This window comes from Populus euphratica, unplaced genomic scaffold (assembly GCF_000495115.2).
Source record: "Populus euphratica unplaced genomic scaffold, PopEup_1.0 scaffold91.1, whole genome shotgun sequence".
NCBI lineage: Eukaryota > Viridiplantae > Streptophyta > Magnoliopsida > Malpighiales > Salicaceae > Populus > Populus euphratica.
In genome coordinates this window covers 160,510-231,906 of record NW_011499917.1, presented here as the reverse complement: position 1 = coordinate 231,906, position 71,397 = coordinate 160,510, and the positions used below count along the sequence as shown (strand labels likewise).

At 32.5% G+C, this 71,397-nt stretch overlaps 6 protein-coding genes, 1 long non-coding RNA gene and 1 pseudogene across 14 annotated transcripts; 3 read left to right on the top strand and 5 right to left on the bottom strand.

Annotated features, from left to right (window-relative positions):
* Positions 1-1,858, top strand: part of LOC105134696 (laccase-11-like) — a 9,294-nt pseudogene extending 7,436 nt beyond the window's left edge.
* A 14,147-nt stretch (positions 1,859-16,005) lies between these two features.
* Positions 16,006-18,673, bottom strand: LOC105134697 (aureusidin synthase-like). 2 transcript variants are annotated; one of them, XM_011039207.1, is made up of 4 exons: positions 18,567-18,673; positions 18,124-18,271; positions 16,275-17,960; positions 16,006-16,228 (listed from the first exon to the last, which is right to left on the bottom strand). In XM_011039207.1, exons 2-3 carry the CDS (start codon positions 18,231-18,233, stop codon positions 16,307-16,309), a joined length of 1,764 nt encoding a protein of 587 aa, XP_011037509.1. In that variant the 5' UTR covers positions 18,234-18,271; positions 18,567-18,673; the 3' UTR covers positions 16,006-16,228; positions 16,275-16,306. The 2 variants fall into 2 exon arrangements, with proteins under 2 accessions (XP_011037509.1, XP_011037508.1); XM_011039206.1 differs by lacking the exon at positions 18,567-18,673 and having other exon boundaries at positions 18,124-18,403.
* Positions 18,674-24,926: 6,253 nt separating this feature from the next.
* Positions 24,927-27,250, top strand: LOC105134695 (isoflavone reductase homolog). Its single transcript, XM_011039205.1, is given in 6 exon segments — positions 24,927-25,255; positions 25,633-25,767; positions 25,911-25,989; positions 25,992-26,141; positions 26,398-26,601; positions 26,898-27,250. Coding segments are annotated over 6 exon segments (918 nt in total). The 5' UTR covers positions 24,927-25,072; the 3' UTR covers positions 27,065-27,250.
* A 4,567-nt stretch (positions 27,251-31,817) lies between these two features.
* LOC105134694 (uncharacterized) lies at positions 31,818-32,528 on the bottom strand. Its single transcript, XR_844040.1, has 3 exons — positions 32,479-32,528; positions 32,333-32,394; positions 31,818-31,896 (listed from the first exon to the last, which is right to left on the bottom strand). It is a non-coding gene; the product is annotated as an uncharacterized LOC105134694 (long non-coding RNA).
* A 3,861-nt stretch (positions 32,529-36,389) lies between these two features.
* On the bottom strand, positions 36,390-39,082 carry LOC105134691 (protein RER1A-like). 2 transcript variants are annotated; one of them, XM_011039200.1, is made up of 4 exons: positions 38,069-39,082; positions 37,165-37,532; positions 36,577-36,757; positions 36,390-36,481 (listed from the first exon to the last, which is right to left on the bottom strand). In XM_011039200.1, exons 2-4 carry the CDS (start codon positions 37,512-37,514, stop codon positions 36,428-36,430), a joined length of 585 nt encoding a protein of 194 aa, XP_011037502.1. In that variant the 5' UTR covers positions 37,515-37,532; positions 38,069-39,082; the 3' UTR covers positions 36,390-36,427. The 2 variants fall into 2 exon arrangements, with proteins under 2 accessions (XP_011037502.1, XP_011037503.1); XM_011039201.1 differs by having other exon boundaries at positions 38,072-39,082.
* Positions 39,083-39,191: 109 nt separating this feature from the next.
* On the bottom strand, positions 39,192-41,810 carry LOC105134693 (protein RER1A-like). Of its 2 annotated transcripts, none has more exons than XM_011039203.1 (4): positions 41,573-41,810; positions 40,383-40,755; positions 39,819-39,999; positions 39,192-39,667 (listed from the first exon to the last, which is right to left on the bottom strand). In XM_011039203.1, exons 2-4 carry the CDS (start codon positions 40,730-40,732, stop codon positions 39,614-39,616), a joined length of 585 nt encoding a protein of 194 aa, XP_011037505.1. In that variant the 5' UTR covers positions 40,733-40,755; positions 41,573-41,810; the 3' UTR covers positions 39,192-39,613. The 2 variants fall into 2 exon arrangements, with proteins under 2 accessions (XP_011037505.1, XP_011037504.1); XM_011039202.1 differs by having other exon boundaries at positions 40,383-40,752.
* A 12,019-nt stretch (positions 41,811-53,829) lies between these two features.
* Positions 53,830-58,025, top strand: LOC105134689 (uncharacterized). Of its 4 annotated transcripts, XM_011039199.1 has the most exons (5): positions 53,830-54,097; positions 54,482-56,066; positions 56,265-56,290; positions 56,701-57,043; positions 57,131-58,025. In XM_011039199.1, the coding sequence occupies exons 2-5, from the start codon at positions 54,647-54,649 to the stop codon at positions 57,433-57,435; spliced, it is 2,094 nt and encodes a 697-aa protein (XP_011037501.1). In that variant the 5' UTR covers positions 53,830-54,097; positions 54,482-54,646; the 3' UTR covers positions 57,436-58,025. The 4 variants fall into 4 exon arrangements, with proteins under 4 accessions (XP_011037501.1, XP_011037500.1, XP_011037498.1 ...); XM_011039198.1 differs by having other exon boundaries at positions 54,486-56,066; positions 56,701-58,025; XM_011039196.1 differs by having other exon boundaries at positions 56,701-58,025.
* Positions 58,026-64,795: 6,770 nt separating this feature from the next.
* LOC105134688 (glucose-1-phosphate adenylyltransferase large subunit 1-like) lies at positions 64,796-69,818 on the bottom strand. 2 transcript variants are annotated; one of them, XM_011039195.1, is made up of 15 exons: positions 69,661-69,818; positions 69,029-69,373; positions 68,710-68,832; positions 68,452-68,622; positions 67,877-67,969; positions 67,676-67,759; positions 67,532-67,587; positions 67,338-67,431; positions 66,852-67,037; positions 66,504-66,584; positions 66,014-66,100; positions 65,830-65,934; positions 65,629-65,735; positions 65,413-65,473; positions 64,796-65,308 (listed from the first exon to the last, which is right to left on the bottom strand). In XM_011039195.1, exons 2-15 carry the CDS (start codon positions 69,260-69,262, stop codon positions 65,207-65,209), a joined length of 1,584 nt encoding a protein of 527 aa, XP_011037497.1. In that variant the 5' UTR covers positions 69,263-69,373; positions 69,661-69,818; the 3' UTR covers positions 64,796-65,206. The 2 variants fall into 2 exon arrangements, with proteins under 2 accessions (XP_011037497.1, XP_011037496.1); XM_011039194.1 differs by lacking the exon at positions 69,661-69,818 and having other exon boundaries at positions 69,029-69,595.
* Positions 69,819-71,397: the final 1,579 nt, after the last annotated feature.

The window sequence follows — 71,397 nt, the reverse complement described above, 5'->3', positions numbered from 1 at the left end:
GCTACTGTCTATGGTGCCATTGTTATCATGCCTAAACCAGGAACCCCATTTCCTTTCCCTCAGCCTCATAGGGAAGAAACCATAGTTTTAGGTGGGACAGAAATGAACAACTTGATTAATGAACTCCTATTGTCTAAGATGTTTACATTTTTAATACAATTGATTTTTGTACAATTTGAAAATGTGTAGGCGAATGGTGGAACAATGATGTTGAAGAGACTGAAAAACAAGGGAGGAAGCTGGGATTGCCACCAAATGCATCTGACGCGCATACCATTAATGGGAAGCCAGGGCCGCTCTTCCCATGCTCTGAGAAACGTAAGCAAATATTTTGATCGTGGTCCTGTGTTAAGCATCCATGGATTTTCCAAAATCTTCTAAGGCTTTTTCACAAATATGGAGTACACACCAAGACATTTTACAAGAAACCAGTGTATCATCAAATTCTTAGAAGAGAACAATTTTCTAGAATGTTGTATATTAAGACCACCTCTTTGTTATCATGCACTATTTTTTTTTTGGCAGATACATTTGCCATGGAGGTTGAACAGGGAAAGACATACCTCTTGAGAATCATCAATGCTGCACTCAACGATGAGCTTTTCTTCGCAATCGCTGGTCACAACATGACTGTGGTAGAAGTTGATGCAGTTTACACCAAACATTTTACCACTCAAGCAGTACTGATTGCACCAGGACAGACCACAAATGTTCTTGTTCAAGCAACGCAATCACCAAACAGATTTTTCATGGCTGCTAGGCCTTTCATGGACGCTCCACTTACTGTAGACAACAAAACTGCCACTGCTATACTGCAGTATAAGGGCATCCCAAACACTGTAATCCCTATCCTTCCCAAGCTACCGGCACCAAATGACACTGCTTTCGCACTAAGCTACAATGCCAAGCTTAGAAGCCTAAACTCTCCACAATTCCCAGCAAATGTGCCTCTTAAAGTTGACAGGCATCTTTTTTACGCAATTGGTTTAGGAATAAATCCATGTCCATCCTGCTTAAATGGAACACGGCTCACTGCTTCCTTAAACAACATCACATTTGTAATGCCCCAAATTGGCCTCCTTCAAGCTCACTACTTTAACACCAAGGGAGTATTTAGGTTAGATTTCCCAGATAACCCTCCATCACCATTCAATTACACTGGTGTACCACTCACTGCAAACCTCGGGACTACACTAGGCACAAGGCTTAGTAAAGTTGTATATAATTCAACTGTGCAATTGGTACTACAAGACACCCATCTTCTCACTGTCGAATCACACCCTTTCCACCTTCATGGCTACAACTTCTTCGTTGTTGGAACTGGAATTGGAAACTTTGACCATTAAAAGGACCCAGCAAAATTTAACTTGGTTGATCCTCCCGAGAGAAACACAGTTGGGGTACCTACTGGTGGATGGACTGCTATAAGGTTCAAGGCAGATAATCCAGGTAAATATAGTAGTGCATAACCATACGGACTTCAACATGGTTTTTCTTGTTCTTTAGTCATCCAAAGTGTTTTATTACTTTTCAGGAGTATGGTTCATGCACTGTCATTTGGAGCTACACACAGGCTGGGGAATGAAAACAGCATTTGTCGTCGAGAATGGAGTAGGTCCAGATCAGTCAATCATGCCTCCACCCAAGGATCTTCCTCCTTGCTAGCATTCAGAACCAAACATCTCAATTTAAAATGTTTGAAAAGGATGGCTAACACCCTTTTTTAATTTACAATCTCCATTTGACAATTTCTCGATAGCTGAAAGAGCCGCCAAGTGTAAATGGGAGAACTGAATTAAGCTATTGTTTCGGATTCTATGTAATTGAAACCAGTTATTGTTGAATAAATTTCCTTTTCGTTAAGCCTAGCAGATAAGCACCGCTTGATTTTGGTTTCTTTTAGGTCATGACCAGATAATTAATATGGTCGAATCAGTTGTGTGTGTGTGTGTGTGTTTTTTTTCCTTAAATGTAAATCAAAATGTTTTCTCATTGTTAATGTTTTTTTCTAGCAAAAAAAACCTAATTAATGTCAAGATTAACTTAATATAACTCAATTTATTTAACAGGTTCAAAAATAATCTGAACAACTGATAAAAGTGTAGTTTAACTCAAAAGAATTTCAAGAATATATATTTTTAAAAAAAATATTAAGATAATAATATATTGGACTGACTTGTATTCACTAAGGTTAATATATCAAATTTATAACCTGAGTTATAAGATTATAATAACTTTATATAAAAAAAATTTAAAAATAAAAAAATAAAATCACAAAGCTCAATTCCTAGTCAACTCAAGTTGAATAATAAAATTAAAAATAAATAGATAAATAAAGGATCTAAAAAAGACTCATGTTAACATGATAAACTCACAATTCGAATTATAAGACCGAGAAACCTCCTTAAAAATTAAATCAAAATAAATTACGAAGTTCAATTATTAATCAGTTCAATGTTGAAGGATTGAGATTAAGGAAAAAAATCAGTAAAAAACAATAAAAAATACATGAGTTAATTTGCGCAAACATATGACCCGAGTTATGAGACCGAGATAATTTTATAGAAAGAAAATAAAAAAAAAATCCAATTTAACCTGAATTAACCTGCCAAACTTGCAACCCTAGTCAAGAGATTGAGTTAACCGTATATAAATAAAATTAAAACAAATTATAAAACTCAATTCATAATCAATGTAATGTTGAATGATAATTTTTTTTAAAAAAATAATTTAATTAAAAACGACACATGTTGAATGATAATTTTTTTTTAAAAAATAATTTAATTAAAAACGACAATAAATCAACTTGAATCAACCTGAGTTAGTCTGCTAGACACTATTCCCAAGTTATGAGGTTGGGATAACATAATAAAAAACAAAACAAAACAAATCATGGAGCTTAAATCATAATCTACTCAATATTAAATAATGAAATTAGGGGAATCAATTAAGGAAAAAAAATTAAATCAATTGAGTTAATTCGTTAAATTTGCAACTCGAGTCACAAGACTGGGACAATCTAGTAAACAAAAAATCTAATATTGAAGGACTCGTAACTCAGGTCATGAGACCAAGATAACTTTATAAAAAGAAAATAAAAAATGACTGAATTTAACCTAAATTAATCTGTTAAACCCGCGATCCTAGTCATGAGACTGAGATAACTTCATATAAATAAAATAAAATAAAATTATGAATCTCAATTATTAACCGATTCAACATTGAATGATAAAATTTAAAAATAAAATAAATTAAAAAAACATAAAAACAACCCGAGTAACTAAGATTAACCTATTAAGCATTATCCTCGAGTCATAAAATTAGGATAACCAAATAAAAAGTAAACCAAAACAAATTATAAAACTTTATTCTTCAAAAATTTAATATTAAATAATAAAAATTTAATAAATAATATTTTATGAGAAAATGTACAATAAAATCTCCTTTAATTTTTTGGTAATCATTTCAAGAACTAACAAACAATTTGCGAGCAAACTTGATTAGTCAACTGCATTAACAATTAATAAAAGAATCTAAACAATGTAGCAAAGTTATTGTAGGAAATGTATGATTCATTGTAAATTAAAATAGTAAAATTATATATTTTTTCTTTTAAAAAATTATATAATTGGTCTTAGGGGGTAAAATAATTTTTTCACAAGGTCCATTTATCATTCTAGAATTATTAAAGGGCACCTTGTTTTTTTTCATGATTTTTAATAAAATTACTTGAAAAACCTTTTTTTAGAAAAACTTAACTATAGTTTGGGGACATTTTTTTTTTTAGAAAAACTTAACTATAGTTTGGGTACATTTTTAGTTTTTAAGTTTTTAAAGAACAAGATAATGACCAAGTTGCCCATGGAAACAAAATTACTAGGGCATGGCTCTAGTGGCTTTTTATATATATAATTTCATAAATATTTTTTAATAATATTTATTTGCTCCTAGGAGCTTTACAATAATTCGATAAATATAAAAAACAAAAAAGTTACTAACAAGTGTATTGCACGCATTAGCCTCTCCTTTGCCTTTGAACAACATGCGTGAATGACTTCAATGATTGCAACCTTTGTTCTGTCATGTTACTCAATGCGTCATGGCCTCTTCCTCCTTTGGTGATGCGCATCGTGATTTAGTATAATTTGCCCCTATTTGGTGTTCCTTTTTACCTTTGATTACTCTCTCTTCCACCTTAATTTGCGTATATCTCTCAAAAAATTAACAGCATGCTTTCTTTTCTTTTCTTTTTTCCTTTTAGATTTATTCTCTCTCTTTTAACATTAATTTTTTTATTTGAAAAAATTATTTTAAATTAAAAATTATTTTTAATTTCATCTTTTAATTTTTTTCATCTCTTAAATTTGATCCCCGTGTTTTTAATTTTTTAATTTGAAATAATTTATAAATTTAATTTTTTTATTTCATCCTCATTTATTTTTTATTTTATCAAATTTGATCTTTATTTTTTATATTTTTTCTATTTTAACAAGTTTTTTAGATTGTTTTTTTAATTTTATCCTTTAACATTAAATTAATTAACAATTAAATTTTTTGATTGAGTTTAGAACTGATATTTATTGGTTATGATTTTGAAATATTAACCTAGTTGCAGGGCATGATCAAGATTTACTTGGTTTTTAATGTTATTAAATTAGATTTGTTTTTTTTATGTTATTAAATTAACTGAATTTATTAAACTTAATCGACTCAATGACCCAAATCTCAAATTTATTCTTTTTCTTTAGAAATTCCAGCATCGCCTTAACTTTTTTTTTTTTTACATTAAAAAAAATTAGGTTTAGCCTATACCAATGTGTGGACCATCAATATAAGTTATTTGGGTCGCTTTTTTTTTAATCTATTTTTATTTCTTTCAGCTTTTAACATTTGGTTTATTATAATTAAGTTTTAAAATTGTTTTAATATAGATTCCATAGTTTTATCATGATCCCGCATCTTATATCACAAGTCTCACTTATTAAATATTATTAGTCTGGATCAATTCATTATACGGTTATTTTAATATTATATTTTTATAAAAAGATTTAATGCAATATTATTAAACTTTAGAATTAACTTATAAAATTATATAATTTTACAAATCAATTTATCTATAAATCAATTTATCTATAACATGTAGAACCAGATTAAAAACTCCAAAATGAGCAAACCTGGTCAAAATTCAGTTAAACTCGGTTACCTCAATGAATTCGGAGCGAGTTTAAAAATTTAACAAAATTTACAATTTACAAAATGTACTGACTACACTGTACTCTCCCTGATTCCCTCCTGAGTCCCTACTCCCCTTTCTCCTTTCTCTTTTGCCGTAGCAACACCACAATTTCCAGTCTTCCACACTCTGTTAATCTCTCTCTCAAGAGCAACACCCAAATTTAGGTGGTTTTTCAAAGCTTGGTTTTGCTAGGCTGGCTTTCCCCGCTGTACCATTCACCTTCTCTGAAGAGCCAGTTTTTATTATTTGGATTCCAAATGAGAGAGAGAGAGAGAGAGAGAAGGGGGGGCTAGAGAAAGGAAATGAAAAGGAGGATATTTTGGTAAGAAAAAGGCTGAAAACAGTGAGGCCTTACGTTTTTGCTTTCCTTTTATAGCAAGGCCGCCTATAATTTGTATAGTTTTATTTAAAAAAAAAAACATCATTATTAGTTATGATGATTTAATTTAATTTTTAAAATGTCATTTCAACATTCGGTGTCCTAAATTTTTTTCATTTTGGCTAATATATAATTAAATCCCACGTTAATATAAGACTTAATATATTATGATATGAATAAATAAATTATTAGTTTAATGGATGAAATCAAGTTAAATTTAAATATAAATATATATTCTATAGAAAATAAAGAAGAGATGGATCATCAGTTTTCTATATTAATAATAGCATTGATGTTCACAATATCAATATTGATATTAATAATAGTAATAATAATTTTTTAAATGAAAATAATTTTAATGAATATTTTAGAAATAATAAGAAAAATAAAGACAATGAGACTATATTTAGTCATATGACATATCAACAAATTGTTTGTTTTAAGTTTATTAATTTTTAGTTAATGAAACTCTATGGATATAATTGTATTATATTGTATTGTTAAGTTATTTAAACCATATATGAATTTTTATTTGAATAATGTATTTTAAGATATTTGTATTGTTTATTTCACTTTTATTTTAATTGTGTTATATTCTACTTGATTGGAATTGTAAATATATAATTAGTTAAAATATTTTACTTATGATTTTATAATTTTACGATTCGAGTTTACAATCTGAGTTTAGATTATATATTTTGTGTCATGTCAAAAAAAAATATTTTTGACAACCGTGATTATATGGTTTTATCATGACCAGACATTTCATATCGCAAGTCTCACTTATTAACCATTATCATCCTGCATCGATTCATTATTTTGTTATTTTGATATTTTTTTTTTATAAAAATATATCATCTATATGTCGATATTTAATTATTTAGTATTTTGGCCATTATAGAATTTTTAACTTCCTAACATCCTTACATTAGTATTTTAGATTGGAAAAAAAAACCTGCCCAAGACAGGTAAAAAAACTAGTAATATTCTAAAGGCATGCATGTGTGTTAATAGCATATTTCCAACCAAATTCCTAATCTAGTTGAATCCAATATATGGCTTCAAGACATGACCTTCCAAGTAAATCCGAGGCCCAAACGATACATCTGAAAGAACTACAATAATGTATGTAACTGCAGTAGTAGTTCTCAATCCCTGGTAAGTGGCGAGAAACACAGGTATGTAAGGGATGGGGCGGTTCTTTTTATCACTTTCTGGTTTGTTCTTGCTTTATGTTCTTTTCCGTTGGAATTAACAGAAACAAATGGAGGTAAGGTTAATGATATCAAGAAGACATTTTGGGTGTCTATCGAAATGAGGGTCTCTCATAAAATGAGGCTTATCATCGAGTCAGGAAAGGAAGCTCAATTTACTGTCTAATGCAATCTGTGATTATACTTATGGAGGAGGTCCTTCGAGACTGTCCCAAAAAGTCGAAGAAATGCCTTTGCTCCTCCCCTCTCTGCCTCTCCCGACACGCACACGAATGACGCGACCAAAATAGATTCACCAGATGGATGAACACAGGGGGGCTGAGGATTTTGGTCTCTAAGAATTGGCTAGGGAAGTCCCAAGGTGCTTCAAAAAAATTATTGGAATGAAAATTGCCGATGAAAGGAAAGCTTAATGCCACATAATTCAAAGTTTCAAACAGAAAAATACCACAAGAATCTGAGTTTCTCACCGGGCAAAGAAAAACAATATCATGCTCATCAGTGGCATCGAATCATTACAGAAGATCAAATGTTGCACCTCACCTCTGTTAGGATGCTGGCATGCAAACCCGACAAGATAAAAGATAAGAGACCGGATAAAATGAGAAATGGAACACACAAGAATTTACGTGGTTCACCCAATTGGGCTACGTCCACAGACAAGTATAGAAGGATTTTACTAAGTAATATGGGAATTACAACCTCTCTCGAATAATAGGAGAACAACTAAGAATCTCTCTATTATTAGGAGAAAACACCTCACTTACTCTATCACAAATACCTCACAATTTTGTGGGATTACTCTCTCTTCACTCTCTTCTTCTTCTCTCTATTTTGGTGTGCATATAGGCTTGAATGCATTGCCTATTTATAGGCAAGAGTGAAGGTATAATGGTCATAAATTTAGGAGGAATATATGCCTAACAACTCATCCTCCACTCATACTCCACCAATTACAACTTATCTCCCACTCAAATCCCATCAATTATGCCACCTAATTAAATGGCTTTACAACCTCACATGGCACTTGTGACATCACAGTTCAAAGCTAAAAATCAATCAAAAGGTGAGCAACATTGCCAGTAAAAAGGTAAAACTAAGCTCTCTTTTTCCTAACCAATGCTGGTATATATCCTGCCATGTCTAGGTCTCTTGGAAGATTTTGGAATCAGCCCACGCAAACTGCATAGCACACCAAGACCCAAAAAGGAAAATTACGTCATCAATAAAATATCAGATGCCTTGCCAGATCCCGACAGCTCTGCTAATATAGCAGCCTGTCAATTTACACAACAAAAGATTAAGATTAAAGAAAAGAAAATCAGTAATCAAATCAACAATATCATTTTGTGAGTTTGTTTACCATGGAGGTGAGAAGGGAGGCGCCGCAGGTGAAGCCAAGTGGTGTTAAACCAAGATTTGGAAGCAAAACGAGCATACAAATTGAGGAGAGCAAGAGGCCATTGAAAGAGAAGCTCTAACCAGACAATGCCAACGAAATTATTGGTTAAACCTAGTAAATCTGTATCATTTGACACTGGTTGTTGTTTTTAGCCAGTAATTATTCCAATATTCTAAATTGCTAATGACCTAAGAACATGTAGATTACAACGTATTTACCATATATATATAATAAACACATTTCTGCTTAAATTCGAAGTTCGGCTTTAACTACATGGCCTTCAAAGAGAACCCCCGACATGCGTTGCCCATTTTCCAATTTTTCATCACCTTGACCAATCCAATTAATTTGGCAGAGAGCACCATCTCCAAAGTCGTATATCGATGCTATGTATAGAAGCAATAATTCTCTATTTTTACAAAAATGGCAGACATGATGCAAATCATGCACCTCCAACACTGGAATGGAAAACATTTTACTCAAACCACTTCAGTCACTTGCAATTTAGCCTTTGAAGAATTCAAAAGGAGTTTAGAAAGCTGCATTAGTACTCAACTTTTATCCTGTCAAACGGGTTAGATTCTAGTCTTCTTGGACTAGTCTTTTTAATTCTAGTTATCGTATGATGATGATACCATATCAAATGGGAACCTGTCAGTAGGTTATACACCATTTTGAATAGTAAATATACTCTATTTAGGTTATTGTTGATAATATTTTTATATTATTATATTTATCTCGTGGAGATCTTCTAATAATACCAATAATATTATAATAAAAATTTATATGTATCTTCGAGATTTTTTTTTTCTCTTCTCTTTTCTATTCATATAATTTATTTTTTAAAATTATTTATATAATTTATTTTTTAAGATATTATTTTAAATAGTGATAAGTTATAAAAATTTTATTTTTTAATTTTAATATGTTTAAATTATTTTATTTCATTATTTTTAAAAAATATGTTATTTCGTCGTATTTTTGAAGAATATATTAAAAACCAAAAATAGGCAATATGATGAGAGGGTGCATCCCACGGCTGAGTCCAGATTTTAATACTTACATTACAAATTAACCCACTTCTAGCGTTCGCTACATTATGGTAATTGATTTGAAGTATTTCAATAATTAAAAGTTATATATTGAGATGCAATTATTATGATTAGAATTTTGGTATCATCATTATATTATAATCATACCATAAAACATAAGTAAAAGTTTGTAATGATAACTTTTAAAAATGATATATTTCCACCACTTCACGAACAAAGTGATACTGAACATCGATGTGTTTTGTTCTTGAATGAAACGCTGGATTCCTTGCAATATGCAAGGCACTTTGACTATCACAATACAAAAGAATATTCTCTTGTTTGTGCCCGAGCTCCTTCATAAGTTTCTTCATCCATATTGCTTCTTTAGAAGCTTGTGTAGCTGCCATGTACTCAGCTTTTGTTGTGGATAACACTACAACAGTCTGTAGTTTAGAGACCCAGCTCACAGCTCCTCCTGCAATTATGAACACATAACCTGTAGTGGACTTTCTTTTCTCAAGGTCACCAGCAAAATCTGAATCAACATAACCTCTGATAGTAAATTCTAATCCTCCATAACATAATGCAGCATCTGAGGTACCCTTGATATATCTCAAGATCCTCTTAATAGTATTCCAATGCTCTCTACCAGGATTTGCCATGTATCGACTAACTGCTCCCACTGCTTGTGCAATGTCTGGTCTTGTACATATCATGGCAAACATTAAACTTCCCACTGCTGATGCATACGGTACTCGAGACATCTCCATCCTCTCTGCTTCATTGCTAGGAGACATACTTGAGGATAATTTGAAGTTAATAGGAAGTGGGGTGGAAATTGGCTTACAATCTTGCATGTTGAAGCGTCGCAAGATCTTCTTTAAATAATTCTTCTAAGAAAGCCAAATCTTCCTCTTACTTCTGTCTCGGTAAATTTGCATCCCTAGAATCTTGTTTGCTGGTCCCAGGTCCTTCATATCAAACTCCCTAGCCAACTGTGCCTTCAATTCTTGGACTCGATCTTTGTTGGGGCCTATCACCAACATGTCATCCACGTACAACAACAAAATGATGAAATCTTCTTCAAACCTCTTGTAATACGTACAATGGTCTGAACTGAGTCTGTTGTACCCAAGGCTAATTATGAAGGAATCAAATCTCTTATACCAATACCTCGGCGCCTGTTTGAGACCGTATAGAGATTTGTTCAACCTGCAAACCAAGTTCTCCTTGCCTGTTTCAGCAAAACCCTCTGGTTGGAGCATATAAATTTCTTCTTCAAGTTCTCCATGAAGAAATGCAGTTTTCACGTCTAACTGCTCCAAGTGAAGATCAAATATAGCACACATTGCCGAGACTACTCTGATTGTCGTAAGTCGTACCACCGGAGAAAATATCTCATTGAAGTCTATTCCTTCTTTCTGAGCATATCCTTTCACCACCAATCTCGCATGATACCGCTCCACTTGATCATTGCCATCACGTTTTATCTTGTAAATCCATTTGTTGCCAGTGGCCTTTCTTCCTTGTGGTAGCGGAACAAGATCCCAAGTATTATTCTTGTGCAGAGCTTCAATCTCCTCTTGCATTGCTGTCATCCACATAGATACATCTGTGCTTTTGATAGCCTCATGGAAAGTTGATGGCTCTCCATCCTCTATTAGAAGACAGTATGCAATGTTACTTTCAGTAACATATTCTGAGTGCCAAGCCGGTGGTCTTCTTTCACGAGTTGACCGCCGAACTTCAGGAGTTTCAGACTCTATTTGTTCTTGCTCTTCATGCTCTAGTACAGCTTCAAAAGAAGCATGATTCTGAGTATTTTCTACATGGACTGCTGTAGTCTCCTTTAGAATGCTATTATGTTCTTCCATTTGCATTTTACCTTCTGCAAATATGACATCTCTGTTGATCACTACCTTGTGGGCAGTGGGATCCCACAAGCGATAACCCTTCACTCCATCAGCATATCCCAAAAATACACATTTTCTGGATTTTGAATCCAGCTTGCTAACTTCTTGTGTATTGTACATCACGTACACAGGACTTCCAAATATATGCAATCGAGAATAATCAGCTGGTTTTCCAGTCCACATCTCCATCGGTGTCTTCAGCTCAATTGAGGTTGATGGAGATTGATTTATCACATAACAGGCGGTATTGACTGCTTCTGCCCAGAATGACTTTCCTAGACCTGCAGCCTTCAACATTGCTCTTGTTCTTTCTAATAGAGTTCTGTTCATCCGCTCTGCCACTCCATTTTGTTGTGGAGTGTATGCCGTTGTGAACTGCCTTTTGATACCTTCATGTTGACAAAAGTTATCAAATTCATCACTGGTATATTCTCCTCCATTGTTAGTCCTCAAACACTTGATCTTATTTTCAGATTCAAGTTCCACCCGCGCTTTGAAAGTTTTAAAGACTATAAGCACATCTGTCTTTCTTCTAATTGGATACACCCAACATCTCCTAGAGAAGTCATCTATGAATGATACAAAGTATCTTGCTCCTCCCAAGGATACAACCGGTGCTTGCCAAACATCAGAGTGAATCAAGTCTAAGATGCATTTGCTCTTAGTTGTAGATGTGCCAAACTTCAACCTGTGTTGTTTACTTGTAACACAGTGCTCACAAAAAGGTAAAGTAACCTTTGTAAGCCCAGGGAGTAACTTCTGATCAGAGAGAACCTTTAAACCTTTTTCTGACATGTGATCTAGTTTTTGATGCCACATCATCATCTTCTCTTCTGCAGGACTAGCTGATGTGATTGACGCTTCTGCCTCATGATGTGTTTCTCCCATTAATGCAAATACATTTGCAACTGTCTTTCTTGCCTTTAAAACCACCAGCGCTCCTTTGATGATTTTCATGATTCCATTTTCTGTTCGGATCTTACAGCCAAGACTATCAAATTATCCTATGGACAAAAGATTCTTCTTTAAGTCTTTCACATGTCGTACTTCTAAAATAGTACGAATTAAGCCATCATACATCTTCAATTTGATGGTGCCAATGCCAACAATCTCTAAAGCATGATTATCACCCATGAATACTTTGCCTCCAGAGATAGGTTTATATGTATGGAACCAATCTCGATTAGGAGTCATATGCCATGTTGCTCCTGAATCTATTAGCCAGACCTCAGTGAGCTCTTCTGTATCTGTAGAGATTGTCGCTGCTGCACTATATAAAACATCTCCATCTTCTGAGGTGCTCGCAACACACCCTTGAGATTTTGATGACTTTGCAGAATTCTCTATACCCTTTTTAAACCAACAATCCTTTTTGAAGTGCCCCTTTTTGCCACAGTTGTAGCATTTCACAGCCTTCTTACTTCTTGATTTGGACCTCCCCTGCCTTTGACTCCCACTAGAGCCACACTCCGTTGATCTTCCTCTTGACACCAACAATGCCTCTGCTTGGTTTGAACTGTTTCTGTCTCCTTTGTTTTTGCGCCTATTTTCTTCTTCCAAGATAGCGGCTGCAACATCATTGAAGACTAGATAATCTGAGAGGATATTATTTGTCAAGTTGATAATGAGCTGATCATACGAATCAGGAAGACTTTGAAGTAGAAGCTCTGCACGTTCATTTTCCTCTATTTGCTGACCCAATGTAGTGAGTTGTGAAAATAGAGTTCTTATTATGTTGATATGGTCAGTCACCGATGTGGTTTCTGCCATTCGAAGGGTATAAAGTCTCCGTTTTAAGAAAATCTTATTGTGCAAAGACTTGGACTCGTATAGCTTTGTTAGAGTCTCTCATATCTCCTTAGTTGTTTTCTTCTCCGCCACACTTGATAATACTTCATCGGCTAATGCTAAATGTATGTTAGCAATAGCATTGCCATCCATCTCATTCCATTTTGCATTATCAGTGATCTCCGCGGGCCGATCCCCAATTGCTGCCAAGCAATTGTCTTTCCTTAAAATTGCCTTGATTCTCATTTTCCACAATGAGAAATTGCTCCCATTAAACCTCTCAATCTCGTACTTTGTTGTCATTGTATTCACCAAGATCTATTCAGCTATCACCGTTTCACAGATCTGTAACGTATATAGAAATAGTATCGTGTGAATGATACTTCACTAAGTAAGTTCTCAGGAAAGATTGGAGGGGTCACAAACGGTCCCGCTTAAAACTCAATCTCCTTAGACAGAACTTCCTAGACTGTATTTAATCACCGCACTGACTTTCTATATACGCCAATAGCAATGTATGTGAACAGTACCGTATGGATGAATAGTGCCGTATAGGTGAATAGTGTCGTATACGTGAATAGTACCCGTATACACGAATAACTTTTGTGTATTAACAACACCAACCAGGAGGCTCTGATACCACTGTTAGGATGCTGGCATGCAAACCCGACAAGATAAAAGATAAGAGACCGGATAAAATGAGAAATGGAACACACAAGAATTTACGTGGTTCACCCAATTGGGCTACGTCCACAGACAAGTATAGAAGGATTTTACTAAGTAATATGGGAATTACAACCTCTCTCGAATAATAGGAGAACAACTAAGAATCTCTCTATTATTAGGAGAAAACACCTCACTTACTCTATCACAAATACCTCACAATTTTGTGGGATTACTCTCTCTTCACTCTCTTCTTCTTCTCTCTATTTTGGTGTGCATATAGGCTTGAATGCATTGCCTATTTATAGGCAAGAGTGAGGGTATAATGGTCATAAATTTAGGAGGAATATATGCCTAACAACTCATCCTCCACTCATACTCCACCAATTACAACTTATCTCCCACTCAAATCCCATCAATTATGCCACCTAATTAAATGGCTTTACAACCTCACATGGCACTTGTGACATCACAGTTCAAAGCTAAAAATCAATCAAAAGGTGAGCAACATTGCCAGTAAAAAGGTAAAACTAAGCTCTCTTTTTCCTAACCAATGCTGGTATATATCCTGCCATGTCTAGGTCTCTTGGAAGATTTTGGAATCAGCCCACGCAAACTGCATAGCACACCAAGACCCAAAAGGGAAAAATGCATCATCAATAAAATATCAGATGCCTTGCCAGATCCCGACAGCTCTGCTAATATAGCAGCCTGTCAATTTACACAACAAAAGATTAAGATTAAAGAAAAGAAAATCAGTAATCAAATCAACAATATCATTTTGTGAGTTTGTTTACCATGGAGGTGAGAAGGGAGGCGCTGCAGGTGAAGCCAAGTGGTGTTAAACCAAGATTTGGAAGCCAAACGAGCATACAAATTGAGGAGAGCGAGAGGCCATTGAAAGAGAAGCTCTAACCAGACAATACCAACGAAAACAATTATTGGTCAAACATAGTAAATCTTTATCATTTGACACTGGTTGTTGTTTTTAGCCAGTAATTATTCCAATATTCTAAATTGCTAATGACCTAAGAACATGTAGATTACAACGTATTTACCATATATATATAATAAACACATTTCTGCTTAAATTCGAAGTTCGGCTTTAACTACATGGCCTTCAAAGAGAACCCCCGACATGCGTTGCCCATTTTCCAATTTTTCATCACCTTGACCAATCCAATTAATTTGGCAGAGAGCACCATCTCCAAAGTCGTATATCGATGCTATGTATAGAAGCAATAACTCTCTATTTTTACAAAAATGGCAGACATGATGCAAATCATGCACCACCAACACTGGAATGGAAAACATTTTACTCAAACCACTTCAGTCACTTGCAATTTAGCCTTTGAAGAATTCAAAAGGAGTTTAGAAAGCTGCATTAGTACTCAACTTTTATCCTGTCAAACGGGTTAGATTCTAGTCTTCTTGGACTAGTCTTTTTAATTCTAGTTATAATATGATGATGATACCATATCAAATGGGAACCTGTCAGTTGGTTATACACCATTTTGGATAGTAAATATACTCTATTTAGGTTATTGTTATATTATTATATTTACCTCGTGAAGATCTTCTAATAATACCAATAATATTATAATAAAAATTTATATGTATCTTCGAGATTTTTTTTTTCTCTTCTCTTTTCTATTCATATAATTTATTTTTTAAAATTATTTATATAATTTATTTTTTAAGATATTATTTTAAATAGTGATAAGTTATAAAAATTATATTTCTTAATTTCAACATGTTTAAACTAGGTTATTTCATTATTTTTAAAAAATATGTTGTTTCGTCAAATGTTTTAAAAAATATACTAAAAATCAAAACTAGCCAATGAGAGGGTGCATTCCACGCGTTTATGAGAAATGTACAGATGCCAAATACTTTTTTCTTGTCAGATTATTTTTTTTGGCTGAGTCTAGATTTTAATACTTACATTACAAATTAACCCACTTCTAGCGTTCGCTACATTATGGTAATTGATTTGAAGTATTTCAATAATTAAAAGTTATATATTGAGATGCAATTATTATGATTAGAATTTTGGTATCATCATTATATTATAATCATACCATAAAACATAAGTAAAAGTTTGTAATGATAACTTTTAAAAATGATATATTAAAATATATGGACCGAGAATTTATGAAATACTAAACACTAAAATTCACAAATACTCTCTACTACTTTTCATATTTTTTTTTTTGCGCCTAAAAGTATAATATTTTTATTTTTATTTTTATTTTTTATCTTATGTTGTTCTTTTCCACTCATTTTCTCTTATTATTCTTTACTATTTTCAAGTTTACTCAAAATAAAACATTTAATTTACTATATATATCAGGATAAAAATGGAATGACATTAAAAAAAAACAAACCCATCATCAATCAATTATTTTTACATATGAAAACTTATGCAAACACAATTAGTAATAGTATAATTTATCAGACAAAAACAGAAACAAGGAAATGCAGACTGCGAAAAGGCAGAACAACATTCTCTCCCCTCGATACTACAAAGACAATCACCCATCTATCACTGCAGCCACATGAATAGCATCAAATTTAGAATTCAAATCGAGGGGAAAAAGACAAGGAAGAGCATCAAATTTAGAATTCAAATCGAGGGGCAAAAGACAAGGAAGAAAGAAAAGAAAAGAAGCTTTATTTATCTAATATACTCAATCTTTAACCCATCAACTGTCGTGGTGATGCAGCCTTCACTCCTCGGCAACAATGTCACCCATATGTATTCATCTCCTTCTGCCTCCAAATCTTCTAACAGTTCCGAGATCCCCAACTTAAGATCAGTCTTCTTTCTGAAAACTTCAATATCGCTCTCCCTTGCTACCCTGGTCACGCCCTGATCAATGTGAACAAAGGTTCCTGCAAATTCCCTGAACCTCGGATTCATAATCGTCTCATTAACGACATTAACATAAACATCAAACTTAACATATCTTTCCTCTGGGATATCAATTCCATGCACAACCAGGATCTCTTCCTCTTCTTCCTTCTCTTTTTTGGTTCTTCGGACTTTTGGCCTATTGACCCTTGTTCTTAAGGTAGCGTCTAGAAATCGGCCATGGGGACTGAAGTTAGAGGATAGAATGTCGTTCCGTTGAAGTTGCTGCTGCTTCGCATTTTGCCTCATCCTTAGTATGTTACGGGCGACTTCTAGTGGAACAGAAGGCTTAGGACGGTTATTAAGCCATGTGAAATCGACCTTCTCATACGCATATTGCAGCTTTGTGATACTCAGCACATCACGAATTTTGATTCTATTGAGCTGCAATTTCTCGTCATAAAAGAAAAAGGAAGAGTCTAGCCAATCAGGATCAGTGATAACCTTGTTCCCATGGAGCGTCCTCCAAACGTCCCAAAGACGATCGATATTGGCATGGTGTGGATAGAAAATAGGGTCTCTTGCAGCAGAGTAAAAGACACCCATATCCTCCCTGCTTCCCGGATTCAAATTGCTCCCTACCCACTTGTGCACAGTGTTGTGAGGGGCTAGTTCTATGGTGCCAGGCCCATTGCAAGACCCTCCCTCCCCTGCCTTATAAGGGCAGCCCATGAAGAGTTCCATCTTCTTTGCACCTGCTACCATTTGGTTATACATCAGCACCAAGTTGGTGTGAACTTGGTCTTCAGGTCCTAACCCACTCTCGAAGCATCTGTAGTCTTCACTGCTAGGCGTAGTACAACTGTAGTCTAAATCAACCACACTTGGTGGAAAGTGAGAAAAGTCACGTGCTTCATGGAAAAATGGAGCCTTCATGTACATTTCAGGAATTACCATTCCTTCAGGAATGTCCCAAGGCCAGAAAGGCAAAGCAAATGTGTCATCGCCTATGAGACTTCCAAGGATACGTTCGTGGAAATAGATCAACATACGGTGCCAGGGAAAGAACAGCCATGATCTGTGGATGTTAAGTGGAGAATTGGAGCCCTGCTGGTTATATGCTCCTGTGCAGAACAGACAGTGCAAATTGGCTTGACGAGTATAACTCCGGGGATCAGTGTCTGGAAGAGACTTCATTATGGTTATAGCCTTCTTGTACTTGGAAATATAGTTGTCGTCGAGGAGATGGGTTGGCCGTCGTACACGCAAAGGCAATGAAGGATCAGGAAATTGGAAATCAATAATAGCAACATTTGATTGATTCATTGGTGGGCAGCAGTAAACAGGAAGATCAGAGCGACCCATAGATTCATGGCACGATGTTAAATTTGGCAAAATAACTAGAGGTTTTTCCTGTTGTTCCTTCCCCGGAGACGAGGCTACTTTTAGCATGGCTGGGATTATGAAATTGAATTCCCTGCAGGTATTAGCAACTTATTAGAGATTTTGCATTCAGAAAGCATGTAGTCGAACAACCAACAATAAAACGAAAATAAAGGAAGAGTGACATTGCATTAGCTAAATGAGAGAAAGTGGCTTGATGTGACGAGCACAATTAAACAAGAAGAAGAAAAACCTACCCCAAGAGCGCATGCTGGACTTCCGGTGCTTCAAGGATATAAAGAATCCGAGTAAAAGCTGCCACAGTAGTGATTATGCCGAGCACCAGGCCCAATTTCTTTGCTTCCATGCTCGGAAAATCCTACGCTCCTCCCAGTATGCTCTAACCTTTCAAACAAAAAAATAATAATTGATGAGGGGGTATTAACGTTACCCGGACCATGCCTCTTTAATGCAATACACATGCAATTCTGCCTTGACTGAGATAGAAGTAGATAAGTCAGAGGCTATATAAAAAATCAAGAAGAAAAGATAACAAGGTTTAGCAATTTAAGTCCTCAAATTTATGCACAAAGAGAAACAAATTAAACGCATGCAGGGTTAACTTTTGGACTGTAGTCTAAGATTACTATCAATTTTTTTTGCCTTTTTTGGATAAAGAACACAATTAAGTTGCCGGGACCTTAGTTTATGTACAACTTGTCTGCATCAGTACAGGCATCCAATTTATCATTAATTATAATGACCCGCCTGCGCATTTATGGGATCCACCAAGAGCTCCTTTCCCTCACGAATCTATCCGAAACAATTTTGTGTGGTAGTGTCCTCGTAAGTGCTGTATAAATGTTGAGTGCGTATTCTATCACGACCGCTAATTTTGTCGGCATAACAAGTGTCGGATTCCGAGCCACGCGGCGATCAACTGTACTGTTAATCGAAGCAAGACCAGGACGGCTGAGAAAATAATGGTTACAAGTGTTTTCAAACTCGATCCGGCTCAAGCCTTAAGTTAATTTTAATTTATTTATAAATAAAATAATATTATTTTGATAAAATAATTATTTTATAAGTTGCGATTGATTTTATAACTAGATCTTATTCGGTCAATTGGGTCATTAAGTCAATTGATTGGGTCAGTCAGGTTTTAAACTGTCCTAATTTTTTTTTAAACTCGATCTAGTTCTAATCTCAGGCTAACCGGGTTAAGAAGTGATCCCCTTAGCTAAATTTCAAAACTATGGTAAAAACCAGGAACAAATCATTATGTAATTTTCTTCTTTGAAACATCATAGATATAGAAAAACATGTTATTCATTAATGGCAACAAAATAATGTAATCATACAATGGAATGAACTTAACTAAGCATGGATAATTAATTAAAATTTATAAATACATATAAAAATAAATATGATGTATAAACATATTTTTTTAAACTAATTTGAAAAACAATTCTTTGTTTAAAAAGTTAGAGACATGATGATAATTCAATAATAGGTGGGTAGGACTTGCATTCATACCAAATAACCCAAGGTTTGACAGAATGTTAAACCCAAATGATATAGGCTTAACTCAGTTCCAAGCCCAACATCCTGGGGTGTGAATATTAATGAAGCCCAAGTTGGCAATGGTCTGACGAGTTGTCAAACACAACTTTTTTTTGTTCAACCATGTGCTGAGCAAGATGAGATGTATGTTTGGTGAATTACTATACCTAATATCCTTGAGTTCAGTTATATGCTGAGCACATGAGGATATGGGTCTAGTAAGCTTTCAGGTCCAACATCTTTGGAGGAAAGAAAAATTGAAAGTGGCTAGTTAAAGAGCACATAACATACCTCGAGATATATAACTTCGCTGAATGTCTTCCTTGCAAAAATCTTTACAGCTATTATAGGGAAAGATTTTGTTCAATATTCACCCTTATAAAAACACCTTCACTTGCATGCTCCTCTAAAAAGTTTTGATTGTTCTATAAGGACAAATGGTGTGATAATCAATACTCCTTCATATTGAAAAAAAAAAAAGATTGAGTGGTTGATTGCCAAGGATTATCTTAAACAATTTGTAAAGGGGTATGTCTATATTGAACAAGATACAAAAAAGCCTAGCCAACCTATTTAAGCCCTTCCTGAGGTCACTATGATTTTAGAGGACACCTCAACAGGGAACTGTACTTCTAATGAAAATAGAAAGTATGGAAAACAAGTTCTAACGATGGCTCACCAACAAAATTCATAGCATGAGCCTATCACTTTTACTCCAAAAGATGAATAGGAGTAACTTACCCTAATAATGATGCATTGCTAATTTAAATAGTTCTAGCTAATTATCGAGTCCATATGGTATTGGTGGATGATGAAAGCTCAATTAACATCATTTTCAAGGATATGATGTCGTAAATAGGGATAGATTCCTCTAGCTTGATTCTTGTGAAGACCTTTTTTTATTGTGATTAAATAGTCAAGAGTGCTAGTGAAAGGTGCCTTTGAGATCTCAATCACAAATGGCACTAACCCAGAGTGTCTTACTCTTCAACAGACCTTTAAGATGATAGATATAGCTTTAGCCTACAACATCATAATAGAAAGACTTCTTTTAAAAATTATCAAGGCAACAATTAACACTTAGATATTTGGTCTTGAAATTTTCCACTTCGAAAAGGGTGGATATTATGAGATGGAATCATGGGGTCTCTAAGCATTGTGCCTCTACATGTTTGAAAGGCAAAAAGTCTTTGGTTTTGAACCAGTAAGGGACTTTGAAGCATAGTTTTTAAACCCGGCCCGGTGGCTGACCCGGTCCAAGGCCCGGGTTCCGGGTTTTGACCGGGTCACCGGGTTTTGACCGGGTCGAACAGGTCGGCCGGGTCAATTTCTATTTTAAAAAAAATTCAAAACGACGTCGTTTTAATAAAAAAATAAATAAAAGTCAACGGGTTACCACCGGGTTTTTCCGGGTCGGCCGGGTCACGCCGGGTCATGGCTTACCTGATTTTTTCATCAACTCGGCCCGGTTCCAGCCCCGGGTCGGCCGGGTCCCGAGTCAACCCGCCGGGCCGGGTTTTAAAACTATGCTTTGAAGGAAAGGTTAGAGATTAAAACCAAGGCCACAAAGTAGTTAAGAGAAGTAACTTTAAGGGAAGAGAAGGGAGTTACGAAGATACGTTTCATATTGGAGCCAAATCAATCGTAATAATTGATAGATTTTCTCCTTGCTCGTAACTTTAATTTTTTTGACAATTTAGTTATGTCATGTGTAACATATGTAAACCATTTAGAAGTATAATTTTATATAAGAAAATATAGTACAATTAAAATTGCACACCCATCATCATCGATAAAAATTAAAGAAATAGTGGATGAGATTTATGAAATTCTAATAAAGCCTTTACTAACTGAAGAGCCTAAAAGAAAGAGGAAAATCTCTCTTAATGAGTGAAACGACAGTAAGAAACAATTCTAAAAAAGTGACAATCTAGGCAACTATCCAGAGATTATTAACACACTAGATATAAGAATAGATATTAGAGGAATAAAAAACAAAAGGATAGATATATAAACAAATGGCTATAATACAATAATTAGGGCTTTTGAAGGTACACAAACAATTAGAAAAGGACAATGTAAGACAGAAGTCACAAAAAAGTCCAAGTGTTTAGGAAAATAAAAGGAAATATAAAGAGTCTAACCAGCTAGAAGAAGTAAACATTGGAGAAGAATTTGAGAAAAACATAACTTACATCAATGCTTGGTTAAGACTAGAGGAAAAGTAATAGAGAGTGTTTTGCTTGGGACTATAAAAATATGTTAGGATTGAATAGAGAGTTTTAAAACTTAAGATCCTAACATATAAAGGCATCAGACCAGTAATCCAAAGTCAAATAAGGATTTCTCCAGAGTTGGTGCCCAACATCAAGGAAGAAATACAGAAATTTCTCAAAGGTAAGGCCAAGCATGTAAAATGGTTTTTTATTATAGTCCTAGTGTTGAACAAAAAAGAAAAACTACAGTTTATATAGATTTTAGAGAGCTAAATAAAGCTACACCAAAAGATGAGTATCACGTACTTATAATGGATGTCATAGCTAAATATAAAATATTTTCCATAATGGATGGATATTTTGAATATAACTAGATTCTCGTTATAAAAGAGGATATCCATAAAATTGCATTCAGATGTCCAGATTTGATTAAAGCATATTAATGGGTAATGATGCATGATGGGTTAAAAAACAAAAGAGCTATATATCAGAGGTTTGATTGGAGCATATGAATGGGCAATGATGCATATTGGGTTGAAAAACATAAGAGCTACATATCATAGGGCTATGGATATTTTTCATGATTTGATTGGTAAAAAATTAGAAGTCTGCATTGATGATGTGGTGATTAAGTCAAATGAATTTAGAGAATATATGCATAACTTACAAGAAATTTTTGATAGAATAAAGAAATCTAATTTAAAAATGAATCCATTAAAATATGCTTTTGGAGTTTCAGTAGGGAATTTTTTAGGATTTTTTATTTATAATAAAAGATAGAAGTTAAGAGAAATAAAGCACAAAAAAATTATAAAAGCAAAACCTCATATAAATAGGAAAGAATTCTTGAACTTTTATGATTTATTAAGTTATTTAAAAAGATTTTTTGTTAACCTTGCAGGAACAATCAAAGTATTCACACTTCTACTTAAGCTCAAGTTAGAAAGAAAGTTTGAATTGGGAGAAGAATATTAAGATGCATTTAACAAGATTAAAGAATATATTATTAATCCATCAGTGTTACTTCCTCTAAAATATAAGAAATTACTGAAGTTATACATTACGACAACAAAAAATTCAATTGGAAGTTTTTTAGCTCAAGATAATGAAAGGGATCAAGAGCAAACTATATTTTACTTGAGTGGGGTCTTGATAAATATAGAACATAGATATTTTTCAATTAAAAAATTATATTTATCCTTGTATTATTTTATTACTAAGCTCAAATATTATATGATATCACATTCTATCTGTATTTTAGCACAAACTAATGTTATTAAGTATATGCTAAGCATGTCATTCTTGAATGGAATGATCAATAAGTGGAGTCTAGTTTTGGTTAAGCATGATTTAATTTATGTACCCTAAAAATTTGTTAAATGACAAGCTTTAGTTAACTTTCTTGTAGACCACCCTTCAATGAATACTGAAATATTCAAATAAAAAAGTCAAGTTGTAGGAATAGTCTTATGACAATTATATTTTGATGATTCCAGTACATCTTACAACTGTAGAATAGAGGTTGTCATCATATCTCCTAAAGGAATTGCAACTAAGATGTGTTCCCAATTGCAAGTAAAATGCACTAATAATATAGCTAAGTATGAAGCCTTAATAGTTGGTCTTACATTCATGGAAATTACAAAGTAAAAATCATAAGGTATTTTTAACTAGTAATAAATCAAATCACAAAAAAACTTTAAATATTAGAATAATTCTTCATAACATGTTTGTGTAAAGCAGAAGAACTACCATATCAATTTGATAATGTAATTGTTAAACAAATTTCAAGGGAGCAAAATGATAAGGCAAATGAATTGAAACAATTAATATCAAGATATAAATGTTCTCTATTATTATTTAAGACCATGGCTTATATGTTATAAAACCTACTTCCTTTGATTTTAGAAAAAGGAAAAATATATGAAATAAACATGTTGAATATGATGTTGAAAGAAGATTTGGTAATTCTAATAAGAAAATGCCTAGAAAACCCACATCAATACTCTAGGGATAAAACTTTGAAATTAAATTCATTGAATTATACACTACTTAATAGGAAAATGTATAAAAAAAAAAGTTTAGAGTACTACTAAAAAATGTTGGAGTTGAGGAAGCTATTACCATTATAGCAACATACACTATGTTGGAGTTGAGGAAGCTATTACTATACACTCTTGAATATGTAGATCTCATTTTTCTCAAACTAAAATGGTACATGTAATATAGAAAATAAGATATTATAGGTCTAAGATGAAACACGAATGCAATACCTACGTGAAAAGAGTATAAACCATGTCAAAAGCAGGGATATTTACTTAAGATACTAGCTACTAAGTTGCACTCTATAATAAAAATTTGGTCATTTAAAGGTTGGACGATGAATTTAAATTTAGAAATTTATATCCATTCTAGCAAAAACCATGCATATGTGTGAGTGGTCATGGATTATTTTACAAAATAGATGGAAGCTATATCTATAAAGAAAATAAATCAAGTTGAGATTAAAATTAGATATTTTCACAAATGTTGATTATAGTGAATTGACCAAAAACAAAGTACTAAAAAAACACAAATTTCAAATGGTTTTTCAACTCTCAAAAAAAAATAATTAGGTAAATCATCGATCGTGTGCATCCACTTATACATGCTTTAAGACCCTAAGATGAAAAAATTACACATTATTTAAATATAATTAGGTTTGTTCAACTAATCAAATTTTACTTGGTTAATTATTTATCCAATTCAAATATAAATATAATCCCAATGAATTCTCAAATTAATAAATTTTTTTAATTAACTCATGATAAAGAACTGAATTTGACAACTTAGCTATGGAAAACAGTGTACTAAAAAGAATGGTTTAACTGCCAAGATAGTAAGCATTCTTCCAGCTAATTCCAGAGGATCATTAACCATTTAATCTAAAATTAGATTTAGATTATCATGATTAGAAAGAAGCTTGAAGCTTTGTAATTATTATTTTTAAAAAAGAAGGATACTTGATATTTCAAAACCTAAATTATTTGTTGCACTACTCCAAATGATGTGCCATAAAATGGGTAGATACATAATAGCAAATGAATCAATACCGATTAACAGGCCAAATGCTCATTAATCCCCAAATTTACTACGGCTGCAAGCCTTCCAAAATTTCCCACAAGAACCCACGAATGACAAAACAACCCACTTGATCATAGACAGATTCTCCAACCAAATACAGAAACATCGTCATGCACACATCACAATTTGCTCACTGTCTAAGTGTATTTCTGTAATTTCACACATTCATTCTCTCACTATGATTTGTGATCCAGTGACTCTCAACCCCCTCCGCAACTTTAAAATTTTCCCCTTTATCAAATCTCTTTTGACACTTGAAGACAGCAATTTCTGCTTATAATTCTCCAGACAGAGAATTTAAGTAATGGCAACGAAAAGCAAGATTTTGTTCATTGGAGGGACAGGATACATAGGAAAATTCATCGTGGAAGCTAGTGCTAAGGCAGGCCATCCTACTTCTGTTCTTGTCAGGGACTCCACTCTCTCTAACCCTGCTAAATCCAATGTCATTGACAACTTCAAGAATCTTGGGGTCAATTTCCTCATTGTAAGTGTATCTTTTTTTCCTTCGCTTTTCTTCTTGGGGTTACAAGGGTTTCCTTAATTCTTTAACGTGGGCATGTGCCACCAGCTAGCTATCCCATTTTTTCGCTACTCGTTGGACCGGTGATTCATATAATAAAAATTTATGTTCCCTAGGGATGATTTTTTGAAAAATCCATGTCATAAATGAGAAATTCTTATATATTATGGGAGCAGATTAACTAATAATTTTGTCTCGATTTATTAGTTGTTACTGCAACAAGTTATAATAATAGGGTTCGTCTCCAATTAAACTGTTTTTTTTTTCCTGGAAAAAGAAAGTGTGAAACTGGGAAATTTTAACATTTATTTATACTTGCTTTTGTGTTTTCGGTTTTGAAGGGAGATTTGTTTGATCATGAGAGTTTGGTGAAGGCTATAAAGCAAGTGGATGTGGTGATCTCTACAGTGGGTCATGCTCAGTTAGTTGAGCAAGACAGGATCATTGCTGCTATTAAAGAAGCTGGAAATGTTAAGGTATTTGTAACGTAGTTAACTTTGTCTGAGTGATCATGAGTTGATGCTTAATTGACATGTGTTTTTCCTGTCTGGATTGGGGTTTGAAAATTCCCAAGTTTATGAATTATGTGCTTGTAATGAAAATTGTTGTTTTTCTGCAGAGATTTTTCCCATCAGAGTTTGGAAATGATGTGGATAGAGTGCATGCTGTTGAGCCAGCAAAATCAGCATTTGCTACGAAGGGAGAAGAGCTATTGAGGCTCAAGAAATTCCGTTCACCTATGTATCTTCCAACTTTTTTTCTGGCTATTTCCTTCCTTCTTTGAACCAGCCTGGAGCTACTGCTCCTCCAAGAGATAAAGTTGTCATCGTAGGTGATGGAAATCCTAAAGGTAGTGTGTCACAAATTGTGTTGAATTTTCCTGTGATGGAATTAAATTCTTGATGTCTCTTGTTTATTTCAGCAGACCCTCCATAGATTTTGGATGATGGTCTGCTAAAATTGCAAAGGCCATGCAACTGTTTTAATCAAAGTAGGCACTAGCCTACCAAGTGCTCTTTTTGGTAATGGACTCCAATATCTAAGCATGTGAAAAGCTTGATGATGAATGCATCGAATGAATTTACAGTTCACGTTTTGATCTGCAGCTGTTTTCAACAAAGAAGATGACATTGCCACCTATACTATCAAAGCAGTAGATGATCCCAGAACCGTGAACAAAATTCTCTACATTAGACCCCCAGCCAACACTATCTCATTCAATGACCTTGTCTCCTTATGGGAGAAGAAGATTGGGAAAACCCTTGAAAGGATCTATGTTCCAGAGGAACAACTTCTTAAAAATATCCGAGGTAAGGATATCATTTCACTAGCTTGTAAGTTAGCAGATATGACATAGGCAGGAAAATCTCTTCGATTTACAAGCATCTATTTACACTTCTGTCAACCTAGGTACATCTGATAGATAACATTACTTCATCACTAGCATGACATTTTCTTAATAAATCTGCCCATGAGGTGGATATAATCACGATGAAATAGTTCAATCATTTTTAACGAGTTTGAGTAACTGTTAGCAAATTTTGGCGTTGCTTGTCTTCTCTTTATTCATTATTTTTTCTTCTTTTTTTGTTATTTAATTTTGCAGAAGCTTCAGTTCCATTAAATGTAATTTTATCAATCCATCACTCAGTGTTCGTGAAGGGAGATCATACCAACTTCGAGATTGAACCATCATTCGGTGTAGAGGCTTCAGAGCTTTATTCTGATGTCAAATACACTACTGTGGATGAATACCTGAATCAATTTGTCTGAGTGTTCTACGTCAAGCGGCATTACCTTAATAAATAATCATGTAGATGGTCGTAATAGTTGCACTTATATACGTTATTAAATTACCACCAAGAGTGGACATCTTGTGGACCAGCTGGGGATTTACTTTCTGTATAATTATTTCACTATCTAAAGTAATATCTTTTTGCCTATAAGGTTTTGCTTTTTTATATATGTTTTTTTAATAATCTTTAATGTCATATTTCAATTAATATCCCTTCTAGCTCATTTTTTATTTTTTGTATTTAACCTTTTTATTATGTTGTATGTATTTAATTTTTGAAGAAATTATTCTAATTCGTCTATAATTTTGTATGCATTTTATTTTTAAATATAAACTTTGGATGGAATTTTGAAATTGATGAAAATTTAATTGGGAAAACAAATGTAATTTATAATAAAATAAATAAATAAATAAAAATGAGTAACAATATTTTTATAAACTCCCGGCTATTATGGGATTGATAATAATCTCGGGAGTTTGGAGTAAAATGCTATGTATGGGTCAAAAAAATAAAAAACAAAAATACCTGAAAAACAGAGAAACACATAAACACGAATAAAAATATAATGGAAGTGATTTATACAGAATTCTAATTACCAGGATGTAACTAAATAAAATGGAAAATAAACTAAATAAGAATTTATTATAAATAGATGTCAGGATCTGAAAATTTTATCTAGAAAACATAAAAAGGTAGTATTATGGGACATAGTGAAAATTTAACAAATTTTATATATATAATGGCTGGTCTTGAAGAGAAAAAGGATGAGATGAAAGAAAAATTTGTTATCCTGCTTAGAAAAGTGACAGAAACCCTTATGAAAACATAAAAATTAAGAGAAAATCTTGTCAAAACGTGGAATCAAACACTAAATTTGAAAGAAAAAACAAGTGAGGGAGAGTAGAGAGAGAGAGACAGAGAGAGATTGGGTGGCAAAGTGGGAAGGAGAAGAAGAATTGAAAATTTTGATTTTTGGCAAAGTGTCGGAGCCCTAAATCCTTGCATGGTAAAATGTTCTAACACATTTACATAAGTTGGTGTAGATTAATGCTTTAAATTGATTGAACTCTTACAATTGGGATATAGAGTTCTAGGATAAAATTTGGAGGAAATTGAAATTGATTGTAAATTGGTACAATGAGTGATTAAAAGATTAAATAAAGTGAATTTGTTAACATTCAACCGAGAATTTTAGCATGCAGAGATGTTAATGGCTAGCCAAATAGGGAAAAAATGTGGATGTGTTGTCATGTAGTTGGAAGTTATAAATTGGTATGTATTTAATGTGTGTAGTTATAACGATGATGATTTAAAATGAAATTAGAACTTAAATGCTGGTGGTGAAGAAAATTTGATTATGTTGCGTTAGAAACTTTACTAACCTTGATAATCTATCTTTGAGAAAGAATTGTGTTGGTTGCGTTAGAAACTTTACTAACCTTGATATATCTTTGAGAAAGAATTGTGTTTATAGTAGACTTACTAAGTGAGATATATGGTATATTTTAGAGTTCAAGATGAAAACAATGAAATGATGAAGAGAATAAATAAAAATTAGTTATTTATAGTGAGAGTTTAGTTATGAAAAGAAAGTTGTTTGGAGTGCACTAGCATATTAAACAATGTAGAAAATGTTTTTGGTAGGAAAAAATGAGGAAATAAAATAAAAGAGTAAAATTTTTAGAATGATTTGGTGATTAATTGAAAAATTATATGTTGAATCAAAATAAAGAATTTTTATTATGTGCATCTTGAATGTAGGCACATTGAAATTATTGATAGGTTAATAATGTGATGAAATCTTATTAATTCAAGAGAAATTACTAAAACAGGATCTTTATCAAGAGAAGTTATATTATCTTAATAGTAGTAAGGTGTTGAACACTTTAGAGTTATACATTTACTCTTTAAAGAATTTTTAAGTTAAAATACATTTTAAATATTATCTTTATAATTTGATTAGGTCAATATATTCTTAAATGTTGAAACTAGTTCCTAGTTAATGAAATTAGTGCTTTGTTGAATAAACAGATAATAAATCTAGTTCTTTGTTAATGAAACCAGTGTCATGTCATTGATATATATTGAAATTAACTCTTAGTTAATGGAATGAAACTATTGTCATGTTAAATAGACAATTGCTCAAACTAGTTCAGAATAATGAAACTAGTGTTTTGTTGAATGAGTAGATGTTAAAATTATCTCCTAGTTAATGAAATCATTGCATTATCTAATGTGTAGTTGTTGAAACTAGTTCTTGAATGATGAATTGATGTCTTGTTAAATGGATAGATATTAAAATTAGATCTTGATTAATTAAAAAAAAATTCTAGTTGACTAGACAGCTACTAAAATTAGCTTTGGATAATAAAATTAATACCTCATTTATGGCTAGTCTTACAAGTCAATTTCTTAATTAAAGAAATTAAGGTTAAATGGACAAAGAATTAAATTCTTGGGTTATTATGTTTGTTTATTGAATATTTAAAATTTTGAAAATTTGAGTAACGTTAAAAAAAAATTATTTAGAATGTGAATAATTTTACTTAAATATTATTAAAATATCTATAAATGATTTAATGATGAACTGATACATGTTAATCTGTATTTACATTTCAGGATCTGTTTTGAAATGTGCAAATTAGAGAGCTTAAGATTATTACTTTTTGTGTTATGACTATGTAGAAAAGAAAGACTACATTTTGTATGTAATTTATACATTTTTTTGTTATATATGTAGGAAAGAAAATCTTCATATTTTGTATGTCATATACTTAATTATACTTAATTGACCAAACCTTAGAATTTCCTTTTCAAGTATTAGATTAATATATTAGGTGATGTTAAGTAATTTAAATTCCAACTTTCTTAGTTTATTTGTTAGTATATTGTGTGTGTGTTTTAGATTTGATAAATTTTAATTAATTGAATTGATAATATGTCATCTTTGAATAGTTTCAATAAATCTTGTCATGAATATAATTTGTGTTGAGAATCTTGATTAAAGACATACAGGTTTTGTTGATGCAAGAAACTCTAACAAATTCTTTGTAGAATTTTCAATGGGGATTTAAATGGAAAAAAGCATTTCCAGCTTTTCCTATAATTATTTAGTGATTATTTGAATTTTGTATTACAAAATATTGAGAATATTACATTAAAAATAAAATTTATTTATTTATTTTTTAGTATTTCGAATAAGTATAACTTGCGATACATGTTTTCCCTTTGATTTGATATCTTTGTGGGAGAAGATTGGTAAAACCCTGGAAAGGACCTATGTGCCGGAGCAGCAACTTTTGCAGACATTCAAGGTATGAATATAACTGTGATCATCACCCTGTACAGCCAAAAGACCAACTTAAGTGCATTATAGCAGGCAGTGATGCGTTAATGTCTATGCTGCGTTAAACACTAAATGCGCAACCCGCACAAACAATATAAGAGAACAGAGAACATCAATGCACAGATGTAGGACACATTTTACTGAGGAACAGTGGCCCCTTCAGAGTCATTAAATGGAGACACGAGGGTGAATTAATGTCCTGTTTCCACTCACAAGTAGAGCACGCTACAAGAGCTTTATACCTCCAAAAGTTGTTCAGCATACGCTTGCTCTGCACAGCACATTTCCACTGCTTTGTACTTCCTTCCCTTTAGGTCACAAACCTTTCATAAGCCTGATCAGGGATATCTTCCATTTGTTCATCAAATCTAACAAAAACAATACAATGGATTACAGAATGATTTCAGAGGCTGCATTCCTCAAAATTACATCAGTTGTAGTGCAAATATATTCTGCGTTCCTCATCAGAATCTACATCGCTGGATGAATTATCCTGGCTTTCTTCATGGGTTTCTTCATTGTCACTATCCCTTAAGCCACCATTCTCATCATCATAGTTAGCAGTATCACCAGCTACTGAATCTTCTTTCCCTGAAGTGAAGACGGTGTTTGAGATTGTGGCGTAGTTAAGAAGGCAGTTTCCAGCTAAAATTTAGGTTAGCAATCCCAAATGAGTATTCGGCATTTCAAAATGATAAGTTTTGCTTAAGGATAAAAAAAAAAGAGAGTTTTTCAATTGTCTGAAGAAACAGTTATTGGGATTGTCCATTTCCAGTTCACTGAATCACTTTCTATCACCAAATGCCACTTCAGTTATCGCAGACTCGGATTTAAATAATCCAGCACATAAACAAACTCTGCAACCAAGATAAAAGGAACCAACTTTTTACATTAGATCTACCCTATAGATTATATGCACATTGATGAAGAACCCTTCCTAGCCCAGAAGAAAAATTTGGGGGTGGTGATAAGAAGAATCGTCGATGATGGCTTAAAGCAATATTTTGATGCAAAATCAAACATTTGATTTCACTTACAACACTAACAAAGGCACACAAGCTATAAAGAAAGATAAAAACAAAACATGAAAATGAACCTTGATGGAATAAAGAAAGAACAATTCATGATCAGTGGTAACCATCCTCCATAGCATCGATTTGCATATTCCACCAATTGCTTTCCATGCTTTATCCTGATATTTTCAATGATAGAAGACGTAACACATGAGCATTAGTAATAGTATCAATAACTGAGAGAGGATGCACAATTCAAAAATCAACCTTAGCATGTCTTCTTGCAAGAAGTTTCTTTTCTTGTTTCCTTACGTAGCATTCATCAGCTCCTCCATTTCATCGAGTAAGATATCATCTTCATCCTCGTCTTTTTTATCTTCACCATCCTTTTCAATAGAACGACTGGCCTTCTGAGATGAAGACGGGACCTTTCTTGTTTGCATCCGCCACCTAAATGACAGAAAAGATATAAAAACATTTCAATAAATGTATAGTAATTATATTTTTAAGGCAAAACAAGGAAACTAGAATACCAGGATATGCAAAAATGTTGTTTATTAGACGTCAATTACATGTCTTTTGAATATACCTGCATACGCCTGTTTCCTTTATGATAAATGGTATCAGAACACTAATAAGATTAGTTTCAGACCCAACCCTAACATATATAGGTAAAACATTTTATCCCATCCTAGAGACAACTTATAATAATGAATAACACTTGCTGCGCTCTGGAAATTTTTTCAAGTAAAAGAATAGAGAGTGCAGAAAATACATCTTTTTCATTTCCACATGCTTAAACTTCACTAATCACTTCAAATCATCATAAAGAGTTGAAACATAAAAAAAGGAGAGGGAGAGGAGGGAGACAGCACATAAATCTTACTTCAATATATGGTTGAAGTCTGGTTTTCCCAAAATACGCAGATCATCACAAAGATGTTTAACCTAGCCAGATGATAGTTCATTTAGTAGTTAAAACACATATGAAAATCCAAGGTATGAATTCATGGCCAAAAAACAAAGGAATACCTCTTCTGTGGTCAAATCATGATCACGCAAGGGTAAAGAAACCTTGTCATCAAAGGCTATGGAAGTAACTGAACCAAGGATCTCAAGAGGGCCATCTGACCAAATGAAATCAGCTGCTGAAGATAATTTTCTCACAATGGATGGATTCAGCCATAACATTACATGGAGCTATTTTCCAACAACTATTAAAGGACATTTAGGTGCATTCAATATTTCATCTCCATTTGCTCCAGCAAGAACATTTCATCTTCATTAAAATTCCTAAACTTAGGTGTATAATCAAAACGAAGAACTTATGCCATATCCTAAGTTGGGTTGTTTAATCTAAATGAACTTATGCCTTATCCTAAGTTGGGTAAATGCAGCAATTTCTTCAGTTACTAAAACTGGCATATTATTGTTCATCTGGCACCATGAAGAAATTCACGAACTTATGAGAAACCTTACCCATCACGATGCCGCTTCTACTTTGTTCCTCTGAGAACATCCACCACCTACACGATGGGCTTGTATGAACAGAATGCCAATCAAGGTACAACAGACAAATGAGATTGTTGAAAAGAGGTGGAACAAAAAAAAAAACACCATTCTTCTGGTATATCAAACAATTAACTTGTTTTGGGGTTCGATAGATCCTTTAAACAAATGCTTTGCATCAAGAAGATGAGGATCAATCTTAGCAGGAGCATAGTACCTTAAACCCAAAACGAATATTTCAGCAGATGCTGAACGACTTGCTGCTGGTTTATCCATCTCGACCTTCTCAAAAACTGGAGAGAGAAGAACAGATACAACGATTATTTAAACCATGTCACAGAGACGTAACAAGGATTTTCTGAAGAGATTTGAAACTCGCCTGATTAAGACGCAGATGACAGAACTACAGTCTTGGGACCTGGAAACCTAAAGCAACACAACAAACAAGCACTTAGCATGCACACACGGTAAACTGATGGGAAAAAATGAATAGAAAGTAAACTCCATACATTTTATGTTATCATGCATGGTTACTCATTATAACAAGACTATCCACGAAACATCGCAAACAGCAGAAAATCCCTCCTTTTTCTCCTCCAATTTTCTCAACAACGAAATGAATAACTACACAAAAAACTGAAGAAAAAAATAATTTAGTTAATCATCCATATGTCATTTTAGCTAATTATTCATCTTCAACAGAAGTAATCAAGCGAACCTCACAAATAGCTAAAGTTCTCTACTTCCTCTCCAGTTAAACTAACAACGAAACACAACATCAAAAACTAGAAACAGATTTTAGCCTCTAATTTTCTCGGCAACCAGGTATATATAATTGCTAACTAAACACGTAGCTCGCGGCGTATAAAAGGTGAAGTTTTTCTTTAAGAGCAAGCAACCTAAGAGTATCTAAAACTTTTAATTTTTTTTAGACAAACATTGGTAAAATAGTTTGTACCACCAGATTTTATATATATATATATATATAAACTCATTGAAGTATATATGCAGCTAATTAAACAACTCAATAATTATTATGTAAATTATGAAAAACAATTATCAACAATAAACAACAATAAAATTGAAAAAATCAAGTTAAAAATAAAAGATTAAAATATCTCACATCGCAACACACAACACAGATAATTTATATTGTCATGTTTATTAAATTTTTTTATTAAAATAAATTTATAATAGAAAAATATATAAAATTTGTAATAGAAATCAACACATATATAAAATTTGTTAAATAATAATTATATATAAAAAAAACAATGTAAAGTTGCACATAATACATAAAATTTATTGAACAATAATTTAAAAAAAAAAAAACAATGCAAAGCTGCACATATGAAAAATCTTATTAAAAATCAATATTTAAAAAAACAATTTATATAAAATTTAAAAAAAAAAACCATATGAATCATAGTCACCTCTCTAAAAATTAAACACGCTCAATATCATTTAAAAATAATCACAATCTAATTAAAACATAAACCAAAAATTTATTTGAAAAAAATATACACAAATAATACATTATTTTAAGAAAAACAAAAAAATATAAAACAAAAACAAGTTAGGAATTTGTAGGCCAAGTAATTCACACTCAGCGCCTAGCCTAATAAAACAACAATTCGTGCTTAGGCCTACAATGCTAAGCCCAAACACGGCCTTTTTAAAAAAGAAGTTTAAGCCCTAAATATTTCAAAAAAAAATAGCCCAACTTAAAATTGGGCTACTATGGTGGCTAAAAAAGGGATTTGATATTTTTTTCACCCAAAAATTTTATTTTCAATTCATTTTCTACTTATAATATAGAAAACATCCTACAAACCTTATCAAACTAATCTGTATCTATTAAAAAACTGTCCTAGAACCTGAAATTCACTAGAAATAAAAATTTTTCTCGAGCTCAAATATATTGTTTTAGGTGTTTTCAAGATAATAATATGAAAAAATCTAAACGTAACACCCCCTTCATCATATAGAATTTTTTTATAAAAAAATTAATCGTTTCGATAGCTGAAATTACCCTTAACAACCATTTTTTCTGGAATACAGTAACTCCCTTTCTCTCCTCCCAACATAAAATGATTGTAAAAGAAAAAATATAAAGTTAAACACCAAAATATATTAATGTCTTCAAGGAGCCAATTACTTTATACTGATTGTAAAAGAAAAAATATAAAGTTAAATACCAAAATATATTAATGTCTTGAAATTCAAGGAGCCAGTTACTTTATATTTAAAAAATATAAAGTATTAAAATAAATATTTTAACAAAACTTTTAATCTATCCTCCATATTATCTCAAATTTTCACTTTATAATATTTTAACAAAACTTTCAATCCACCCTCCATATTATCTCAAATTTTCACTTTAATCTTTTATCTTTCAATACAATCCTCTCTCCTAAAAAAATGCAATTAAAAGCTAATTTAAATTTAAAAAAATCAAATCATTAAAAATAAAAATTCAAAAACCACAATAAAAATTTTCAAAAATCGCAGGTGATTGACGCGTCATTTAAGAGCCTTGAACTTAGTTGCTAATCTAACAGCATCAATAGCATGAGAATTTTGAGTCATAGCCTATTGAGCCCAACCACCGCCAATATTAGGAGACCCATCATGTAAAACCAAATCAAAAGCTCTTACTCCCATAATTCTCTTAACCTTATCTCTACACCCAGGCTTAGTTATATCCTGTTCTATTGAGACCGCCCCATGTAAAGGCGCTATTTTCACTATAAATCGATGCCCAAAACAAGGCTTCCTAGAGGCACGCGCTCCGCCGCCACTTGCATCCATCCACCGGGTGCAGCACTAAGGTCGAGTGCGGCGCGTGAGGATTGGTGTCTGGTTGAACTAGTTTACATGAGGCACGGGATGGTAACCATGTTCTTCGGCTAATTTGTAAAATTTATCCAAACGATGCTTTCCCTTTACTCTTCGCATTGTGAGTTATGGGTTTGGGGGGGATTTTGAAGGGAGATTTCGGTTCTGAGAATTGCTGGTAAGAGTAAAGTGTTACAGAGGGGTGAGGGAGGAAGGTTTAAGGTAGGGTTTTCAAGGGTCCCTCTCTCCCTTCCAGAGAAACAAAAGTTGACAGAATTATATATGGATATATTTTAAGCCAACTGGATTCAAAGTCATGGCTTAGATTGTTAAGGAATGAGGTTTCATTAGATTGGGCTTGGACCATTTAACACGCCCATAGATTTAAGTCCTTGATCACTGGATTCAAGTCTCGTTGAAGAAACCAAAATGTCGGCAATCATGCGAATTTATTGATAAAACCAGAATGTCTGCCATTAAAAAAAGCCAAGGCAAAACTGGTATTTACATGTGTAAGTGCAAGTTAAGGCTCATCATGACATGAAGGCGTGCCCTTCGAGAAGAAAACGTTTAACGTCTACAAGGTTCCTCCATCTCGTCCTTGTCTTAGTGCCCCCATGAACCAACCAAGCTTTCAGGCCATGCAGGAAACATTGGTACTTGCAGGTGATTTCTTACCACTGTATCTCTGTCAGATCAAAAGGAAACCAAAATTTTTAATCTGATGTGCCAGTAATCCTACTACATGATAAGCTGTTCCAGATGCAAGTACTTGAAGCTCACCTGCTTTCCAATGTTGAATAGGATACACTTGTATCTGATCAAGTTTCTAATTTCGCACCCCATTGTAACGACAAAAAGAAGAGTCCAGGAACAGAGCAATACAGACCAAACGACAGGAACATCAAACACTGGAAAGAATGTCATCGCAAAAGCGATGATGAATGCTCTTGTGAAGGAGTACCTAGATACATGACAGCAAAAGCAATAGATTATTTTCAGGAACAGATATATCCATGATGGATCCGCAAAAGCAGCCCTATGGTGCTGGGGAAAGTGTTCGGGTGGTAATTTACCCGGTCAAACAAACTACCATAGTTCACTAGCTCCCTAACTACTTGATTCTTGAAAGCAATCTAGAATCTGTATGAAACTATGAGAACCTCCAACATTCAACATTTTTCCTGCCGACTGACTGAGTAAAATATAAAACTAAGAGAGAATATTTTATGATCGAATTATTAAATGTCTACTTGAAATCGTTTATCAGGTTATAGATAACGGTGGAAGGAATTACTCGATAATTAATATCAACACGATGAAAATAACAAAAAGACTAAATACCGTAATGGCACATAGATACTTCATTACCAGAATTTGAACTCTGGAAGCCGGCGGATGAGTGGCTTGAATTCATCGGAACAACTTGTCGGAAGCAAAGGACCATCTGCATGTTCATGTTCAGGATCAACCAGAAGTGACAAAAACCCACTTAGCAAATTCACTATGTATACCCCGAGCCCATAAACAATGATGTAAAACCCTCGAACGTAATAAAGTCGTGAACAATAGACAGCCACTATAACAAGAGTCCCAATCCACCTATAGACAGCATGAGGTGTAGCCTTATCCAGATAAAATCTATACATCCTCCATGCATCATGTTCCCATCGAGCAACAGGTGACACCACTGAGGCATTCTCATCCCCAAATCCTTCCATTAGGTTTGATCTTCACACCTGCAGATTTTACAGTCTAGAACCAATCAAACCAGCAAACAAACAGGTAGAAATGCACAAGATACAACAAATACCAACATGTACACCAATGTATGCTTCTGAATAACAAATCCGCATATTCAAAGATAATCAAACAAGCATTATAAAGCAGAAAAAAACATGTCCCTGGATATACACGTACCAGGATCGTGGAAATGCTTTAATGGCTATATAAACTTGCAAGTGAAAAATATTCTTTCAATTCAAGCTTCACATTCAATGTAAATGTTCCAAATTCATGGAAATATCAATTTCAAGAATCAAAAACCTTCAGGCATGCTCTCCACTTTCCAATCTAATCCACCTTTCACACCCATTTATTTGAAAACAAGAAGGCACGAATATCTATAGAATCACACAAACGCACCAAAATATACTAAAGAAAAAATCCTTTAAAGATCAATATTTAACCAGTGACACAGAAACCCAGATGACAAATATATGCAACTATGCAAGGAACATAAAAGCAACCAATAGCCCAAAAATCTTTCACTTACCACCTTCCAGGGACCGAAATGTAGTTACTAAGCTCCGCTGAAGTAACTAAAATATATAAAAAAAAAAATGAACACAATATCCCAATCAATCTAGTCAGAGTTTTGGAATCAAGAAACAAAGAAAATCCCCAAAATGTAAATGCCTAAGCAGAAAAAAGGACGTAAAAGAAGGGAAATCGGTCCAAATTGTCAGGAAAATATGGAGAGCAGAGGTTAACCTCGAATATACTTTGTTTTGGCGTTTGTTATGCAATGCAACAAAATCTTGTTTTCTTATGTGAATCTACTTTCTTTCAAGAATTGTAACACCTGATACTCGCGCAATTATAACCACCCAAAGCGTGCGCAAAGATGCGTTGTTAGAATTTTCTGTACAGAAAGGTTATTGTATAAATTCCATATTCTCTACAGAAAATTCCGTCAATGCATCTTTCCAAGTCTTGTTTTCTTCTGTTAATATCTTGGAAGAATATTTTGATGGGTTTTTAGAGGGTCACTGTCTCTTTGGTTAGAAAGCCAGAAGAAAGGAAGTGGCAGGTGAGAAGAGGCACAGAGCCTAGAGGTCTAAGGAGGGTTTTTTGTTTTCTTTCCTTGTCCTTTCGTCATTAAACTGATTTCACCGAATTGGGCCTGGCCGAGTAGTAATGTAACTCCAAAGATTTATATGCTATATGGTGGTGTCGAGACTCCATAGTCTTGGATTCATTGACAAAGATCTCAAAATGTTGGGCAACTTCAACCAATGAACATAGGGCTGGCAGAGGTGCCTAATCTCCACCCTCGCCATGATAAAGGGCTCAAGGGTGAGGGGGTAGATGAATTCAAAGCCGAACCTACGTCCCGGATAGGCGACAGACTCCTAGGTGCATGCACTGAGCTGAGATTGAAAGAGGCAGCTGGAAAAGGACAAAACATTTAATTCCTTGCATGAGGAAATGAATTCAACCATAAGCAAAGATTGATGGATCTTGCAGGCCAGTCAAGGCTATCAAAATAAGAGAGGATATACCAACACATTTTACGTATTAACGCAAGTACGGAAGAAATCTCAGCATCACCCAATGCGATTCGTTCCAAATATACCAGTTGGAACACGCGCTTGACCCAGAAAAAAAAAATATATGATAAACCATTCGAATTTAAAGTTAACTTGAAACAGCGTCGTCCACTACTATCTGTCTGTCATAACTTCCAGTACTACAGAAGCATGCACTAATGGCTACAGTGCCACTTTTCATGACTACCATAGAGCGAACTAATACAACGGAATCAAGCACTTTACAAAGACAATATTCATTCTCAGAATCGTAAATGAACCTTCTTCGTTCTATATAAACAATAAAGTTTCACTTCTGCAACATCAGCACTCTGCCATCATAAAATGCCAAGGCACAATTGAACTTTAGGTTCGTAAGTGCATATTAAAGTCCATCACAACATGAAGGCATGTCCCTTAAAAAGGAAAAATCAATTGTCATGAATCTTCATGTCTAAATGTTTCCTTCCATCTGGTCCTTCTCTAGTTGCCTATCAACCAGCCAAGCTTTAGTCCCCGCGGGAGCCACTACTACTTGCAGAAGATTTCTTACCACCATACTTCTGTTAAATACCAAAGAAACCAGAATGTTATCTCACATAAGCAGTCCTACTATAAGAAAGGAAGTTACAGCAACCACAGTTATTGGATGTGTGAATATAAGGTGGATGCGTGGAAGAGAAAAATAGAGGTGTAAAGCACTCGGAAACTCACCTGTTTTCCTAAACTGAATGGAATATATTTGTATTTGATCATATGCGCAATTTGGCGCCTCATTGTAAGGACAAAAAGAACAATCCAGTAACAGAGCAAAATAGGCCAAAAGACAGGAACATCAAACATGGAAAAGAAGGTCATAACAAATGCGATGACGAATGCCTTCGTGAAGGAGTACCTGAACGTAATGGCAGAAACAGCAGGTTATTGGCATGCATAGATGCATCAAAGATGGATCTTCAAAAGCAGACCTAAGTAGTTGAGAAAAGGCTTGGGATAGAGAAACATCTGGACTTAACCAAACAAACAACTAAAAATATCTAGCTTTCCAACCACTTAATTCGTAAAAGCAAACGAGAATCTGCAAGAACTATGACAACCACCAATGCATCTTGCCAAGTGTCCAAGTGAATCACTCATGACTTCATGGGAATCATTTATCAGGTTATAAGGATCAACGGAAGCAATTACTCAACAGAACAACTGAAATGATAAGCATACCAACAGCATGGGGGTAATTACAAGATTAAATGCCACGATTGGCAAAATTGTTTTCATTACCAGAATTTAAACTCAGGAAGTCGGCGAATGAAGGGCTTGAATTCATCAGAACCCTTTGTCGGCAGCGAAGGACCATCTGAAGGATCAATTTCAGGATCAACCAGTGGTGACAAAAACCCAATTAGCAAATTCAGTATGTATATTCCAAGCCCATAGGCAATGATGTAAAACCCTTGAACATAACAAACTCGCAAGCAGTAGATAGCCACTGCAACAAGAGTGCCAATCCACCTGTAGACCGTATGAGGTGTGCTCTTATCAAGATAATACTGATAAATCCTCCAAACATCATGTCCCCATTGTGCAACAGGCGATGCAACCGAGGCACCCTCAGCCCCAACTCCCTCCATCCAATTTAATCTTCACAATCCTGCTGATTTGATAATACAAAACAAATTAAACCAACAACACACACAAACTCATTAAAAAAAGGAAGAAAATGCAACCAATACCACTGCCCCTATCTACATTGTATACAACCATGCTTCATTTCAACTGTAAAAGCATGAACTTGCTTCCTTTTGATCAATACCCATTCAATTTCACGAATCATAATCTGGATAAGTAATCGATTTCCAATCACCATAGAAAAAGGAAGAAAAAAATAGCATGAATCTTCTCAATTGTTACCAAAATCTCATGAAATGAAGCAAAATGTAAACTGCAAAACCTGTAAATATTTGCCAAACTTATGTTCAAAAAGAAAAGAAACAGATTTACAAGAGCCCACATGCCAAAATGGATGCAAGAAACATAAAAACTATCCAACACGCACAAAACACTTCACTTTCCCCATTTTTATGAACCCAGACTGTGTAAAAAATGAAAATCTAACAAATTTGAAAGAAGCCCAGATGATAAATGCACAAAAATGCAGTTAATAAGCTTCATCTAAGCAACCAAAAAAAACAAACAGTACAAGATCTATGCAATCAAGAAACAAAGAAATACTCTCAAGAACCTCAAAAAATACAAGAAACAGATCTATAATTAACAGAGCATAAAAATCAAGAACCATAAGCTTACGAGCTGATTGGATGGTAACAGATATGGGATTAAAGGCAGCAAAGAATCAGAAAGTAAAGGTAAAAGAAAATCAAGTAAAAATAATGAGAGAAAAAAGTGTAAGGGGAAAGAAATTAAAAAAATCGATTGTGACAGTAAAGAAAATGAAGAGAAGAGAAGCTGACCTTAAATGGACTTCTGTTTTATGGATGGCCGAGGACTGTGAGAGATAGCGGAGGAGGAACAAAAGGCAATATTTGGAGGCGAAATATGAGCAGATCGAACAGTGAGAACCAGTGCCTGCTTGCAGGGATAGGTTTGGTATTTCCCTAGTTTTTTGTCTTTATTTCTGAATTTCCATTTAAAAAAAAAATACAAGAAACGAAGAGACAAGAGAGGATTGAGTGAGGGCAGTCAAGGGTGTTTGAAAGATTAGCAGTGGTGGCAAGGAGAATCTGTGGGGGGACACACCAGAATTCTCTTCAAGAGACATTAATGAGTGGATTGAACAATAACTTGGTGTAACAATTAAAATTGGTTAAAAGAATAAAGGACTGAATTGTTATTTTAAGAATGATTGTTGTTAGAATCAAGTTTAGAAACATGAATAAAAATTATATAAGTGAGGAAATTGTACAAATTTGCATTAAGTGATGAAATTAGATAAATTTGATGAATTAATGGGGTTTAATTAAACTAAATATAATTGTATTTATGAAAATAGTAATAATCTTAGTTATAATAGATGAATCATAGTGAAAAAAAATGATTTATAAGAAGGGAAGTGGAGAATAAATTGGTAATTTAAAGTACAAATGATAAATGATAGTAATATTATGATAATTTACATAATCACTTGAGAAAAAAATAACTAATTATAAGAATGAATGTTATTGTTGGTATAGATTAATTACCAGAAAATAGTAATTGATGATATTAAAAATATTGATGTAGGCTTAAATTAATTAGTCACTTGAGAAAGAAAATGACAAATGATAAAGATGAAAATCATTCTTAACATGGATTAATTATCATGCAAGGTAATTAATGATATCAAAGTTATTAATATCAGCATAAATTAGATATTTAAAAAAAAAGTGACTAATAATAATGATAAATATCATTTTTAACATAAATTAATTATCAAGTAATAATAATTAATAATATCACAAATATTGAAACCAATATAGATTGAGTTGTCATTTAAGGGATGGAAAAGTTAATAATTATAAATATATTTGCTGATATGGTAAACCACCAATTCAAATCATAAAAAATATTATGAATATTTGTTATTAATAATCAAAAGATAATAAAACGGATTTTTGTTGTGTTTCAATGATAAAAGAGACATTGATGTATATTAATGCCTATATTACTTAATCAACACAAGAAATTACAATCATGATATTAAATATCTTCTTAAAGCAACCATTATATCTTATTAATTATATGTTTATACACATGTTTTATATTACAAGTTCTTTCCAAACTTGTCCATATTAGTGTGGATTATGCTTGCAGTTTCTTTCTTGCTATAGTTTACGGAGTGATACAAGTCCTTTTTTTATTAATGTATTAAGATATAAAATGATATAAAATGTTGAATTTATGAATAACTTTCTAGTTTATTTTTCATGGCATGTAATTTAATTAGTTGAAACTTTTAATTAGATGGAATGTGATGCTTTTATATTTCCTTTAATTATATAGTTATAATTTCTATAATTCCATAAGATAATTAGCAATACATTATAGATATTTGTGATATATAATAGGTACAAGGAGTAACTGTAAATGAATATAATTAAATGTGTGGGATGATTATTGACAAGATGTTCATATTGACTGGATTATGTGATAAAAAGAGTGTTTGACATGGGAATTGATGATATCAATAACTTGATAACATTATCAAATAGAGGAAATGCTTCCAAGATTTACAAAAAAAAAATTATAAAGATTTTATTAATTACGAGCATGTTGAATATAAAAAATGAGATAAAAATTAAGAATGTTACACTTATAGTTTATATTTTTTTTTATATATATAGTCATGAATTCTGATATAATTTTGTTGGGTGATAAAGTAAAGTGATCAGAGTAAATATTTGTTACATGTAGTTTTAAATTACCCAAGAATCATAAATCCTGGGAAATATTATTCCCTTATACCTTGTGGACTAAAACTCATATGCATTATGGATTTACTATACCCATGAGTTTTTATATTATTTTTTTTTAATTTTATCTTTTAAAAACCTAATTGGAGGCTAATATAACTAAAATTAATTAATAAAATTAAAAAACAAAAGACTAAAATAAAACAGGCGAAGAAGATGAGTGGTGTTTTAGATATATTTTTTTAAAATTTTAAACTTAGTCCTAATTATAATAATTCTCCCTGGAATTTTTTGAAGTTTTTTTTAAAAAAATTAATTTTAATCAAAAACTTTATTTTTCCTTTTTTTTCTTGGGTTGAGAGAGAAAAAAGAAAGTTGTTGGTTTTCAATAATAGAGAAAAAAATATTGTTAATACTGGTTTCGACCAATAAAATAATTAATTTTTGTATTAAATAGTTTTATAAAACGAGAAAAGCTCAACTTAGGTTTTTTTTTTTTTACCTTGAAAATACATAAAACACACACACGAGCTCAAAAAAATTTCTAATTTCTGGTTGATTTCATGTTTTAGGTGGTTTTTTAAGCCAATGAATCCATTTAATAAGATTTCTAGAGTATTTTCTAGGTATTTAAGTAAAAAATAAATTAAAAAATAAATTTATGGGTCAAAGAACATTTGACCTTGATTTTAGACGACATGTTATATAATTTAATTTGTTTTCAAAATAATAAGACAAACAAAATGTTACTTGTCCTATTTGCAATAAAAAAAAAAATCAAGGGTATAAACACGCAAGCTCTTACTAAATAAGTCGGTGAGCTGGTTTGGCTTGCCACACCAAACAATGACTGATTTTTTTTATGTAATTATTTTTTATGTGTTTTTTAAATTATTTTTATTTTTATTTATTAAAATCACTTTTCTTTTTTATTTTATTTATATATCTTTTTTTAAATGATGATTATTTTTTTAGTTATTTTGTATGCTTTTGTTTTTTTAAATAATTATTCTAATTTATCTATAGTCTTGTTTTATGTTTTATATGAATAAAAAATATTTATTTTTAGATAATATTTCTAATATTCTTAACCTTATATAACATTTTTTTTATTTTATTAAATGAATTTCATCATATATATCATTTAATTAAATAAAAATTTAATTTTTATAAACAAAGTTATCTAACATAATTAAATCAAAAACAGGTATTACAAGGTTAGATAACTTGATTACTATATGTTTATCGATTTTTTTATTTTTATTTTTATTTACTATCAATGATTTTTTTATCTTTTTACAATTTTTTTATTTAATTTATTTAATCAAGTACATGTATAAATTTTTTTATTTTATACTTATAATTTTTTTATGTATAAATACGCATGAAAAAGCTTATATATACTATTTTTTTATTAAAAAAATTCTGATCATCAGCGAGCACGGGTAAAATAAATAAATAAAAGAAGTGAAAAGCTGAGTCCTAGAGCACTCTAATAAACGGAGAAGGGACCAGAGTTTGACTGGGGGCACCTTGCATAAACAGAGCTGAGTCATTCAAGCCCATTAATGGTGGTGCCAGGGCGAGCTATAGGCCCAACACGTAGGCCGTTTTTGCAAAGAAAAGAATGGCTTTTAAGCTGTCTACAATCCCAGTATCAAAAGCAGAACACTCACTGGTGATTTTTGAAATTTTATATGTTCTAATGAGTTTTAGAAGCAGAAAGACGTGTTTACCCTAGTTGTTTTCTTTGTTTTGCATGAGCATAGTCAGATTTTCAAACATTTTTCATGTTATTAGCGGCTTGTTTGGAATTGTGATTGAGATTGTTTTTTAAAATATTTTTTTATTTAAAAATATATTAAATCTTTAATATTAAGATAATTCAGAAATGAATGAATTTTTTTTATAAAAAAAATCAATAGTTACTAATCTTTAATATTAAGATAATTCAGAAATGCATGAATTTTTTTTTATATATAAAAAAATCAATAGTTACCGGAAATCCAGTGCAAAATCAGATACACTAAAAAGGCACTAGATGACAGCAGTGGAGGCAATCATTTTAGCAAAGCGCCAACAAATTCATTTCCTTTCACAGGACCAGTAAATGTAGTGGGATGGACACAACTTGTGATTTGAAGCGGTCTTTTCACGCCTCAACCAAATAAGCTTCCCCACTTAAATAATTAAGTTACTCTTTATTTCTCTTTATGCTTTAAAAATATTTTTAAAAATATTTCAATATTTTTATTTTTATTTTAAATTAATAGTTTTTTAAATATATGGTTCTTCCAGCAAATTAAATTTTTTAAAATCAACAAACGTGGAAACATTATGATTTATCTTTTAAGAGATTTGAAGCTGGTATTTTTCACAGCCTTTTTCTGTTTATGATTTCAGAGAAAATAAAAGGTTAAATATCAGCTCTAAAAAGGGTCTGGAAGAGCCATTAAAGGGAATTTAGAACAGTGGATGAATTTCTGAAGGGGGGAAAAAACAAGGAATTTAGTAGGGTCTTGCATTGCTGGATTTATGTGACTGCCAATATTGGTGAATTTATTATATTATTAAAAATATCGGTGAATTTATTATAATGTTAAAAACAGGAAATTTAGTACAAGCTAATTGCGATTACAAACAATTGACTTTAAAATTAAATTTTAATTACAATGATAAACAAATCACTGCAGGACACATAATCAATTATAGTGATGATAAATATAAATATGATATATCTAAATTGAAATTGAAAAAAGAGAGAAGAAATATATCTGTAGACTGTTTTTCATACCCGCGGGCTCGAGTGGTGCTCAGCTTGTACGGGTTTTTGTTTTTTCTACCTTTCTGGTTTGAATCTAAAACCATAAGCTTACTTAAAATAATAATGATATCAGTGCGAATCAATTGAATTACATTAAGATTAGCATTATCTTGTAATTAGGCATTAGATAAGACTAGCATACTATCATGCGCTATGTCACGGATCAAAATAATTTTTATTTTTCAAAATTTAAATATTGCTAATTTGTATTTTAAAATAAAAATATATTTTAACTATAAATTTAAAATTAATTGCATAATAAATGGTATTTTTATCTAATATAAAAATAAAAACACATTAGTTCTATTTAGATCAACCCGGTTGTCTTGTGGTGCGAAACTTGTAAAAATAATCTTGAAAAAAATAAATTATAAAGTTAAATATCTAATTTATTCAATGTTAAATAATAAAATTAGTAAAAAAATTATTTTTTTTTAAAAAAAACAAGTGAACTTAAATGAACCAACCAAACTCTTGACGCCAGTTATGCATATCATTAGTTTCAATAAAAAAAAAATTTAATCATGAAGATTATTTTTCATTTAATAAATTTATATAATAACAAAATATATGTGTTTTATTTTTTGTATGAAATATATTTTTTAAAATAAAAAAAATGATAAGCCCATAGGAAGGGGATAGTGAAAGAAAATAAATAATAATAAAAAGTAAAATCACATTTTTTTTTTTTAACTTGAGGGAACAAAATATATTAAACAAACAAAATAAAATTAAAAGAACAGATGATGTTGTTTAACTTATTAAACTTATGATTTAGGTCATGAAATGGCTTAATTGATTGTTAGATACCAAAATTCATTTCTCTAATTATTATCTTTTTGAAATCAAGTATCAAATCATATATATTTCCTTAATCATCATTTGTTTAGCATTAAACATCAATACTTGTCATATTTTTAAATACCAATAATTGATCATCATCTATCAATTTATATCTTATCTTTAGTAACTGATATTATAAATATTAAATATTAATTAAGACATTTTCCTTTCTCAATTTCAATTTGACCCTTTTCAACTTGCACAACTAACTTGTAATATAACAAACCTAAGTTATGTTCATTAAACATCACTATATACAATTCATCCATATTTCATTTGATTTCATCAATAATTTATACAATTTATCCATATTCCATTCGATTTCATTAATAATTTATGCATGTCCCATTTGATTTCATTATATCTATATATTATCAAATCTAATATTTAACAAATAAAACATTTAAATTAAAAGGACAAGGTCTAATGTACCTACTAGCTCTTCCAACTGAGTGGCTCCTCTAAATACAAATGATTTCGCTCGAGATATATTTCTTGAATAAAACATGAGGAGTCATTGTTAATATTCCATAAACTCCATCATATATGTAAATTCTCATAAAATCTTAATCCATCTTTATTTAATTTAAACTTCCAATTATTTTTCTTTAGCTAACTCTCTTATTAAAGTTTATAAATCATTTAATTTCTCATATTCATATTTATTCTATAATATCAAAATACATGCTTATAATTTTATTCTCCTTTAACAACATAGATTCTTCCACTATAATTTATATGTCATTAATATAATTCTACATCAATAAAAATCCTAAATAAATTTGAAGTTGATTACTCTAGCCTATTTGATCCAATCATCCATAACACTGTTTAATATTTCTTTTATAACTAGATTTCTAGAATGTAGTTTTAAATGTGGTTTGACTTTTTGAAAAGATAAGATATATTTATAATTGTTCTGAAAAGAAGAAAATATAATTCAACTATTTACACCTTTAAAACTACCCATTTCAAATATGTTTGATGAAATCTATTTGCTAAATTTAGTTTAACCTTTCTCTTTTTTTTTATTCATATCTAGAGTCTTATATCTCCAAATTAAACAAAATCAGTTCCAATACACTTAACTACAACACCCATGAAGAAGCATGTCTTAATTTTATTTCTATCTGCAGTTTTATAGTTTCAAATTAAGCAAAATCAATTTCAATTGAAAGTTAACACACTTAACTATAACACCCATGAACACCCATGAAGGATTCATAACATGTCTCAATTTCCTTCATTTACGATCTCTATTTTTAACTGAAAGCTAAATGTTAAATCCATTGTTTATCAATTTGATGAGCATTCAAGTATTTCCACATCTTTCTACATTATTCATAACAATCATTCTCATCAAATATCAAGTCTTTTTTTCCTTAAGAATATATTTTCTTGATTAATTTCCAACAAGTTTATACTTACTTCATGCACTACCATTCATTCACAATCATTAATAATAGATTTCCACACTAACAAAACTTAAAGTTAAATTCACTATTTCTTTAAGCCTTGGCCAAATGAACCACCATTAGAAACAAAGTAATTCAAAAATTATGAAATTAAAAATAAAAAAAATTAAGTGTGGTGATTCTATTATAGACTGTCCATTTTAACAAATCATTATAGATTACAATAGTTAATTTTTTTAAAATTTTTAATTTGATCCTCAAATTTTATTCTTACACAATTGTATTTTTTTGAGTACCTAATTATTATTTTTTTCAAGAAAAGGTTGAATTGAAAGAGAGGACCATACTAAAAAAGGCAAAGAAAATAGGTGACAACTTCAAATTTCACATAAAATTTTTTATTTTGATCCTAAATCTTTTTTGGTTTATTGGTCCTAAATCTTTAGGTGTCAAAAATTCAATTTTGATACCAAACTTTATTTTTCTAATTTTTTTAAAAAAATTTAGTGAGAGGAGAGAGATAAGCCCATTAGATTTCAACATTCAGAGAGAAAATCATCATTGACACATATTAATCATAAAAATAATTGAAATTTATGTTAAAAAGTTTCATTTGATGATAAGAGTCTTATAATGATTGTTTTAAGTGTTGATATTACCTAAAAAACATATCTAATTCGAGGATGGAAAGATCTATTCAGTCTAATTTTTTGATTTAAGCCTTTTTTGGGTTTATTATGTTGCTAAATTGGTTTGTACATATTATAAGGTGTTTGTAAAGTATTTTTTGACTTTAAATGAGTTAAAAATTTTTTTTAGTAAAACACTCGTAATCCTGATTTTTCAAACATCATTATAGTTCTTGAAATTTGAGCTGACAAGTGAGGTGTTGCCCACCTGTTTTTTTCTAGAAAAAAAAAATGAATGATAGGTTATATATCCTTTTAAATAAGAAAAAAAAAAGGCCCACACGTTTAGAGTATTCCTTTCAAAGGCTCGTGGGCTTCTTTTTGTTTTTTTTATTTAAAATGAGCTAAACATTTGTTATATTAAATTGGAAATGTAAATGATGTGTTGCAAGGATGATAAGATTGTGATGAGAATTAAGAAAGAAATTTGCATGGTTTAAAACCCGGATAGGCTTGATGGGTTGTCCTGAGATTTGGCTGACCTAGGGCTGAAATTGGGCTTGGTTGAAAAAAATTAAGGTAAAAAAAAACCCAGTTTGATCTTATTAAAAAATCTAATTGTAACTTGTTGATTTTTTTACTAAAATAACATTGTTTTGAATTTTTTTTTTAAATTTAATTCAGATAACCTGATACAAAATCTATAATTTAGACCTTGAACTGGAACGAATCTAAAAGCTATAAAATTTTACCTCTCACCACACTTGAGTGGTTCGACCAAGGTAGGGAATTAGGGAGAGATATTATTTGTTTAATTTACAGTCAGATTAGGGATAAGAATGTGATTAGTGTTGGTTAGTGCTTGATTTTATTGCACGTTGGGCACAAATCATGTGCCAGTGGTCGGTGATAATTAAAAGAGAAAATCCAAATGAGAAAAGACATCAAATCCCCAACCAACGCCCATTTCAAATGCCATGATTTTACTTTCAATTATTGTTGGAGATTAGTATATAACGCATTTAATGTTTGTTTTTATATTTTAAAACTGTGTTTTAAAAAATTAATTTTTTTATAATTTTTTTTAAAATTAATATTTTTAAATTTTTTTTAATCATTTTAATATAATAATATCAAAAATAATTTATTTTTAAATAAAAAATATTTTTAAAAAATAATTCTAACCACAATTTCAAACCAACCGTACTTCAATCATACAAACCCTCCTCCGATCATATCATGTGACACGAAACCGATAGCATTGGAGATAAGCCAAAAAGAGAGACGGGTCATACGTGGACAAAACACCGCCACACTAAAACTGTGTTTTAGTGGTAGATGAACCATCCACGTAGCCATTCAACCCACCAACATATGCGCATTAATCAAATCATGTTCGAGTCGTCGTCTAACCAAAATATATTTCTTTTTAATATTTTTCCTGGGCTCGGTTCGGCTCTTCCAAGCCAAGCCTAGCCCCTTAACCCAATCCGGATTTGGCTCCTAATCCCATGGTTGATCGATTTAACAGCTCTTGCTATAATCATTTGTAACCTCAACCCCCCAACTCAGTGGGTTCACCAATTAACTTTTGACACGTTCCTTCACTTCGCCAATAAAACCATTCTCGGTGAATATCGTGAAAGTGTTTTTAAATCTCAATCGTTGAATTTAATTAGTGAATAAGGTTTTATTTTAAATTTAATTAACGTTTTTTTTATTATATATTCCATTACATATCCGTCATCAATGGGATGAAGCTGGGAATTTTACGGGTGGGTGAGGTGAATCCATAACTAGAAAGTATATATAGTATGGTGCTATTAATTAAAATCTATTATTTTTAAAACCTTTCGTCGTACGTTTGCGTAGCTCTAAACTGAAAATTGTCCACTTCATTATTTTATACAGGATGTATTTGATATTTAAATTATTTTTTTAATTTTAAATTATTATTATTATTTATGTGATGATATTAAAAATATTTTTTTTTTAAAAAATGACCCTTATCCCATTTTCAAATAAAAAATCAGAATCATGTCATTGAAACTTCAAAACTATAGTAGCTCCTTTCAAGTACTTAAATTGACAACTAAGTTTTTCTTCAAGCCGATAAGAAAAACATGATGTGATATGATGAATTTGAAAAAAATTTAAATAGTTTATGAGTAATATATTTCAGATCATTGACTTTTTTTTTAATAATTTAATTTATTTTCATTTATTATAATGATTAGTAGTCAGTATTTGTAAAAGGTGCCATCTTATGGATTTCAAGACTATTCAATAATTAAGTAAATATTGTTTTTAGAAAAAATAATATATTATTTTAAAAAAATTCTAAAAATAAGTATGTAGTAAATAATTGAGATTGTGAACCTCATTTCATCAAATGATTCATAAGGTCTTTTAAGGGATGTAAAAAAATAAAAATCTTTAACTTTAATATTTTATATTAAAAATTACGAGAAAAAAACAAGTGAGGTTTTCTAATTCAATATAAGTTCTGTAAAAATCATTAGTTATATATTCATTTGTGTTAGGCATTAATCATTAAATTTGATATTTTTTTGAATTTATGTATATTTAGATTTAGTGTATAGATAAACACAAAGATATTAAATTATAATTCTCTTAATTTTTTTAAATATGAATTTTATATAAAATAACACACGAATAAAACGCCATAATCTATCACAAAAGATCTTCTAATGAATCGAGCGATTGCAAAATTTTTATTTTTGTTTCTTAACCTAAGAATATTTCTTTTACGAAGGGCTTCACGGCTAGCAGAACCCGATGAAGACCCCCTCCAAGAGATAAGGAGCAGGCAGTTGCAGATATAATGTACCTCACTGAGTCAGCAACAGCACTGCAACTACAACTCCACCAAGATATTTTTGAGATCAACGCAAGTGATATTTTCCAACCTGCGAGGAAGCGTGGAAGTCCCTGCAAAATTCCAGGACCAGCCACGGTTGTTAAACCCAATTTGACGTGAAGGATTTGAGACTTGGCTGATCCATTCTTTGACCAGCTGAAGCCTTTTGAAAAATCAAAGAAGAATTAGTTTGATTTGACTTAGAAACATGCCTTTTATTTTTCTTTTTTAAAAATTAATTAACCCGAATTAATCCCCTTATCCGGAACTTGAAATTCACTCCAAATCGGGGTTGATATTGGATATGCTTGTGCATGAAGCTAATTATTAATTATAAAATAAAAAAGAAAACTAAAAACTAAAAAAATATCCTTTTTTTACTGTTCATTGTGTTGTTATGGCACAGAAACACTGTAGATAAGCATCTTTACTGAGAGTTGTTTGTCATGGGGCAGAAGCGCTGTAGATGAACAGTTTTCTCACATGCTCGTGCCTTTATGTGAGAGTTGTTTGTTATCTGCTTGGGACATTTTTATCCTATGCGAGGTCTACCTGGGCAGTCTAAATTTGGACTCTCTGTTTTTTCATCTGCTTTTCTGCGCCCATCTTTGTTCACCAGTTGTTTGGTAGTTTTTGGGTTATTACAGTACAGCCTCTTATAAATGCTCTGATCTGTCAAAGCCACTAGAACTTTTCTCCTAGAATTGCAGCGTTTTTTGCCCTCCTCTCATAATTTTCCGGGGACCTGTTACCCAACTCTTTGGGTGTCGGACGTGATGGGTTTCAAAGTTTTAGCTCATCTTGGCCAGATTGTATATGTTATCTCAGTCACTTATGGTTTTTATAGTCGTTCTTGATGGGTCTGGTTTTAATCTGGCAAAAGATTCCCCTCACTCATGCTAAATGTCGTGATTCCTTCAACAGGTTCAGCATGTCTTTGCATCGAAGACTGGATAGCGCGGGCAAGGATGCTTTTGGTCGGGTCGGTAGCTAGAAGATATGCTTTGATTACTGATGCGAGCACTATGTATTTGCTGAAAACTGTTTCGACAAGTACATAGTACCTGACACAAGGCTACGGGAACCAAATCAAACCAATCAAACGTCCACCAACAAATCAAGCAGATGGAAAATATGATCTATTAATTATGCGGTTGTCTGGCTGTTGAACCCAAATAACTTTCTTGTTAACGACAGCAAATCAACCGATGACCAGAAGCACAAAACTTGAATCTTGTTTTATTGTCTTCAATAATAGATTATATATAAAGGTTCTCGGTTCGTTGATGCAAAAACCATACTCTTGAGGCATCGCCGCGGGCACTCCAGCCATGTTTGAAACAATTAATTATTTTACACAGTAAGTTACAATGCATTGAAGTATCAATACATACATCCATTGTTTTCGAACAATGGAGATGATACCTCTAATTAAATGGTGTTTGGCACGTAAGATTGAATCCTAGAACATTATAATATGGCTGCAGCTTTCTGAGAATTTTAATATCCACATAATAAAACTTCAGTTCTGGTAAAAGCTTTATTACGCTAAATCTTGTGGTCTTTGCTTATAATTGAGGAATGGCATTGAAAAAAAAAACAAAAACGTAACTGTCATGTGATTTATGGCTGTTGCTTATTTATTTTTTTTAAAAGCAAATCAGATGCCAAAATATTAAAATAAAAAAGAATAGAGGAAAGAGGAATTGAAAAGTGCAGGTAAGTGGGGTCAGTTATATGTCGTCGGCTTATGAGTCTGTGGCTAAGCAAGAAGAAAGAAAGCAAAAGGAAGGCACAGGCTCGAAGCAACTCAAGCACCAACCAACCCCTCCTTAGATTCTTTCTTCTTCTTCACCGCTTCATACATTTATCCTCTCTTCTACAAACTCTCCGAAAAGGGCTTCAAGTTAGTAAGAAGTTGATCTTCACCCCAGTGATGTTTTCATCCATGGATCTATGATTACAGAGGGAATCAGAGAAGAAGTTGATCAAACTGTAAGTTTGCTTACACATTCTACCCCTTTTTATTTGTTCATGAATGAGCGTGTAAGTAATATAGATAAAGTATTATTTTTTTTTCGACTTTTAGGTTTGTACTTGGCAGTGTAAGTTTGTTTTAAGTGGAGATCTTTTTTTTTTTATTAGTATTTCCTCTAGTGGGATTTATTTTGTTCTTGGTTAACATGTACTCAAGTTAGATGCTTGCCGTGAAATCTTGTTTTTTTTATTTGCTTTCTGAATAAAAAGATAGAAAAAAAAGAAAGAAAAGAAAATTAGACGATTCACATGTTGTGGCTCTGCTACCTTTAAAGTTTGCAAATTTGAGATAATTTGGACAAATTGGGTTTATTTTCTTATATTCATTTTAATTACCGTCAGGTAGTTATGACTGCTTGTGTGGTGGCTAGGTCCATAGCCCGGTTGAAGCAGGCCATCAAAAAGTCTGGAACTTTAACATTGCTTGGTTGACTGCATCTTCACGTGAATAGCCTTGGAGGAATTCTGTGACACTTTGAAGCATTCTTCTGTAAATCCCACTTCATCATGTCTGATCGCGTGCTACAGTCATATCAAGATAGGGATGATATTCCCGTAAAGTCCACGAAGCAGCGCCAGTCTATTTGGATGTCTCATTGGACGCGCGCGAGTGACAGGAAAGCAAATGAAGCTCCAAAACAATTAGGTCATGATCCTCCGGAAGTTGGTAATGGTAACAAATATCACAGCTTACTTAGTGGGCCAGAGATGGAAACTGGTAGTTCTAAAATTTTCAAGGGACTTGGAGAAGTAAACAAGGGGAAAAGGATCAACGTCATGAACGATAACCTTACAATGAGTTCGAAAAGGTTGAGGAATGAAATGTTAGAGGGACAGTCTTCTTTTGCGATGTTCAAACCTTCTCAAGAGAGGGAGAGTGTTTTATATCTGGAGAATGTTGTGTCCTCTGGCAATCGTGAAGGAGTCTTAAAGTCACGAATTGGTACCAATTCTGAATATGATGTTTCCCTTGGGAGAAATGAGGATCACCTACCCTCAATACCGGCACAGGCTCTTCCTGAGGTGAAAATTCATGAAAGAAAATCTCAGTTTCAGGCTGAAGATCTCAACTTGGTTCCAGAGCAGCGAGTCAAGTCTAATAGTTTCCTAGAAAGGAGTAGCAGAGTTGTTTCTGCAGATGTTCAGGATGATTTTGTAAGGTCAACCCCAGATATTGTGTCATATGAATTTGAAGTTGGAAGGGCTCCAATTCAGCCCTTTTTCTCTAGGTTATATCACATTAATGAATCAGGCTCTACATCTTTGGTTCATGAGAAGAAAATGAATAAAAATGCAGGTCTTCTCTTTCGTGATCCCTCAACAAGCAATAATCAGCTAAGAGAGTCATTTCACATGATGCCAAATCGTTCTGATTTTGAATTTCTTCCTAGGCAGATTAGTACCAGAGGTGATAGCCAATTAGAAAAATTATATAATGGATCATATGCACTACCAACACTGCCCTCCGTTCATGATGGAGAGACAATGAGAATACGTCCTGCAATAGGCTCCATAGAAGAATTTTCTAGAGGTCCTCCGACGTCCACTCAGACCACTCGTCGCTTTTTCATAAAAAAAAAGACTGACGTGAACTTACCTGATGGTGCTCAGATGTTTAGAGAGTCAGCAATATCCACTGAAATTAAGGGAAAAATGGTGACTGAACTCCTTGCAATATCTCCGGATTTTGGTTTCCATGTCAAGCATGGAGTGAAGCTGCTACCTCTGGACAGCTCCACAGGGAGTGAAGGAAAAGAGGGCACTGGGAATTTTAAGACTTCTGCAGTTGTTAAGGAGAATGATTCATTAGCTGAAGGAAAAGAAAACACTAAGATTGCCAATACTTCTGTTGTCAATGAAGAGAACGATTCATCTGCTGAAACTGACACCATGGGTATGGATGCTTTCTGTGAGAACCATCTATCTGGTATGTATGGTCCCTATCTTATATGGATGATTTAGTTAAATCTTAGACTGTACTGTTGACAATCTATGCTTTGGAGCACAGCCCTCAGATGAAGTTGCTAAATATAATTACTTAATCTGAACAGTGTTCATGAGTTTTGTATCTTTTTAGCGCAGTCCTAGTTTGCAAATTAGTGAGTTTTTTTCTTTTGTGTTACAGGTGTGGCTTCATTGCAATCAGATAAGGTAACTTTACTACTTTCTGATCTCTAAGCTATAGTGTTCCCTCTAGTGATTTTCTAGGGTCACTTGCATTTACAAAAACTAGTGAAGGTAAAAACATTGTCTTATGCACATCTTTTATAGACAACATATTTGATCTGCTCATTTACTTTTGTTAGGTCAGCATTTCACACAGCTGTTTTAGTTGCCATTGCCACCCAGGAATTTGGTGGATTTTTATCTTTGGGCTTTGAAATCATGCCACCACAAATAATAGTTATATTCTACAAGTGTTTTGCCGTGTTTTGTTAGTTTTTCTCTTTGGTTTAGGTCAAGGAATTTATGTAAGAGCTCATAACTCTGTAAAAACTTCCAGAATCAAAGGCTTACAAGGCCGCCTTATTTGTTCACATGATTAGTTATTAACTTTGTAGGGCATCAACGAGGGCCAGAAGTTGCCAGCTTCTCCAGCTGGAATGCCTTCAGTCAGACAAGAAACCAAGGGCAGACAGATGAACACCGAATTACCCGATATAAACCAAGAACTTACTGTACTTCCATGTTTGGCAAGGTCACCAGATAACATGGAGACAAGCACCTCAAGAACCCAGAGTTTGGATGCGGAATGCTTCCTTCCCCATGCCGAGCACTCCACAAATTCAAAATCTAGTGATTGCCCCGACACTCCTGTGAGACTGGACCCCTGCAGCAGATGGTTTAAGCGTCTCAAAGCAAGTGCTTCAAAAGTTGAAGAAGCATCATCCCACCAGAAATTTAGTAAGTTGTTCAACAAAATGCTAAGACATAGTAAGACTAGTTCAGAACCAAAGACAAGCGAGTCTGATGGTAAAGTGTCCATGTCAGATCAGACTGCAGAGTTTCTGCGGAATGCTGAATCCTATTCAACTGACCCAGCAAGGAAAACTCAAGAAATAACACTCTCTCATGTTTGGGTTCAGAGGTGGTTTCATAATCCATCTGCATCTCCGAAAAAGAATCCTGGAGCTGTGGCAGTTTCCAAGCCAGAGAGTTCAGTGGCAGCACTAGACTTCCGGAAGAAGCAGTTTCCTAGCACTGCTGCCATGGCTCTGATGGGGAAGGCCATGAATGGTTTTTGTCCATGTGAATTCAGAAAAAGTGGGTCTTCTGTAGTCTGGAATACCAAGTGATTCAGGGACAAGCTTTCTTGAGAAAATGCTAGGAATGGAAAGTGAGATAGGCAGTGCGCAGGATGTGCTGGTTATCTTACTGGTTGACATAAGCGCAGCAAGTTGAAATCTTTGAAGATCAATCCTCCATCAGATCAATGGCTGCAGACGAATTTTGTATAGCCTGAATGTTGCTTTGGTACTTATCCTGCCTGAAATTGTTTACATTGCCTGCTTTCCTCCTATGATCAGAATAGGTATTGTGGATGGAACTAGTGTGAGAGATTTGACCGAGGTCTTGTTTAGGTTGAGAAAGTGGCAACCCAGCCTCTGCTGCTTTTCATAGTGCAGAACTGAGAGGACTTGACCACACTCGAGCATGCTCCTATTGATCCTCCATATGTACTGCAAGCAAACTGGAGTAATGCTGTAATATCTGGAACCAGAAGCTAAAAATAAAAGATTTAACTGGAGGGGATTGTACTTCGAACTTAGATGCTTAATAATTATTTACACACATATAGTTACATGCAGAAATACATCACCATACCTCACATCAGCTGTACTCGTTAGGCATACACAAGTTTGGTCTTTGACTTTTGATATTTTAATTTGATCTATTTGAGAGGGGCTGTCACATCCTGCATTAGGCTGAAAATGGAAGAATAATGCATGACTAGAAGAGTAAAGAACAACCTGGGTGTTTCAATGTTCCTTCCATAATCTCTCAGAACAGTGTTCTTCATTCCTCTGAGCTTTGATATACAATTGCGTTTCTCAGAGTTCATCTTCTAAGAGGCAGTCATGTCTGACATTCATGTTTGTTCTTTATTGCGCTGTCTTGGTGTCTTTATCTTTTTTATTATGCCACGAGCTGGGAGCTATAAAACGCAGACCTTCCAATTCATGAGTGAACCTTTCCCTTAAGATATAATTCTTTTCTACTGTCTCCTAATCCAAGTTTGAGCATTTCTAATAAAGGAAATATTGTGCACAATTAATACTTAGTTGTATGGAGTTGCTTTCTTTAGTTCTCTCTCACATGGACTGAGAGATCAGAAGAAAAAAAGAGTTACAAGAAAATTCAAAATTCGTTTTATAATGTATCAATACACGTCTGTAATATATTCTTGATTATTCCTGGAATAACATGGAATGAGATGTCATGGATTTATCTGAGTGTTTTCATATATAATAAAAATGCAATCGTTTGAAAATTAATTATTTTTATGGGGTTTAAAAATAATATCAAACCAAAGATATCCAATGATTTATGAAGCTAGTATTCTACTATTTTCTTTAACAATTCTAGATTTATTCTTTTTTCTTTTGAATACCTCTTCGATTATCTTTGATTTTAGGCTAGTAACACTTTTCTCCAATATCTTATAGAGATTTAGAACTTTGATCAATTCAACCAATTCAATTAGCACTTTATGGCGCATTTGATGGAAGTATATTTTGTATAGATTTTGAGGAAATTTAGATAGAAAACCATACACTTTTAAAGCAAGATACATGTCTATATTCTCAAAAGTAGGACATTTGGGATCCAAAAAAATATATCAAGGCTTTAATTGCTAAATTTGCACTGACGCTTTCGCAATTTACTCCTTTATTTCTTCAAAAATTCATCTTTATGAATGCTTTTCATGTGTGAGAAGAGTTTTTTCAAGTTGTTTATGGAGTAACTCATATTTTTTATGAGTAGCAATTTACTATCATTCAATTTTAAGCAATTCTCTCTTCTAACAACTATAGGGATTTAGAATCCAGCCCGTGTTCAACAGAGTTCATCTCTTTAATGGTGACCATCAAGATACTTTTTAAGGTTAAGCATGTATTAATACAATAATGTTTGTTTATGAAACATATAGCCTATAAAGAGGTTCTACGTCCTTTATGTGAGACATTGAGGTAGGCATTATCTAGTCTTAAAAGGATCTTTTGTTGTTCAAATGATTACTCTTGTAAAGGTAATATAGGGCTCAATAGGTGGTGAAATGGTATATATACCAATTACTAGTAGTTCAAACACTCAATAAAGAGTTGAATAGTTTCATTAACTTAAACCTTGACTAAAAGTTATAAGTTAAGCCACTACTCCCTCATCTAACCTGAAGTTTTCATGTGTATGAATTCTAGAGCAATATATCACAAATAAATTAGTGATGCATGAAGACATTCATCGATATCTAACATATATGCACAAGTAAGATAAAACACAGTAAAGTGTAAATAAGTAAAAAAAATCCAAATGCAAAAATTTAAATACATCAGGTCACATAAATCCTAGTCTAAAACTGCCAAAAATATAAAATCCCCAGTAGAGTCGTTATGTACACATAACGTTGTGGTGTCGTGATCAAGGAGTCGTCATCTAATTATTTGGTCCAGGGTCACTATAAGACTTGACTATTTTGATCTTATATAAAATTCTAGGATAAAAGACTTTTTATGAATAGAGAATATATTAGTACCCTTAATACATCTTACCTAAAATAAGCTGCATTGTGTGATCTAGATATTGCTTAAATGTATTGAAGAGTTCCTAATTGATGATTTGTCTATGACTTTGAAATAAAAGTTTATTCTCATGAATAAATTTGATGTTTTAAATCCACTATGAGCTCATATGCTCAAATAAATTCTTATAGGAAGAATCTATATAGGTGCCCTAACAGGGTTCACCCATTTTAGAAGACAAAAGAGTTTTCCACAACTTATATATTATGATGAAAAATTAAAATTAATGAATACCCGAAATAATTTTAAGAATTTAAATTCCAACCTATTTATTCCAGTTAACTCCTTTTGATTCCAGTCTACTTGTAGGTCTAGCATTTATACAAAAATAGATTAAGCACTAAGAACATGAAGAACATGATGAACATTTAAACCAAACCCAGTAAACACAAATCACAAACCAGATAAGTTTTCATACAATCAATGACAATATTTTGTTTGTAATTATGCATAGATCAATAATCAAGCCTCTATTTTCTTTGATTGACACTTAAAAGTCACAATTTGATTAAAAATATGTTTGGACATTAGAAAAAAAACATAGAATCTAAATACATAAATACGTGTTATTAATGCATTTTAACCTTAGATTATTTACTAAAGATGATAAACTAACATGATTATGTCAAGACTTAACTCAAAACAACTCCAAAACAAGAGGCTAAGATAAAATTCATGCAAAGGACATGAACCCAGAATCTAGAGAATTTCTAGAAATTGAAAAACTATTGTTAAAACCTAAATTTAGCATTCCAGGCCTCCAAGCACATTGCTTTTGGTTCTCAAAAACCATATTACCAATATTAAGCATAGATGAATCTAAAAAACTAACAAATAACATCAAATTATTAATAATATGCATAAAGTTTCAATTCCTAAAACTGTCAAATCTTATCTATCTTATATATCTATGCAATTTGGATTCAAAATTAGTTTTCTAAACATATTTTGGTCATGAACAAGCCTTGTTAACATAGGATCAATGATATTGCTTCACAATGCATTAATTAAACAAAACAAACCAACATTGTTTTATAAAAATTAATCAAACTAGAAAGCTTTTGTCACATTAAAAATATCAAACACACCTTAAAAAAATATTAAAATTTAGAATCAAGATCACAACAACAACAACAAAAAAAAACACAATCTTTACTGATTAAAAAAAATTCATATGTTCTAGAAGAAACATCAAGAATAGGATCTTCGATTAGTAGAGCTCACTTGGCTAGAGAAGAAGGTAAGTAAAATCTCATTTACAACTTATAAGGTTAAATTTAAACTTTTAGTTATAATTATGAATACTAAGTATGAAAGAAATATGGATGAATCGTAAATATGATATGAAATCAATGTAAACAAGTTGTTTTCACAATGAGCGAAAACCAATGTTGGGATCGTTTTTAAAGTTTTTTAAAAATAACTAAGATAGAATTGCTTTTGTAATGAGCGAAAGCCAATATTAGAATTGTTTCATAAGTTTTCAAAAACCAATGAGATAGAGTTACTTTCACAATACACGAAAGCCAATGCTAGGATTGTTTTTGAAGTTTTCAGAAACTAATAAATTTAAGTTGCTTTTACAATGAGTGAAAGCCAATGTTGGGATCGTTTTTTAAGTTTTCAGAAATCAATGAATTTGAGTTGCTTTTATAATAAGCAAAAACTAATATTAATATTGTTTCTGAAGTTTTTGGAAATCAATGAATTTAAATTGCTTTCACAATGGATGAAAGCCAATGTTGAGATTGTTTTTAAAGTTTTCGAAAACCAATGAATTTGAATTGCTTTCATAATGGATAAAAGCCAATGTTAAGATTATTACGAAGTTTTCACAAACCAAATGAAATTGGATTACTTTCATGATGAGAGAAAGCCAATGTTGATATTATTTTTGAAGTTTTTTAGAAACCAATATAATAAAGTTGTTTTCACAATAAGCAAAAGCCAATGTTAGGACCATTATCAAAGTTTCTAGAAACCACGTAATTGAGGTTCTTTTTGAAATATACAAAAGCTTAATGTTAGAAATGTTCTCTTTAGATTGGTGGAAATTAATATCGGGGAGATAAGTTGTCAAAATAAAACTAGTATGATGAAGTTTTTGTAAATTTTTTTATGATTAATTATATTCTAGTTATTTTAGGAATGGATGTGTAAATGTCATGAGTATTATTGTGGAAGTGTAAATATTATTCATGAAATCTTCTAATGGATTGGATAGGTATAATGAGTACCCTTAGTGTATATACCTAGGAGTAAGATTTTGTTTAAAATATAAATTTATGCTCAATTAATCTTTGTTGTAAGACCTCTATATATTGGTGGACCAAGTAATTATACGGTAAATGTACTCTAGGATTTCAGAACTTTCGTTGTGCATGTAATTAATTTTGTAAGTGATATTGAAAACTCTTTTTATTACCTTTGTTTTTTAATGATATTATCATATCTATGCGGGTTTATGTAATGAAATCCTCAAGTAAAATAAAAAAAACATTTATACCATTTCCATATAAATTTTCATGTGTGTTTAAATTATGCTCCTCTATCTGTATATATCTCAAGATCAATAAACATGTGTGATTTAACATGTTCTTCTCCTAGCCAATATTTATAGTTAAATTCTTATAAATGAATATAGTGTTGTTATCAAAAGGTGATATGTATATATATATGAGGTTGAAATTGACTTGTGGTTAAAAGATGTTATGAAATAAGTTCTAAGATAAATGGTCTATGTGGTTATAATAATTGTGCAATGAAGGAATTAGTCAATAACTTGGTATGCCCATTTATAAAGAAAATATGCCAAATTTTTATTAGAATTGTTTATCAATCAATATAGAAATATGATCATATGTATAAATACAGAAAAAACCACAAAAAAAATCACAAACAAAATACATACTTAGTTTAAAATGTGAAAGCATTGCAGTATTTTCATAGTTAACATTCTTTAAAGGATAGGGGTGTTACAAGTTGGAATCTTTATATTAGACTTGTTTTGTAGTTGTGGTTTTGGTTTTGGTAATTTTGCCAAACTTAGAGAATAAGGAGTTGTTTTTGGGCCCTTTTACTTTGAGAGAAATATGGTCAACCTTTGATAAAAATCTATTGAGAAGTTTTAAGAGTGAACACATGAAAAAAGTTAGTGGTTTTGTCAAATGGATGTTACAATCATGACTGATTAGGTTAACTATTTTCAAGGCCTCATCAGAGTAACTTCAATATAAATGTTGTTTGAGACCACATGAAATTGGTAAAAAAAGTGTACATTTTTCATTTGGATTCAATTTTGCTCAATTTGAAGGTCTGTAGCTTCACCTTCATTTGTCGAAAGGTACCTACTTGATCAATTTAGAATTTAAAAATGCAAGGAAAGCTAATTGGGGGCAATATGTTGGAGACTTTTATAAAAGAATTTGGGTGTAAATGTTCAATTTCACGGGCATGAGGTTGTAAATGGGGTGTTTCTTGGTTGAATGGTAGTGGTTACAACCCTTGAGGTAGTCAAAAATGACATATTTATTCACCTGAAGATGTCTACTCCACCATCCAAAATCGTCAAGAAAAAAACGAATAGTGGATGAAAACACATTGTCTAGGTTAAACATTAGAAATTATTGTTTTATAATTTGGGATTTAGATAATTTTAATTTGGTCCATACTCTTCCTATCGTTTTTAATTGCATTTATAATTGTCTCCTCACTTTTAATTGCATGCAATTACACCTCTATTAAAATCAAATATCTACCCTAAAGTTTAATGTCTTTTACAAACAAGTCATTGATTTTTAATTTGTTCAATTTCATCCTTAATTTACCATCAAAATTCCAATTCTTTTCAATTTGACTTCTGATTTCACCAATTTCTACCCCTGAAATTGTGTGCCACTTACAAGTTGATCCTTGGTCTTAAAATTTTGCAATTAAGTTCTTAAATGACATTCAAACTTTAATATTTTTATAATTAAGCCTTTAATTTAACCAATCAAAACTTTCAAAATCTAAATTCAATCCTCAAACTTCAATTTATTCTAATTAACACCTAAATTGACTCCAAAAAATTATTTCTCTCTCAATTAAGTTGTCAATTTCAAAATTTTCATTGAGTTCTTACCCATTAAAATTTATGTTTCTTTACCCTAGATAAAAACATTTTCACCAATAGAGTTTTTTGTTAATCATAACTAAATTATCAATTTTATTAATTTTATATATTTTAATCCTTTAATTTTTTCATTTTTCATCTTAATTCTCTATTACCAAATTTGGACAATCTTCTAGGTTTTTTTTAATATATATACTCTTGTATGTTGATTTTTTTTTCTTAATTTTTTTATGGGGTAAAACATGAATAACAACACGTATTTGACACGTTGCATTGCAAAGAAGCTCCATGGTGTCCCTGAAGGAATTGTTGCAACCCATGAATTGCCACATGGCAACTAAGGGCTCGGTCTTTAAAGGGGTCCTATAATCATACTGTCGAGGGCAACACCTGAGCGGCACTCGACAACACCATTGTTTAGCGTGTGACATAATGTTAGATTTCTATGATAAGGCTGGTAGATGAAAATCACGAAGAAGTGATGTCACTTTTTATCATTTGGGTTTTGAATCCAAGGAAACTTATGATGATGTCATTTTGAATCTGAATCTACATATAAGCTGTTAAGTTTTTATAATGATATATTTAAGATCCAAGTTGGAGAAATTTAATCTCCATATGTGAAGTTTGAGGTTCAATTTAAATATGTAAAAATTGATTCCAGAAGTACTCAAATTGCTTAGAACAAAAATTTAAAAGAAGAATAATAAGATGGCAGCAGCTTCTTCTGCTTTGATGTGGAAACTGGGATACATAGAAATGATCCACTATTTCACTTCACGACTCCTTTTATCTTACACGAGACTCTGTCTTTCTTATATAAATGGTGAGTGCAAGTTTTATTGCAAGCATTAGCAGGCTTATTTCATTATTTCATACTAAGTACGAGTACATACTTCAAAAAGACCCAAAGCAGCTGATAACCAGGGACTTGTATGAGATCTTAACTCGGGCTCTATTTTTACAAGCAAGGAGGGATCCCGTGGTTTACGGAGGATAAAGCAGGGGCAGCTTGCTTGCTTCTATCTTTTGAGAGCAAAATGCTGCCTATACCATTCTTAAATAGGCACTAATAAAGAGCTTCAAAATGTTCTTGTCTCAACACCCTCTTGGAACCAAGTCCTTGATAAATAATTGAGATCCAACATCTATTTATATAACTGTGCCATCCTCTATTGTTGCCTTTTCCAATATAATCGTGATTCCAGATCGAATGTAGAACCCTTTTTCTTCCCGGTCTGCTTCTTGCACACCCTGCAAAACCAAAGCATTGAGATACATGCATGCAAAATTTTCATAGGAGTTTATTGAGAAGGATTATGTATATGAGCATAGTTTGAATGAGTGGTGTTACTTACATCTTTATTCATAATGATCACGTCTTTCCCTATCTTCGCATTCTTGTCAATTATGCAGTTCCTTCAAGAAAAACCGCAAGCTTTTTGTCAGAAATAACCATTTATATATCCTTGTAGTCTTATAAATGAAGTAAAAAAAGGAGGTGGTGGGAGGAGGGGGGAATCCATATATTTCGTTCAAGTTTTCAGTCTATTTTCCAATATTGAGTCCAGTACCTGATTTTTGAGTTCCTTCCTACGCCAATTGGGACTTTACCCTCTGCCAGAAGAGAGGCAATTTCAGCTTCAGTTTGGTAGTAGTCTGCCCCAAGCATCACGGTATCCTGAAGACAGAATAAAGAGGGTTGGTTATTGCTCACTCATGTAACCAGAAAGGAAAAGAAAATGTGAAGAATGGAAGAAAAGATGATGGATCACCTTTAACTCAACACCATAATCTAAACGGGAGCGTTCGCCGACCACAGAGTGTTGTACAGTGCATTCTCTCAAGAAACATCCATGGGAAATTATTGCATCTACAATCTGAAAAATCAACCTAGAACATCAGAAGGAATGTAATTCATCAAATCCACAAATTGGAGCTCAATGTACATCAGCTTACCCGACATTTATCAATTTTGGTTGGTGGTAGGAATCCAGGAGATGTATAGAAGGGTGTCTTTGGGTCATAAAACTCAAACTTAGGAGGCTGCAGAAAATATATAGTCAATCAAAAACATGAATCTGGTCTTAGTGAAAAGAAATTCAAACATACATGCTTGAAATAATATGGAGAGCTAAGTACAAATTGCTGAAGCATGGAAACTCAGATGGCTATATTGCATCTGAAGCCAGAAATCTTTGCAAGGCAGTAATGATTCACATATCTTCTCATCTTATATATATGGTAGCAATAGCAAGTGCCATGAAAAGGCAAGAGAAAAGGTGCCTGAATTCATTGAGAGACAAAAGAAGTGGCAGAAAATATTTCATATTTTCTTCAGATGACATTATCTGCTACATATCTATATACCTTTTCGATCACATGGTAAGTAAAAGAATGGTATGGAATTTAATTCCAAAATGCCAAGAGTCATAATTATAAAACTAACCTCTTCAGCGAGGGCCAAGTTAGCTTCATAAAATGACTTGATGGTTCCTATATCCTCCCAGTAGTCTTTGAAAATATATGCCTGCAAAGCAATATTATATTAGAACTATATTTTCCACAGGAAGCGTACATGTTGCACAGAGTAAAACAAATTGAATGTGAACAAGAAAAGAGCTCAGTTTTTTAGTTCTTCGTTATAAGCTTGTTTATTCTTCTTTTACACCGTGGTAGGAAAAAGGGAGCAAGGTGGACGGTAGGTTTTGCTCTAGGCTGACAATCATCCTTCTGTCAAAACAGATTGAGAAACATATTAAAAGAACTAATATTTAAACCTATAAAGTTCTCTTACTTGGACATTGTGCTCCATTACAGCTGCAGGAATGATCTCAGATCCAAAGTCATTTGATGTGGGATACCTCCACCTCAGAAGCTTCAATAAAATATCTGTTTTAAACACATAGACCCCCATTGATGCAATATAGGAAGATTTCAAGGCGTCTTGCGGAGACAACCCTAGATGAGTCGTATCTACTTTCTGCAGAGAATCGACAAAAATATATATGCTTGTAATTCAGTATGATCTGGATTTCATAGTACTTTTATCACTATAACATAAGGTAATTGCGTAAGGAAGCCAGATGATCAAAATTTCAGATTTTATATAGAAATTATGATGTTATTTAACAGTCATAAGGAAAATGCCAGAGATTTTAGACACGGCAGGCACCTAGATACTTATTCTTGCCAGAATATACGAGGGGCATGCATGTGGGTGTAGATTCAAAGGATGCTATGACAAAAGTAAGTCTAAACATGAGAATTCTGAAACCCTCACCATTTCCCTCAATTCTGAACCCTTCGGTTTTTCAGTGAATTGGAAAATTTGGCCCTTGCTGTCTATTTTAACCAGTCCATAATCTGATGCACGGCTGCAAAGCAATCAAGATGAAATGTTATAAAACACAAGTTTCCATAACCAGCAAACCAAGAAAAAATATCATTTGAAGCAAAGATAAAGACTCAACAGACCTTTCGCCCACTGCAACACATGAAATTGTAATATCAGCATTACTATCAACATGATGCTGTTGATTCATAGCAAACAGGTAAGCCAGAGTTAAGAATATGTTAACTATATTTAAAGTCCATTTCATTAGAGAAACAATGGCATACTTGCACAAAGTCCATATAATCCATTCGGTAAAGATGATCTCCGGACAAGATAAGTATATTCTCAATGCTCCTGTTCTTGGCATCCTACAAAAGCCAACATAATTTATAAGACTCCAATTCAATTTGAGCAAGGACTGGAGCAATGTGGAGTATGATTAGTTATTTACAGATGAAATTTCCTCAAAAAGTTTTTATATTCACCTCAAAAACCCATGTGAATTGCCTCACAGCATCTGCTGTTCCTTGGAACCATTTCATTCCTGCTTCCCCAGGCGTTTGAGTTGCAGCTAAAACCTGTTAATCAAATGTGTTCACAATTCAACACCTCATTATGAAGAAATCATGTTAGAAATTTGATGCCATTTTTATTGATTAAATCACTTGACATATAAGAAGTCCAATTAGAATAACGTGTTGTCAATGTTATCATTGAGATTTGCTTATAACTCATCTGCCAAAATTGGATGATCTGCAATCTCCTGATCAGATCATTGACATGAAAATTTACCAAAAGAAACTTCTGCTCTCGTATCAAGTGAATTAGGAAACCTGGAATTTGATTGTTATCTTACTAGAAAAAACCAAGTTCAAGTAAACTTTGATTGCTTGCTGTGTATGTTGTCACAATTACATAAAGTTTTACCAGCACAAAAAACCTACACGATAGGAAAAAATATCATATGGCATCCCGGATTTTGTATTGCAGGAAGTTCAATTTCCGATTCCGAAATCAGAAATTCAAAGGCATAATAAACACACCAAGACTGGAATCATACCTCCACAAATCCATCTCCAAAGTTAATACCATTTCCGAAATACGTGTGCGCAAGATGCCGGTTCAGGGAAGCCGAGTTGAACTGCGTCAACACAAAGATCTTGTTTATTCCACTATTGATGCAGTTGCTCATCGGGATGTCTATAAGCCTATAGCACCCTCCAACTGGTACCTGCAGAATACAATGAACTGAATTATTAAACCTCAAAACTTACAATCTTTACTCATCATATTCTATGAATCAAACATATTTTCTTACAGCTGGAGTTGCTGCCCTTCTGGTAAGGGGAAATAGCTGAGTCCCCGCACCTCCGCCTAATATGATTGATGCTACATTTTTTGGGTCTGCTCTTCTTCTCCCGAATCGCGGCGGTTGTAAGGTCTAACATCAATTAGGAACCGTTCAGGGACGAGTATACTTCAAATTATGATCAAACTCACACATGTTTAAAAATCAAAATCATTCATATTCAGAAACTAAGATGGCTATATTCATATTATAAGAAATTTTGAACATGGAGGATATCAAAGAATGACCAAGGAATGCAAAAATTGAATATATAATTAAATCAACTTACCACAGTCTCTTTGCCATTATTTGATGTCAAAACAGCGAAAGCAACACCAGGCGTGAACTTATTGACACTCTTGTCAACTTTCAAGCTTTTTGCAAACTGATTGACCCAAACACTGTTATTGAAACTCCCTCTGATCCTTTCACCCCAAAACTCTGTATCTCCATTGTTAAAACCACCCTTGCTAGCTTTTGCCACATGAGTATTAGCCCTCAAAGCCACACAGCAAGAATCCATTACTGCACTCTCACAGGCAGCCCACTTGTGATAATCGTGATGGATCACAATCAATAAGTATTTAATTCACTCAACAAAGCACCGCGTACAAATCCCTATAAAAGCTGGGTGCTAAAACCAAGTAACCAAGTAAAGTAAAGATCACGTAAGATAAGGTACCGACTATAAATAGGTGAAAATGGAATGACTGTTGTGTCACATGCTCTTACACACTAGAGGAATCGAGAAAGTACCAAATCTAAGCAACCAAAAGCCCAAGTTTAACAATATAAAACGAACTTTTAAGTACAACCCAGATAACAGAAGCTACCATGAATCGAGAATCTAAAGTAGCAAAATGCAAACGAATCAAACTTCTGACTGAAATAACACATAAAAGATCACATGAGAAAACACAACAAGTGGGCTTTCAGGGGGTGGAAATAGGAGTGAACGTGAAGTGATGCTGACACTGGTGGTTAATATGGCTTCATTGGCTTGTGAATCCTCACGAGAAATCTTGCATTGCATTCTCTTTTATACATTAAAAATATTGAATGGGGTCTCTCTTTCTTCTCCCCACCCTTGCGCTCTCGAGGCCTGTCCAGATATAGAGATGTAAATTACATTTAAAATTTTTTTATTTAAAATATATATTAAAAAAATATTTTTTAAAAAAATATTTTTAATATTAAGATATTAAAATAATTCAAAAAAATTAATCAATTTTTTTAAAAAAAAATTAAAATTTACACAAATATCATATTAACCTCATTGCTAAATATATTTTTTTTCACTTAATTTGTTGCCTTCATCATTTCTGTCTTTCTATATTCAAATTTTATAAGTAAAGTTATCAATTTTATTATGTTTTGTTTGAAATATCTTTTATAATTTCAAAAAACATAACAATTTGAAACAAATTTATGGATTACTCGGTTTCAAAATTTAGACAATCATCGTTTTGGCCTCATTGTCAAACATCTTTTTTTCCATTTAGTCTATTGCCTCCATCATTTCTGCCTTCCTGTATTCAAGATTTGTCAAGCAAAGTTATCAATTTTGTTATGTTTTCTTTGAAATATCTCTTACAATTTCCAAAAACAGAACAACTCGAAACAAACTTCATCTCGCTCTAAATGTTGATTGATTCTGGATTACTTGGCCAACTTCCAGTCAAGATGTCCTAGTTTCATTTCATTTTTTCCCTTCCTTGAATAATATTTTTTTCCCTTCTATTTTTTTAATTTATAATTTATTTTTAATTTTATCATTTAATATTTAATTTATTAGAGATTAGATTTTATAATTTATTATGATTTGCTTTTTCTGTGGTTATCTTAATTTCATGACTCATGTTACAAGTTTAGTGGGTTAACCTAGTTGACTCAAGTTTTTTTTAATTGATATTTTTTTTTATCATTCAATATTTTGTTGAATATGAATTAAGTTTTGTTATTTATTTTAATTTATTTTATATAAAGTTATCTTAATCTCATAACCTAGATTACAAGTTTTACGAGTTAATCTGAATAGACTTAAATCTTTTTATTGTGTCATTGTCACCACTCGATTCACGGATCCATTGTCAGTACATAAGCAAGGTCCGCATTTAGGGTTCTATACATATACATACCCAAACTTACATACAAATTTTTTCCTTGTATAAATAAAACATAGTTCTACATAACATTATATTATAACTAATTTCATAAAATAAATTGAGTATCTTAATACAAGAGTTAATACAAATATCATAATTGTGGAGAACTAACTATACATAAAAGAAAAGTAAATAACTTTCACACATAATCTACTAGCGAGTTATAAATCTAAAAAAGATATATAACGAGAGGATGAGTTCAACAACTCAGTGAGTAAATAACTTTTAATATACATATACAAGGTAATACAACAATGAGGAATACACACACACACACACACACACACACACACACACACACACACACACACACACACACACACACACACACACACACACACACACACACACACACAACTATGACTTTAAGTTCTTGTAGGAAAGTTTATCAAATAGACCATAACAAGAATATCATAAGGTAAGGCTTGTTAGAAAATTAAAATGGAATTAGCATGATGCTTCATACTATGGGATGATCAATCACTATATGTTG

Bases quoted from the DNA above. Each gene is read 5' to 3' on its own strand.
- LOC105134688 (XM_011039195.1), bottom strand. From the start codon at position 69,262: ATGGATTCTTGCTGTGTGGCTTTGAGGGCTAATACTCATGTGGCAAAA. The intron at 67,970-68,451 runs GTATGATTCCAG...TTTGATTAACAG, and splicing joins TTGGAGATGGATTTGTGGAG to GTTTTAGCTGCAACTCAAAC. The intron at 66,101-66,503 runs GTTAGTTTTATA...TATTTTCTGCAG, and splicing joins ACTTGGCCCTCGCTGAAGAG to CCTCCTAAGTTTGAGTTTTA.
- LOC105134697 (XM_011039207.1), bottom strand. From the start codon at position 18,233: ATGGAAGCAAAGAAATTGGGCCTGGTGCTCGGCATAATCACTACTGTG. The intron at 17,961-18,123 runs GTAGGTTTTTCT...TAATACCTGCAG, and splicing joins GTCCAGCATGCGCTCTTGGG to GGAATTCAATTTCATAATCC.
- LOC105134689 (XM_011039198.1), top strand. From the start codon at position 54,647: ATGTCTGATCGCGTGCTACAGTCATATCAAGATAGGGATGATATTCCC. The intron at 56,067-56,264 runs GTATGTATGGTC...TTTGTGTTACAG, and splicing joins CTGTGAGAACCATCTATCTG to GTGTGGCTTCATTGCAATCA. The intron at 56,291-56,700 runs GTAACTTTACTA...TTAACTTTGTAG, and splicing joins CTTCATTGCAATCAGATAAG to GGCATCAACGAGGGCCAGAA.
- LOC105134693 (XM_011039203.1), bottom strand. From the start codon at position 40,732: ATGGAGGGAGTTGGGGCTGAGGGTGCCTCGGTTGCATCGCCTGTTGCA. The intron at 40,000-40,382 runs GTAATGAAAACA...CATTACGTTCAG, and splicing joins CTTCCTGAGTTTAAATTCTG to GTACTCCTTCACGAAGGCAT. The intron at 39,668-39,818 runs GTGAGTTTCCGA...GGTATTTAACAG, and splicing joins CATTCAGTTTAGGAAAACAG to AAGTATGGTGGTAAGAAATC.
- LOC105134691 (XM_011039200.1), bottom strand. From the start codon at position 37,514: ATGGAAGGATTTGGGGATGAGAATGCCTCAGTGGTGTCACCTGTTGCT. The intron at 36,758-37,164 runs GTAATGAAGTAT...TCATGTATCTAG, and splicing joins CTTCCAGAGTTCAAATTCTG to GTACTCCTTCACAAGAGCAT. The intron at 36,482-36,576 runs GTGAGCTTCAAG...TTGATCTGACAG, and splicing joins TATTCAACATTGGAAAGCAG to AGATACAGTGGTAAGAAATC.